This window comes from Oryzias latipes, chromosome 18 (genome assembly GCF_053564925.1).
Source record: "Oryzias latipes strain Hd-rR chromosome 18, Olatipes_Hd-rR_3.1".
In the NCBI taxonomy this organism is placed as follows: Eukaryota; Metazoa; Chordata; class Actinopteri; order Beloniformes; family Adrianichthyidae; genus Oryzias; species Oryzias latipes.
Window position 1 is genome coordinate 31,820,510 of NC_136254.1, and position 72,089 is coordinate 31,892,598.

The following is a 72,089-nucleotide window of genomic DNA, read 5'->3' on the forward strand; positions in this document are numbered from 1 at the left end:
AACAGGCATAAGTGATGCTTATACTGACACTGACATTGCTACTCATTTTAAAGTCAATGGGGATATTAAGAAAATAGTAAGAGTCCCTGATGACCCAGATCAGCCCCAAGGCAGAGTTCTTATTGAGTATGCAATGGAGCGAACAGTATCAAGACTTGATCCTGCACAACTGGGCAATCAACCGAGCCCTAATGATCGAGATGTTACTTGGTATGTCAAAACCATTCGCGAAGTATGTCAAGAGAAACTGGGAAGAGAGTTGGCCCAGAGGTGTCTGGCTGAATTAAGCTCCCTTGCAGGTACTAGTAAAACTAGCTTTTGGGATGCTTTGCAGCCTGAACGGCAAAAGGCCCAGCCTGATTTTGTCCTTCCTTCAAGTCCAGATACTCACCTTCACTCTCCTGATCAGCTTGCTACTACCATAAGCAAAGAAGGTGAGGCTCGTGTGGTAGGTGCAGTTCGGTCTAACGCCACCAAGGAAATTCCACAAAATCCAGGCGTTCACAATATTCCATTGAGTGCTGCTACAGATGCTCCCATTTTTGATGAAGCCACTGTGAACCCCCCTTACGTTCAAAAGGTCATTGTGGAGCACTTTATTCGAAATGACTCTTCAACCTCCAGCTATAGCCAAAGCCGGATCAGAACTTTCTCTGGGCGGGTGCCAAAACCAAATGGCGAAGTTGATTACGATGCCTGGCGCACCCAGGTGGACTTGCTTCTCAGCAATCTGTCATTATCTGACTTCCAAAATGTCCGAAGAATTTTGGAAAGCCTTCTTAGCCCAGGTGTTGACATTGTCAAGCCACTTGGGACAAATGCAGCTCCCCAGACCTATCTCAGTCAGCTTGATTCTGCATTTGGAGTTGTAGAAGATGGTGAAAAGCTGTTTGCTACATTCTTAGGCTCCAACCAAATTCAGGTGAAAAACCTTCCATCTACTTAAACCGTCTACAAACTCTTCTGACTAAAGCCATATCTAGAGGGGGAGTTTTAGCTACTGAATCAGACAAATATTTGCTTCGGCAATTTTGTAGGGGCTGCTGGGACCAAAGTCTAATAGTTGGCCTCCAGCTTGAGCACAGAAAAGCAAATCCGCCATCATTCCCTGAATCATTGCTACTTTTGAGGACAGAAGAAAATCGAAGAGCAGCCAAAATCGATCGCATGAAGAAGCATCTGGGAAGCACAAAGGCCGCAACACACATGCATTCAGTCTTAAGCATGCCAGTAATTGAAAATGAAACAGCCACGGCAAAGAAACATGACATTAGTTCAAAACTCGAAAAGGAAGTGGCAGAGCTCCGGAAACAAGTGGAAAAGCTAACACAAGAAGGGAGAAAGGAGCAGAAACCAGAGAGGGTTCAAGTTAACCTCACGAAAGGTGAACTGCCCATCCAAAGTGTACATTTAGTTGCTAATGCTTTAAACAGAAACCCAGTTGCTGAAACACCTACTCCACCTAGGCCTTGGTTCTGTTTTAAGTGTGGAGCAGATGGACACATTGCAGCAAAATGCAGTTTTGAAGCCAATCCTGGCCTTGTCCGACGAAAGAATGCAGAGCTCAGAGACAAGAGAGATCAATTCTGGGCCCAACATGCAGCCCACAGAACATCTTTAAACTGGTAGAGGCTCCTGCCGTGGGACGACCGGGAGCTGAAGACCAATATCAGATAAGTCCCATAGCAATGACTTTGGGTGAATGTTTCCCAGAACACAACAATGAGCCGAATGTTAAACTGCCTCCTGGACTTGTAGGTCCCCGCTGTACCTCCAAAGTCACTGTAGGAGACGTAACATGTGAATCCATTCTTGACACCAGCTCCCAAGTAACAACTATTTCCGCAACTTTTCACTCTAGGCACTTGTCAACCCTACCTATTCAGCCAATACACCAGCTTCTCGAGGTTGAAGGTGCTGGAAGACAGTCAGTGCCTTATCTTGGTTATGTCGAAGTCCTTCTAACTTTTCCTGAGAGTGTAACTGGCACTAAAGAGCAGTTATCTGTTCTTGCACTCATTGTTCCAGAATGTCACTTTAACAGCCGAATTCCAGTTTTGGTAGGCACCAATGTCTTGTTACAGCTCTACCAATGTGGGGTTAGTCATGACAAGTTCCAGTTTCTTAAGAGGTCAGACAGCATTGCTCTTCTGCTCCAGCATGTAGTTCAGGTGCATAAGAGTGAAAATAAGGCCTGTCTGGTAAAGTTACATGGGGAGAAGCCCATTACTATTCCAGCTAGACATAGAATGTGCCTTTTTGGAGATGTTAGAGTGGGAAAATCAAATCCCCACACTTCTTTTGTCCTTGAACCCCCTGAGCCTTCATCTTTGCCAGGAGGGTTGTTTCTCCAGTGCGCGCTAATTAACATTAACACTAAAGCCTCAAGCAAGATTCCTGTTGTCTTAAGTAACACCACAGATCAAAATGTTACCCTGCCCTCAAAGTGTATCATTGGAAGAGTATCTGCTGAGTGTAATGCCCTCAACCTCTACGCTGCTCGCTGATTCTCATACATCAGTTGGCAAACATTCATTCCACCTCAGTGAGTCCCCAGTGCCTGAGGAGTGGAAACAACGCATTATAGACAAACTCAACTCGATCCCTGAAGTTTTTGCAGCTGATGATCTTTCTTGTGGCCACACTTCTGCAGTAAAGCATCATATCCGTTTGCAGGATGAGACACCCTTCAAAGAGCGATCGAGGCCCATACATCCCAGCGATCGAGAAGCTGTTAGACACTATCTCCGAGAACTGCTGGATGCAGGGATTATAAGAGAATCCGAGAGTCCATTTGCATCACCAGTAGTCGTTGTAAAGAAAAAGAATGGGAAAATTAGGCTGTGCATCGACTATAGAAAACTTAACACTCGTACTATCAAAGATGCGTATGCCCTTCCCAACATTGAAGAGACCTTTTCAGCCTTGAACGGAGCTAAATGGTTCTCAGTTATGGACTTGAAGTCTGGTTATTACCAGGTGGAAATGGCAGAGGAAGACAAACCAAAAACCGCATTCACATGCCCATTAGGCTTTTATGAATTCCACCATATGCCACAGGGCATCATCACAAATGCACCCAGCACATTTCAACGCCTTATGGAGAAATGTGTTGGTGACTTGCATCTGAGCGAAGTTCTGGTGTTTTTAGATGATCTTATTGTCTTCTCCCAGACACTCGAAGAGCATGATGCGAGGCTCATGAAAGTGTTGTGTCATCTAAAAAGCTATGGCCTCAAATTTTCTCCAGAGAAATACCAGTTTTTCAGATCCTCTGTGAAGTACCTTGGTCATATTGTAGATGCACAAGGGGTCCACACAGACCCAGATAAAGTTTCTGCCCTAAAGAATTGGCCCCGTCCTGCAAACAGAGAACAATTAAAATGTTTCCTAGGATTTGCAGGATATTATCGGCGATTTGTAGATGGCTTTTCAAAAATTGCCAGGCCTCTAAACATTCTAACTTCTGGGTACTGTCCACCTAAAAAAAGGGGAAAAGTCTACAAAGTGATAAGAACTAAACCTGGCATAAACCCCCGAACACCCCTTGGTGAAGAGTGGACACCAGAATGTGAATCTGCTTTCAGAACACTAATCGACAAGCTAACAACAGCTCCTGTTCTTGCGTTTGCAAACCCTGAACTACCTTATGTCTTGCATACTGATGCTTTTTGTGAAGGATTGGGTGCTGCACTTTACCAAGAACAAGATGGAAAGCTTAGGGTGATCGCTTATGCCAGCAGAGGGTTGTCAAAGAGTGAGAGGAACTACCCAACTCATAAACTAGAGTTTCTGGCTTTAAAATGGGCAGTATGTGAAAAATTCTGTGATTACCTTTATGGTTCTGACTTTACTGTCCTAACTGATAACAACCCATTCACTTATGTCCTCACATCTACTATGCTTGATGCAGCTGGACATCGCTGGTTAGCTGCTCTCTCAACCTTCAGATTTAACATCAAGTATCGTGCTGGAAATACTAATGGTGATGCGGACGGTCTGTCAAGGCGACCACAGGCAGCCCCTCAAGAAGATCATGAGTATTTACAGGAAAGGGACAGGATTAACAGCATGGCAAAGTGCTTACTGGAGACAGAAATTCCCTCTGATGCAGTTTCTGCAGTGTGCCAGCATCATTCAATAATGTTACACTTGCCTGTCTTTGCAGAATCTCTTGCTGTGAATGCATCGTCAGTACCTGACCTGTTTTATGATCAAAGCCAAACCACCTTGCCTGGCATGACAAAAGAAGATTGGTGTAAAGCACAAAGGGAAGATTTGTCAATTAAGAGAGTGATTGCTTTTCTGGAGAAAGGACAGAAGCCCCACTTAAGAGTTGTTAAAGATGAGCCATTTGAAAGTAAGTTGCTCTTACGGGGATGGGACAGGCTAGAGTTAAAAGACGGTGTTCTTTACAGGAAGTGCTTTGATCGGGGCAGTGAAATCTTTCAGCTCGTGTTGCCAGTAAAATACAGGGACAAAGTCATGCAAGGTCTCCATGATGAAGTTGGTCATTTAGGGGCAGAACGTGTGTTAAATCTCGCTCGTGCTCGTTGTTATTGGCCAAAGATGAAAGAGTCTATTGATAATAAATGTCAGACATGCGAGCGGTGTTTTAGAAAGAAAGCTCGACAGCAGAGGGCAGCCCCTATGGTGACTATTCAGACGACATACCCTCTAGAACTACTCTGCATGGACTACTTGTCCCTTGAACCAGACAGTCGAGACACTAGAAACATATTGGTTATCACAGACCATTTTACCAAGTTTGCTGTAGCTGTGCCTACTAAAGATCAGTAGGCCAAAACAGTTGCGAAAGCTTTGTGGGAGAACTTCTTGGTGCATTATGGGTTCCCTAGTCGTCTTCATAGTCATCAGGGAAGGGACTTTGAATCCAGTGTTATCAAAGAACTGTGTTGCCTGATTGGAGCAGAGAAGGTGCGTACGACACCATACCATCCTCAGGGAAATCCAGTGGAGCGGTTTAACAGGACTCTGCTAAGCATGCTTGGAACTCTAGATGAGAAAGATGAACATCACTGGAGAGATTTTCTCAAGCCTCTTGTACATGCGTACAACTGTACAAGGAGTGATACCACTGGCTACTCTCCGTACGAGTTGATGTTCGGCCGGCAGCCTACTCTACCTGTTGACCTAATTTTAGGGTTCAACCCTCCTATGGAGAACCACACAACACACTCTGAGTATGTCCAAAACTTGCGTCAACGACTCCAAGAGAGTTATGCACTGGCAGCAGAGAACTCCAAGAAAGTAGCAGCTAGAAATAAGCTCAGATATGATGCAAGTGTCAGAGCTGCCGAGTTATTTGCAGGTGATCGTGTCCTGGTGAGGAATGTCAGCATACGTGACAAGCATAAGTTAGCTGACAAATGGGAAAGGCCCATTCATGTTGTCGTCAAGCAGGTGGGTGGTGGCCCTGTTTATGTTGTGAAGCCAGAGTTTGGAAATGGTCCACATCGCACCCTACATGGAAACTTGCTTTTACCCTGTGGATTTCTGCCAATGGAGATTTCTCCTGAACGACATTCACCAAAAAGAAAGCCATGGAAAAAAATATTAAGAAGCAGTAAAAGAAGTGGACATGAAGTGGAATGTGATGAATCAAGTGATGAAGAAGATGAGGATTTCTGTCTCGGAGGACCCCAACCGTTAACCACATGGGGCCCTTATGTGGAGGAGTTTGAGACCATCCCAAACCACCCTCTTCAGGTATCCCTAAACCCTAAAGCTCCTGAGTTTAAGGCCCAACAACAGGCAAGAATACCTCAATCTGTCACGCCTCTCGTGTCAGATGATTCTAGTAGGAGTGTAACCCAGTCTCCGGTTGAACAAAGTGATCATGTCATTATTGACATACAAGACAGTGAAATGAGGCAGGAAGATGAAGTGGATACAGGCACAAATTCAGCTCTTGAAGAAGATGCTTTAACTGAGCCAGATCCCGTTCACCACTCTGATAAGCTCTCTGAACTGCCAAGAAGACTGCTTCCACTGGAACTCAGACGTTCTCAGAGAGAAAGACATCCTCCCCATAAATTAACCTATGATGTGTTAGGGAAACCTTTGATCCTTGCCCTTAACCAACTTTTTGAGATGCTCAATGTTATCATTCCCCAACATCAAGTCTTAGTTGGCTGTAATTCGCATGAAGGGACTCATGCAGTCTAGAGGGGGAGAATGTAACCCTGCTTAAGTTACTTAGTTATTTTTTCTCTTTTATTTAGTGTAATTTTCAGTTTCAAAGTTTAACAAATTTATTCCCTAACTTCTTTCTCTTTCTCTTTCGGCTTTTCCCATCAGGGGTCGCCACAGCGAATCGTCGTTTTCCACCTCACTCTATCATGGACATCTTCTACCCTAACATTAGCCAACTTCATGTCCTCTGTTAAGACATCCATATATCTCCTCTTTGGCCGTCCTCTTGCCCTCCTGCCAGGCAGCTCCATCTCCAACATCCTTCTACCAATATATCCACTATCCCTCCTCTGAACATGTCCAAACCATCTCAGTCTGGCTTCTCTGACTTTGTCGCTAACACAGGCAACATGAGCTGTCCCTCTGATGTATTCGTTCCTTATCCTGTCTAACCTGGTCACTCCTAAGGAGAACCTCAACATCTTCATCTCTGCTACCTCCATCTCAGCCTCTTGTCTCTGTCTCACTGCTACCGTCTCTAACCCATAGAGCAGAGCTGGTCTCACCACTGTCTTGTACACCTTTCCTTTGAGTCTTGCTGGCACTCGTCTGTCACACAACACTCCTGACACTTTCCTCCACCCGCTCCAACCTGCCTGCACTCGCCTCTTCACCTCTTTTCCACACTCCCCATCACACTGAACTGTTGACCCCAAGTACTTAAACTCCTGCACCTTCTTCACCTCAGCCCCCTGTAACCTAATGCTTCTACCTTGATCCCTCTCATTCAGACACATGTATTCTGTCTTACTACGACTGACCTTCATGCGTCTTCTTTCCAGAGCAAACCTCCACCTCTCTAGCTGTTCCTCCACCTGCTCTCTACTCTCACTGCAAATTACAATGTCATCCGCAAACATCATTGTCCAGGGAGATTCCTGTCTTACCTCGTCTGTCAGCCTGTCCATCAGCATAGCAAACAAGTAAAAATTTATTCCCTAACAATATTTCTAAAAACAGAGTAAAACAAAATAAAACAGATCATCTGGGTTCTCAAAGTTTCAGAGCTTGCACAGCGCCAAAATTACCAACGTTTTAACATGCCAGCCTGTTGAGAACAGCGAAAGTTCCTCCGTCCAGCTGTTTTAACATATCGGTTTCAGCCTCCTCCTTCGTAACACAGCATGGCGTCCAGACTCTTCCTCTGGACGCTCGGATTGGCTGGCAGGGAGCCTGCCTACCTCCGTCAGTCCATATTTGGAATTACAGCATTTGGTCCTGGCTTCCTGCTTCAAACGTCCAGGGGGGTTATTTCACAGACGGACCTCTGTCCGACCACCAACTGTGTCCCCATGGGGGTCCAGCACAGTCGCCCGGATCCTTCTCCACAGGCAGTCAGTCCCAACTGTTTGTCCTTCTCATGCGAGTTGGCACCTTCAGGGTTTCCCATGATTAGAATTGAATCCTGGAGATAATTTAATTCTGGTCCATGTCAGATCTACAGTTAAGGCTTCCAGATGGTCTTAGAAGATCAAAGACAGTTTTCTTCTGGAGGGGGATGAGTTTGCAGCTGCAGCATCAAAACCTATTTACATATGCAATTATCAGGAAGTCCCTTTTAATTGAAATGGCTGGAACACACACACAGTAAACCTGAAAGAAAACCTTCAATGAAATAAAGATAAGATAAAAACCTAGGAGAAATAAGAACCACAAAAAATAAATTCCTTCAGTTTACTGGTGATGTGTATTGATTGATTTGAAAAACAGTGATTTGCAAACCAAATACTATAGAAAAAAACAGTTGAGGTAACTATGGAAATATGTGATCAGTATTGTAATATTCTGTTAAGTTTAATGCACGGAGTCTCCTCAGTTGGCCACATGTTGCAGGCTAGCTGCACAGTAAGCTAGTTTTGACTTGTTTTTTGCATACATGTTAAGTTATATAAATTTGGTGTGTATATTGAGTTAAATTCTTGAAAAAAAGGAAAATGACTGAAGTAATGTTAAAAGGACAATATATATGGACAATATTTAATGATTTTCTGCACATTTGTGTAGACTGGTTTTTTTCCTTGGTGTACATCTGGATCCCCGACCTTCCTTTGGTCAACTCATCTGCTCCATCATCATTCCGTCATCTTACCTCCTTGGTTCATCTCATCTAATCTACTGTTTGGACATTAAGTGGGTTACCTTTATTTTTTTTTTGAGTGCACTCAAAGGGTTATTTATTTTATTCTAAAGAACAGAGAAAGTTAGACTCAGATTTAAGTTTTCTTTTTGAGATGTCAATTTTATTTGAACCTCGTTTTCATGTCAGTGGCCACTTGTTTTGTTGTGGAGTGTTAAATATAAGAAATTCACTCAGTTCTGTTAACTGTTATTTTGTGTTATTTTATTGCCTTAAACTAAGTATTTTTTTTCTGGTTCAACTGTAAATGATACAGCTTCTTTTGGGTGGAATATTCCTAGCTAAATACTGGAATATATGACATTAAACAATCTCCTCATTGAACCTAGACTTAGAGTAACTCCATTTGAAGTTATTTAAAGCTGTCAGACACAGCTCAACCACCTAGGGGTTACAACTCCATTAGGAAAATAAAGACTAAATAATGAGATCATTAGCCACATTTTATGTTAGATTCCTTTTGTGTGAAAGCTTTTATGTTCTCCCTAAAACAGGGGTGGGCAAACTACGGCCCGCGGGCTGTATCCGGCCCGCCACCATGTTTGGTCCGTCCCACTGAACAATATCAGAGACCCATGTTTTGTTGGTTTTCGTTGAAGAGACGTCTTCTGTGATGTCTCTTCAACACCTCTAATAACTGTGCACAGCTGTAAATATCTGTGATGTCTGTGCCTTCATCAATTGTGAGCGAAAATGCAATCAATGACTGGATTCCTTCATTTGACCGCCCAAGTCCCCTCAGAGATGTTGTGCCTGCAATCCCAATCCTTGACAGACTTAGGCTGGCAAATGTAAAGTGCTTTTTTGGGGCAATAAATTCACTATCTGAAAATGTTTTGGATGTTTGCTCCAGCTTGTTTGCAATAAGGTAGCTTTCACTGCTCCATCACTGGCGTCACGGCTGCAGTTAATGCAGACAATTTTTCGTTCAGTCCCGCTAATAGTTGGTAAATCTTTTTTTTTCCTAACTGCGAATAGTGAAAACTTTTTTAATGGTGAGTCTCATAGTGAGTCTCATAATGTCATATTCTTTGAGCACTGTGGCCTGTTGATGACATACCAAGCACGCAGGTTTTGCATTCAGCTCCGTGAACAAATAAAACTCTTCATTTTTCCTGGAAAGCTCAGCACTCCACCTAAACCATTTCTTCTTTTTGACAACATTTTGGTCATTAGAATGTCACTCCTGATCATTCTTATAGCAACATAACAGAGGTGAGGCTCGCAGGGAACCAAACTGCAGCTCAAACAGACACAGAGCTGTTAGGTTTTGCTTTAGCACATGCAAAGATATGCTGTTTCACCTGTTTTGCTTTTTCTGTGCTCCCCCTAGTGGCGTAATTGTAATTGTGGCGTAATTGTTATAATTTTAGTTATTTCTTTAAAAAAGCATAACTCGCCACAGGAATGGACTAGAAACATGCTTTTTTAAACATCATTATAAAGAACATAGGTCAAAAACTAACAAAACCACTACAGCAGGCAGGCAAACTTGAAGCTTCAAAAACACTTCAAAAGACAAAGGAACTCTGGAGCAACAGACAACATCAAACTATGGATCAGCAGAGGAGGAAGGGAACGAAAGGACTTAAATACACACAGAACAGACAAGACACAGGTGGAAACAATGAGGGCCGATGGAGACCAAAAGTTAAACAACAAAACAGGAAGCCTATCAAAATAAAACAGGAACTGAACTCAAAACACGACAAATAAAAGAGAACCAGAACACAAAAGCAAGGACACTAAAACTAGAATATCTGTGTTTTCTTACACACATTGAAAGATTGTGTATGTTCAAATTGATTCTATGATCACAACATTTCAAGGAAAAAGTGTTTGTATCCATATAAATGATACTAGTCCTGTAATGACTTAGTATTGGATTGACACTAATAATTACAGACCAGTATATGCAAATCACTAACTGCGGCACACCTTAGTCAGTCCTTGTGTTCGCTGATAACATTCTTTTATTAATTATGCGTCTAATCTACCTCATGTATCTAAAGAAATATAGTCATGACACATTTCCAAATGGGACTAGATAGTTCTTAGTAAAGTCGCCACTCAAAACATCTGAGGGGATTTTGTGTTGTTAGAGAGAAATGCTTTGTTCTTTAGTAAGACATAACTGAAAGTAGGTCATAGCAAGTCACGCAAGGAGTTTTACATATTTATTCAATGACATATGCACAAATGTTTGGGGCTGTCATCTGTAACCTCACGACAGCTAGGATAGACAACAGAGACCCACATAACTGGCAGATGGAAGATTCATAAGAAAGGTAACATTTTTTAAATCTATGTTTTAAAAACATCTGCAATGATTTTTTACTTGGTGGTTTTTATTCAAGAACTTCAGTTTTCTTTGGCTTCTAATTCCGGTTCATGACAATGAATTTGGTGGTATTTGATTGATCTTGTTCAGATCAAATCAGAACAGATAAAAATGCACAGTTTGTAAAAAAAATTCAATTCTTGATGCAGCAACTGAAATGGGCGGGACAAAGTCTCCCTGCTACGCTCCAATTCTGCTGCATCCACATTCAGACAAATGGTCTTTATTACTGCTCTACAGTCTATCCTTGCATTCTGGAATAACCACTTTTCTGGCCTAAGCCATTCTCTGGAAACCATTTCGTTTACTTTGGAGCTCCCTGTGTCCGCTACACCCCAAAAGCCTTTTCTGATGCCTAAAATGCTTCTGCAGTTTCTTCATCTTGTTTTCAGTCTCGCTGTAGTCAGCTGTGTCCTGACGGATCTTCACCCAAATGGACTTTTTACATTCCTGCTTCCATTTACCAGCTGCTGCACCCCAGTGCTTTATCATTTCAATTCTTCAAGCTGAACTTCTGAAAATCAACTCCCTCATAAATATAGTACTGTTTTATATGTTCTCCCTTAGGCCAGGTAACTCCGCCCTTGACTATGAACAATAAATCTAAGCAATACAGCAAAGAAGCAAAGGATGTGGTGCTGACCCGAGCTTGGTTCTGTGTCAGGACAGGAGCTGGATCTGTTGGAAAGCATGACGACAGAACAGGTCACGTAATTCCTCGAGAAGGTCAGGTGGGGCTACAAAGCTAGTGCAGTGAAACCATGACCCAATATTTTCTGTGTTTTATTTCTATCATCACACCCACACTATTTGTTAAGGCTCATTCATTTAGTTTTCAGACTTATATCAATCTTATATAGACTCAAAAAGTTTATTTTTTAAATGTGGAGTAGATTATCTCAAGACAAGCAACCATTTATAGATAAATGTTATTTACACCACGCAATGCGACAAAAAGACATCCAAAAAAATACAGCAGCAAGACTGACCTTCACCAAAAGATAACGGACACTTTAGAACCATCGTCCTGGAATGGCTACATCACTCAATCACTGCTCAGTTCTAAAAACACATCTTTCTAACGTTCCTTACAAACTTTTGTAAGATTTTAAAGTAAATGTTAAATCATTTTTCCTTTCTGTTTTTTCAGTGGAAATGTAGATTATTATGGGTTATTATACAGGTAAAGATCCAGCTAATTGTTAACATAAAAGACGACCTTCTCTACACCAAAAATTGTCGTGGTAGTGAGTACACAGAGATGAAAATTCAGGCTTTTCTTTAACCACATGTTTTATTATTATTGCTGAAAAACTGTAAACAACCACAAAAACAGAAACACATGCCATTATTGTCATAAATTTTTCACCAAAAGTTTAAAAGGAAATCAAACAAAAGGACCAGTTCAAATGAAGCAGAATTGGGTGGTTTAGATGGTACATGTACACGACCCAATGGAAAAACAGTAAACACCAGTGTAATAGGAACTCTTTGGAAATACTTTTAGAGCTTCTCTTCTATAAAAGAGTTAACATCCATCAAAATCTAACCAGTCAAACCCCAAAAGTTGTATATTTCTAGACTATTTACTCAATAATATATCATCCAATGCTAGTTCTCCAGGGAGTTCCTCAGATTGACTTAAAGTACATCCTTTGATTTTGTAGAGAAGCTAAAGGAAACTCACACACTTCCCTTTCCCATGTCATTACTAAGAAACCAATCAGATGATCAATATAATATCTAGGATAAAGTTTTGTCTTTTCTACAGAATTCATCCCTAAAATCAACAGTTTAAGTTCTGATTAAAAACTTAATTCATAGAAGCAAGAACTGAGAATCTTTAACACATTCAGGTTCAGGACCAGGATCAAGTCAGGAAAGGTCAACTTTTCTGTTGAAACCACCTGGAAACAGAATTTAAATATGAATGAAAGATGCTTCAAGAAGAAAGGCTAAACTTTTATCATGTGACCTTCCTGCTGCTTCTGGTAAAGTTCACTAGTCTTACCTATGGAGTCCAGACCATGCTGATCAAGGCTGGAGCTCCACGTCTGTATCTGAGAGATCTGCGTCTTCTAGCTGAACCAGAGGAACCCTGGAAGATAAAGTTCAGACGTTAGAACATTTTCTGTCCTCATAGTTCTCATTAAACGTGTTTATTCAGTAAAGTTTCCATGGAGACGTACCGGCTCACAGCTGTTGTTCTTTTTGACACACAGCTGCAGCTGGCAGTGAAGGTAGACTTCTGAAGGTTCCTTTCCAGAGAACTCAAACATGTTGAAGGAGAAGGAGTTGGAGGTTCCTTCTCCATTTCCCATCACTTGAACTGTTCCATCCTCTGCATTTGCACAGCTGGTAACAAACCAGAAAAAACAATCTATTGTCAGAACTTTTAGATGGTTGCCTTGAAGCAGGAGGTTCTGATCGTCTCACCCGTCTGTGATCAGGTCATATCTGGGAGAGCTGCTGGGTGAGTTCCCACTGGTTGCCCAGCAGGAGTCGGTCACCACAGAAACCACCTCTGCATCCAGACCGTTGGTCTCCAGCACAATCCAGATCTTCTGGTTCAGCCTGACATCACTGTTTGGACCCAAAAGTTGGGTTTGGGCAGCATCAGAGTAAGCCTTCATGGTCAAGCTGTAGTGCCACTCTCCAGATTGGAGGACAACTTCCACAGAGCTGAAAAGAACAAAGAAGATTCTTTAACTCATAATCCAGCTCATACGTTTCACATCCTTCTTCTAATTTAGTACTCACTTATCTATAATCTTGAAGGCCACATTCTGCAGTTCAGGTGCAGGATGGCTGCAGGAGAACTCAATGAAGACTTTATCCTGACGAGTGATGAGGTCTGAGGAGCTGTTCCGGGTCACAACTGCATTTGTGAAGATGACCTGGCTGTTGTTGGTCTGAGGAATCAAATGTTCAGAAGTAAATCAAAATGTTTTATTGTCGACGGAAAATGAAATGAATAAAACTCAACAGAAGTTCCTAAAGCCTTTGCAACATGTATCCCTGTGGGAGGTGGACCTGTATAGATAATGTGGGTCATGTGACACACAAGTGCTCGTATGGCCCAGAAACAACTCTGATTGTCTTATTACATAATTTCTAGCAGAATTTGAAATTTAAAACGCAATTTAAAATCAAATCTAACGACATGCTACCGGACTTCCGGGTTAGCATGACGCTGTGACGCGGACCTGCTCGAGACCTGGTTGAAAATGAGATGATTTAATCCTGGGAAACTAAAACAACAAACAAGCCAGCGGAATATCTTTTTTTTCTCTTTTTCTTCTTTTTTGGGATAAATACACCGTCCCAGTGTCATTCCCCCCCCGAATTTTTTCCAAAGTAATCTCCGAACGTCCTGGAGAGCTGCAGCAGCGAGGAGGATCTGGACAGCCTGACAAGCTACATCGACGAGCAATACGAGCGTCTCGTCATGGGAAAAACCCCTCAGTCAGCCAAGCCAGCCGCCCCCACCAAGCGGAGCCGACCCGAAGAATCACCGGGAGCTTCTCCACCGAAGACGGAGTTCGAATCTAACGTGTGGGATATGCTTCTTAGCATTGATGCAAAACTATCCAGCTTCGACAGCCGTCTTTCCCTCCTGGAAGTTCTTTACCGGGAATTTCAAGAGATCAAGGATGCTCTAGAATTTTCCCAAAAACAAGTGGAAACCCTGACCGCGGACAATTCAGCGCTGAGGGAATGAGCCGACTCTCTGACGAAAATAAGAAGATCAAGGAGTCCATTCTGGATCTTCAATCAAGATCCATGAGAGATAACCTGGTGGTCATGGGAATACCAGAAACGCCGAGGAAAAAATTAAAAACTTTATTCAAACCCAACTAAAGCTTCCAGAGGAAAAAGTTAAAACCATAAACTTTCACCATGTGCATCGCATGGGAGCAGCGAGACCTGGGAACTGCAGGCCCAGACCCATCGTGGCCAAGTTTGTCCTTCACAAGGAGAAGGAAGAGGTGAGGCGCCGTGGCAGAGAGCTCCGGGGAACCGACTTCAGGATGGATGACCAGTTCCCCAAAGAAATCTTGGAGCGCCGAAGGATCCTGTTCCCCATCAGGAAGAAATTTCTGAGCGAAGGGGCCCGCGCTGTCATCTCTGTGGACCGACTCTATGTGAATGGACAGCTCCACCGCGACCCAAACGTCACTCCCTGGCTATTCTAAACCAGATATGTATCCACACCCTTTACACTCTCTGCACAGGTGTCAGTTTATGCTTATATGTGACACACTGGGCATAACTCACGGGGCATAAAGGTTTTCCACTTTAGGTAAAATCACCACCAGTCTCCTCAGCAGCTTCAAGCCTGTTTATGATAGGTTTGTTCTGTTTCTACCCTCCCTGTTTCCTTAATCATCCCCCCCTCTGCACTCCTTTCCCTTTTTTCTTTTTTCACACACTATTCCCTCCCCCTCACCTAAGCTGCCACATAACCCAGCCACTCTACAATAGTACTGATCTGCACAACACACTCAGACACTCAGCATGTCCAGCATTACATCACATGCACTGTACATTACACATAAAGCCTCATAGCAACATCAAGCACACCATTATGTGTACATATATACTCATTTTTGCCTACATCAATAACATACAGTTTCTAACATTCACCTCAACAGCAGCATGTCCACCTTAAGGTTAGTTACTTGGAATGTGCACGGAGCTGGAACCAGAGAGAAGAGACTGAAAATAATGAGCAAATTAAAAGACCTCAAAACTGATTTTGCGTTTCTTCAAGAAACTCATATGTCTAATTCCTCAGTGAATATTCTCGCCACAGCAGATTTTCCCAACGTATATTCAGCCTGTTATAATTCTAGACAGAGAGGAGTAACAATTATGATAAATAGGGAAATTAAATTCACAGAAACTAGTACAGTCATAGACCCAGAAGGAAGATTTATAATAGTCACTCTTTCCACCCAAAATATGCAGCTGTGTTTAGCTAATGTGTACGCCCCCAACGTAGATGACCCTAAATTCTTTCATTCCTTCTTCTCTTCGCTATCTGAACATACAGACAAATCCCTAATCATTGCAGGTGACCTCAACATGTGTTTAGATCCAGAGATGGATAGGCTAAATATCACAGGAAATCTTAGAATCTGGCAATCCACAAACACTGTTAAACAGTACATGGAGGATTTTGGTCTTTGTGATGTTTGGCGTTTATTCCACCCCACGAAAAGAGCTTATACCTTTTTTTCCACAGTTCATCAATCATACTCAAGACTAGATTATTTCTTGGTTAACAGCTCCTTGTTGAGCATAGCTACGGAAGCACAGATCCACCCCATTACTATCAGCGACCACGCACCAGTTTTCCTGACTTAAAAACAAAACATCACCACCTTCATTAAGGAGCTGGAGGTTCAATACATCGTTGCTCAGAGACCCTAACTTTATAGATTTCTTTGCTAAAGAATGGTCCTCATATATTCAAAATATTGACCACCCAGGTATTTCTTCGTGCCTCTTATGGGAAGCCGGGAAAGCAGTCATGAGAGGAAAAATAATCGCCTTCTCATCCCACAAAAAAAGAAAAGAGAACTCTAAACTAGTGGATTTAGAGCAAAAAATCAGACTGTTAGAGGAAACCTACAGCAACTGTCTGGATGAACAAACTCTACAACAAATAAGGAAAGTAAGAATTGAATTAAATGAAATAACTAATCAAAGAACACAGTTTTTATTACAGACACTACGCCTGGAGAGGTTTGATCACAGTAATAAATCTGGAAAATATTTGGCAAATCAACTCAAAATAAACAAAGAGAAGACAACTATTTCATCAGTCATAGACCTAACAGGAAATGCAACACATGATCCAGCTGCAATAAATTCAGTTTTTCAAAACTTTTACCAATCTCTCTACTCATCCCAAATTAATCCTTCTGACAATGACATCAACAGTTTTCTCAATAGCATAGATTTGCCTAGACCAACAGAGGAACAAATCACAGCCCTGGAGTCCCCTTTTACTGAAGAAGAGCTACATAAAGCATTGACCAACATGCCTAGTAAAAAAGCCCCAGGACCAGACGGCTTCCCAGCAGAATTTTATAAAGAGTTTTGGCAAATCTTAGCTCCCATTTTTCTCAGAATGACAATAGAAATTAAGGACAACAATTATCTACCTCCAAATATGAATTCTGCTAATATAATCTTACTTCTGAAACCTGGAAAAGATCCCACATCACCATCCAGCTATCGACCCATATCGCTGATTAATGCAGATCTTAAAATAATCTGCAAAGCCTTGGCAGGAAGGCTGGAGAAGGTAGTTCCTTCTTTAATACATCCTGACCAAACAGGCTTTATAAAGGGTAGACATTCATCTACCAACATGCGCAGATTAATCAACCTCATAGATTATACAACCATCAACAACCAAGAAGCAACCGTTTTGTCACTGGACGCAGAAAAGGCATTTGATCGGGTCAACTGGAAATTTTTAATAGCCACCCTGAACAAATTTGGCTTTGGAAAATCATTTATTAACTGGATTAAAATATTATATGCCTCTCCTAATGCTCGTATCAGAACAAATGACCAAACATCTCCAAGCTTTAATTTACAAAGAGGAACCAGACAAGGCTGTCCACAATCTCCATCTTTATTTGCACTATTTATTGAACCTCTAGCTGCTGCTATTAGGCAAAGTTGAGACATTGAAGGCATTCAAACCAAAAATTTAGAACACAAAATAAGTCTTTATGCAGATGATGTTTTACTATTTACTCCAAATTCACAATCTTCCATCTGCCAAATCATCTCCCTAATTAATAGATTTTCCTCAGTTTCAGAATACTCCATAAACTGGTCTAAAAGCACAATTCTACTAATTAATTGCAATTATCTAAATCCGTCATCTATTAAAATACAAACAGGCAACATAAAGTACTTAGGTATAAATATCTCCTCTACGCTTTCTGATTTACTCAAGCTAAACCACACCCAACTACTTAAAACAACCGAGGCTGATCTCACTAGATGGAAAACTCTACCCATTTCTCTAATCGGGAGAGTTGCAACCATAAAAATGATGATTCTCCCAAAAATTAACTACCTATTTTCAATGATTCCTTCCAAACCTCCAACTACTTGGTTCAAATCATTAGATTCATTCATTTCCCAATACCTCTGGGAAGGTAAACCCCCACGGATCAGTTTAAAACTATTTAAAAACCTAAAGATAGAGGAGGACTAGGCCTTCCAGACTTCCAGGACTACTACTCCGCGAACAGATTGTGTTATGTACAAAAATGGCTGAATCCTGGTGTGCTAGATGAATCCTGGCTAGACATAGAACAAAATCTCTGTGATAACCTAGATATTTCTAATTTACCTTTCTTCAGTTCTAAAATTAAACAACACAAATGCTTCAGAAGTTTAAACATCAGCTCATCCTTAACAGCCTGGTGGGATTTTCTTAAAAAAAACAACCTCACATTATTTCCATGTAAACTTAGCCCCATTTGGAATAACCCTGACATTTTGATTAACAAAAACATGATTCATTTTGTTTCATGGAAGAACAAAGGAATCCAGCAGTTCCAGCATATAATTCAGAATAGAAAATTTATGTCCCTCTCAACGTTATCCTCAACTTATGGAATTAATATAAACAAATTTCTAGAATATCAGCAGCTTAAATCAGCTATAAGCACTAAATACTGCCTGACCCAAATAGGCCTAGACCTCCCCCTTACAGTAACACGTTTCATGGACCTTAAAAATCCCAAACTCACCTCCAAAATTTATAAGATGCTATTAGACATAGATGAAACAATTTACTTACCCATGACAAAATGGGAGTCTGAGCTATCATTGAATTCTAGTGATCAATTTTGGCTACAGATCTGTTTGAATGCCTTTAATATGACCAAAAGCCCTAATCTGCAACTTATTCAATACAAGGTTCTCCACAGAACTCACTACACCGGACAGAGGTTATTTAAAATGGGTCTCAATCAGTCTGCTATATGCACACAGTGCATAGGTAACAACATAGACGACTATTTGCATGCCCTGTGGTTCTGTCCACCTGTCCAATCATTCTGGCGTAAGGTCTGTGAGGATTTATCAATCTGGTTTAATCATAAGATTCCTGCTTGCCCCAAATTCTGCTTATTAGGTGACCTGAATAACATCAACATGGAATCTAACAAGGCCTATATGGTTCTCACCGCTGTATGTATCGCAAAGAAAACTATCCTCCTAAACTGGAAATCTAAAAATAATCTTAGCATCAACCACTACAGAAACCTCATGTCAGAGCATATTAGTTTAGAGATGATGTCCTCCACAAAAAACCTGTCGGCTTCAGACTCTCCCTGGCTCCAGCTGGTTAGTCACATCACCTAGTAGGGGTGGGATGGTGATAGGTTGAGTTGGGTCCTGGCTGGTTGGGTGGGCCGGGGTTGGATTTGGGGGGGGTGGGCTCTGCCGGGCCTGCCGTTCTCCAGGCTCGGGGCTCTGGTTGCCTGGGTGGGGTGGTGGTGGGGGCGCACACTCTGCCAGCAACTTGGCAGGGGTTCCTGGGCGGATGCCTTCTGGGCGCGGGGTAGGCAGTGCGGCTGACCGGGAACGGCGGCCGGGTGCCGTGCTGGGTGGCTGGGCGCCGTGGCGGGGGCTGGTGGGGGGGGCTCTGGGGCCTGGGGTCGTCTGCCCATGGCCGGTGTTTCGCCCGTGGCCGGTAGTTGGCGTGTGGCCTGGCCCCCCGGGGGTCGACGCCGCAGTCACAGCAGGGGTTAAGTGGTTCACTTGGGTGGGTTTATTTCATTATTATTATTATTATTATTATTATTTATTTATTTTATTTATTTTATTTATTTTATTTATTTATTTATTTTGGGGGGGGGGGGGGCTGGGGGGCGGTGTGCTAGTCCTTAGGGAGGCCAGGGTATGAATGGTGGGGCTGGAACCCCTGCCCCTCCGTTCTGGCACCGGGACCCTTCACTGCTGGCTGTCTCTCGGCGCTACGAGGTTCTGGCCTCCAACTGCGGCTGGCTTCCCGTTTCTGGCTGCCTGGCCGCTCTGGGAGGGGGGGCGCCTACCACATAGGGCTCCGGGATCTGGATGGGAGGGGTATGCTGGCGGGGCTCACTGGGGATGCCCCTCTCTGGGTTCTCGTTGGCACCCGCCCTCCTCCCCGCTTTTTACTTGCATATTAGACACACTGATTCATCTAGGGCCTTGTGGAGAGGGTCTGGTGGAGGGGGGCACGGTGAAACATCCGTGCTCACCTTTCGCTGGCCCCTCCCCACAATTTTAACTCCCTCTGTAGACACACACACTGCATGCTAGCAGCACACACGCAGCAAATACACACCACTCACAGAGGGACCCCGGAGTGGGGGGCTTTGCGGCTTGGCAGCGGTGGAGCCCCCCACACTGGGGACCTCCTATTTTACCTGAAGCACACACACAGCACTCCCACACCTCCATACATGGGTGGGGTCGGGGGGGGGGGGGGGGGCGGCCGGTCTTCACCCGCCTGGTCCTCTCAGGGCGGCCGGGCTTATGGGTATCCTGTCAGCTGTGGAAATGGTCGGGCATACGCCGCTGGGGGTCGGCCGGCTGGGGGGGGTTACTGCGTGGCGGCGGGGGGAGGGAGGGTAACCAGATGATTGTGAGTATGTGTGCGTGAGTGCATGGGTAGGACGGACCTGGGGGCTGGCTCGCTGGGACCCTCTGGGGCTCTCCCTCCCCTTCACAGAGAGGGGGTGGCACTGAGAGGGTTGGGGAGGGGGGCTCAGATAATATGGCGGGGGGGGGGGGTTGTAGTGTGTAGGGTTGTAGAGTTATGGGGGGTGGCTGTGGGTGCGCGGCGATCCCTGGGTTGCTTAGGTCGCGTGCCTGGGCTGGCTTGCGGAAACGGGGCGCCGGTCGGGGGGTGGCCGACTCATGGGTCCCAGGGGCCTTGGCTTCGTCCCTGGCCTTTGTCTCGGCGTCCGGCGCACGGTGGCCCCCATGGCTGCCGCCTGGTAAGGCTAAGCGCTCCTGTCTCGTGGCCTGGGGGCCGGACACTGGGTTCGCTTGTGCCTCTGGGCATTGGGGGGGAACCTGTAGGGGGGCCCTTTCTGTGCCTGGCTGGTGGCGTGGGCGGTCCCCTCCTCCTCCCCTCCCGGGCTGCCTGGGTCCGGATGCTGGGGGGGCTCCTGGCCTGGGGGGCTCTCCTCCCCTCTCCTGGTCTGGCTGGGTAGGATCTGGTTCCCCTTATGAACACACGGTTCACTTTGGCAGCATGCATGTATCCCCACCCCCACGTGCACATGCACACTGCCACACTGATCCCTGTCTGCTTCATCCCTCCTCCTTACCCACAGTGTATTGATGGACAGATTTTTTTCGCTCATCTTAGTGTCAGATTTTCACCTTTGATGTAACATTTGTCTTTCCAGCAGATCTGGTATAATTGTTACAGCTTAAAATAATAACTTATTCAAATCAGTGCTTGTATCCCCCACCATTTCACCTTTCTTCCTTTTACTCTCTTCCACCCTCACCTAACATTCTTCCCCTCTCCCTCCCCACACAAAAAAAAAAAAAAAATTTCTAGCAGTCTGGCTGTGTGTAAGGGAGGTACATTTATCACTTGAACAGCACTAATGGGCTCGTTGCGCAGTTCGTAGGATTTCGGTTGAACATTTAAAAAACTTTCAGACACACGTACATTTCACCTATTTTCCCGTTACTTACCTTTATGTGTTGTAGAAGTGTTCACCACAACCAGTTGCCCACAGCATTCCCATAGGAACAAATGCACATCAACAATTTCACCCTACAGTCTTACCAAGCAGTCTATGACCTTGATATTTCATGTGGGCCGCTGCGGGCTCCATACATGATTGACCATTTTTCACCAATAGTCAGATCATTTCCACGAAGGCTTAAACTAGAGAGGAGCAGGAGAAGCTCAGCAGAGAGAAGGAGGAGATGTTTGGAGATGTTTTTGAGGAGAATAAAGAGTTAGAGGAGGAAACCCACCGTGACCTCTGTTCCACAACTGTCACTGCTAAAGCTGAACTTCAGAATGTGACTCTCGGGGTCCATCACACCTGTGCAGGTCTTGTCATTGAGGTGTAGGTGATTGTAGTCGATGCCGTTTTCCTTCAGGAGACAACCCACCAGAGTGAGGGAGGCAGTGTTGTCCTTGCAGACAGTTGGACCTCCTGAACATGTGAACAATGAGTCAAACTATGAAATGGAGTCCTTTCTAAGTTCTGATAATCAGGTCTGACAGCTGACATACCCAGTCTGTTCTATTCAGTGTAATTTGAGGCATAAATGGCTCTACAGCGGCAGTCAGTGTTTCCGTGGATATCTCCACAGAACTCATGGTCACTGCATTTGTCCTGACAGATGGGCTCAGGGTGGTCTGCAGAGAAGAACAAGTGTGTTACTCTGAGAATGTAGGGGCTTTGACAAACAAAGATCATTTCTGTAACGTTCTTACGGCACTTAGCTGCTGTCCACCAGTTCTGCACGGTAGATTGACTCTTCTGGCAGGCTTTGGCGTAGGCCTTAAGGAACTGACACCTGAGACCGTCCACTGCAGGATACTTGTTCAAAGTATTTCTGCAGGCAATTATGTATGACTCTGGATCAACAACAGCATTACAGGAGGAGAATGGTGAAGAATTCAGGATGTTACACCTGTTCAATGCAGGAAAGAGAAGAACAGAGAAGACATTAAACAGATGATCATTTATACTTGTTCTTTATCACTGACGTCACTGAAGATGAATGGAGGAATCTGCTTACTGTGCAATCACACTATCGGGGTCAATGGTGTCATCAGCAGGATCCTCATACACTTCCTGACAGCTGCTGATGACAAACAACACATAATCAGGACTGTTCTAATCTTTTATCAAACAGCAGCAGAGCAGCAATCAGCGAGACTCTGACTTTGTGATCAGATGTTACCTGGAGTCACTGGACAGCCTTGAAGATGAGGAACTGCTAGAGTCTGCACACAGACCCTTAACATTGACAGGTACATCAATGTAGATCTGAGCTGTGGTTCCATCAAAGAACACAGACACAGGTGAACCATTGAGTGAAATATTGGCAGTGACTCCAGTCTGGTCCTTGGAGAGACGAACACCATTAAACGTCTGGACTAAACCACTGAGGGTCACAGGTGAGCCTCCCACCTGTTGGACAGCAGACAGATTGAAGGAGGAAACAGTCAGTGAAACTCCTCAATCATCTTCAGAGCAGAGGAGGTGTGGAGGAGATCAACTCATGAGGTTTTAGTCAGCTTACCAGGACTCTGTGTCCTTGTAGCAGCTGAATGTCAGCACCCTGACTGAAGTCCAGAGTGACACTGTCCACAAAGCTCACATCTCTGCGACGCCGTTCCAGAAAGTTGGCCTTCAGAGTGAATCCAGCAGACTGATCCTGCAGCAGAGTGTACTCACACCGGTCTGACACTGAGTTCATTTGTCCTCTGAAGTCAATGACGGTGGGACCGGTCACTGTGCAGAGTCCTTTCACCAAGCAGCTGATGGAGGTTATGAGGAAAAAAAACATAATTGTAAACCACAGCTGAGGCCTGCAGCTACTAGAGGGCGCTGTGTTGTTTTCTGAAGCTCCTCTAAGCCAGAGACAAACATTTATTTTTATCTTGTTTATTTTTTGATGAATTTTAATTAGATCTAATACCCATTTATACAAATGAACAGATGCACACCAGCAAAATTGGTCAGTAGACGATGTGAGATATATTTATTAAAGTCTAGAATGTAATGACAGTTTGTTGCCGTCACATTGCTTAGTGAGTCACACCTTTTTGTAGAGCTAACACTGGTGTTGCTGCATATCAGAGAAGTACAGTTGTCAAGACTTTGGCGTGTAGTTCCAGGTTTCACCCCAAAGCCTGAGAAATGAAGGAGACAAATCCACCAGTTCAGACACACTGACTGGGCTGTATCATCAATGTTTGATAAGACATAGAAACCAGAACAAAAGAGTCATTTACTAACCTGAGATTCTGCAGCCACTGGTGTCTGAGATAACAGGCCCGTTTTGAATGCCCGGCACATTTTCTACCACATCTCCATTGACCAGAACACTAACAAGCTAGAAGAGAAAAACATAAATGAGTTTAAGAGACAAAAATAAATCAAATGAAAAAACAAGTTTAGAGAAAAAAACATGCAAGTCCTTCTGCATTAAAGAAATCAGAAGATTTTAAAATTCAATTTTACATATAAACTGTAATTAAATATGTTATTCTAAAAAAAACACTAATTTCTTTTGCTCACTTGTTGTGGAGAGGCAGACCAATACAGAGCTGACTGGGACCCCATGCCAAACAGAGCCGGGACATTCTAGGATGATGAAGAAACAATATAAAGGGTTGATCTCATAGTCCAGAAAATAGTTTGATCTGATGTTTGTTTAATTTGAATTAAGAAACTTGAAGATTAAACAAGCATACTTACTGAATAAGAGAAAGTCATAGAGCATGTTGCATCGTTTGTGATGGTGTTTACTGAGCTCTTTATCAGAGTTGTCAGATAAGTCCAATAGGAAGGATCATTGTCGTCATTTAACTCAAAGTCTGTTCTGTTTTCAGTATTCGGGGCCTTAATACAGTCGCCGTTGCTCTCAGGGTGGTAATAGCCGTTGAAACAAACAAACATGTGTTGACCGGTGAAGTTTATCTGTAATCAGTTTGAGATGTAGTTTTTTAGATAAATATTTATTTCATTTTTTTTAATAACATTTGCTCAACAAAAAGACATCCTTGAATCACAAAGTTTCTATTTCTTACGTAGATTGTGGTGTACTCCTGTCCATAATATGTGATGGGACATGAGCTGGTGTCAACCTGAGTGTTTTCAGTTATTGGGAACACAATGGATGCATCTGAAAGGATGGAAACACACAAGAGGACTCAGCATTTAACACAAAATAACAATCCAGTGTTAATGCAAGGATCTGAACAGAAATTAACAGGACATTAAAAAAAGGGTAAAAACTAAAAAACTCTTATTGTTCGATGCACAGATAAGATTGAGAGACATTTCTGAGTTTAAACAGCTTTCATTTTTGGTGACATACCTGTCAGTCCAGCAGCAGCAAACAGGAACAGCAGGGGGGGGAGCATTTTGGAGGAAGGACCAATCAGGTCACAGAGGTCTAGAAAACACAAAGGATGGAAAGATTGAATTCTTTGAAGAGGAACAGACTAAAAGCAGGTAATGAGTTACTTGATCACATCGGTTCAGCGTTCCACGATCTCAGAGTGACATAAGACAGGACAATGGTTGGTTTTAATGGGTCTATATCATGCTTTTTCTTCAGCATATGTCCATATATAACAATATATTATATTTGATACACTAAAGAACAATTTTTTCATTAGATTTTACTTATTTTTGCAGTTCATTTTCCTACACAGAAGTAAGAGGACTCGATCTCTGAGGCTCCGCCTTTCACCCAGTGTGGGTGCCGCCCATTAAAAAGAACAAACATCTGAATGTTTTGCAAAATGGATGTGCATGTTGTACATAAAGAATGAGAGAATTCTTGTCGATTTAGCCCCCTGGCTAAGTGTGTTAGCCAGGGGGTGGAGCTGGCAGCACAGACTTCCTGGAAGGGGCTGTTCCTCACTTTGTGATGTCACAATAAGAGAGCCCGCTTGTTTTTGTGGATTGAGAGGCGCTGGTGCTCAAACTTTTTACAGTAATGCTCAGAGATAAGTGAATGGATCAAATACCACTTTGGGGTTGTTTTTTGTGAGAAATGAACGTTATAACAGACTTAAAAGCTCACAGAATTGTTTTGTCATGATAAAGGCCCTTTAAGCTGTGGTTCCTGTATAAAATCTCTACTAAATGCATCTTTGCTTAACTAGAACCAGAAGTCTGTTCATTTCTGATATTGTAAAATCCTTTAACACAGGAGATGTAGACACCTAAATAACACGTCGTTTGACCTGCTGTAACTCTCCAACCCTTTATGCAATCAAGGTGAATCTGCTGATCCTAATGGGATGAAAAGCCGCTGTACGTTGGTAGAAAACAGGAACAACATTAATAACTCATAGTCAGTGGCGGTTTTTGATATGGGCGAGGTGGTCGTGGCCCAGGGCGGCATGTTACAGAGGGCGGCATCTGGCGTTTGCCGTTGTGCTATAGGTAAGGAAATACCTAAGTCAAAGAGGAGACTTTCAGCTTTTACTTTGACAGGCCTGCTACGGCCTACATCTAATGCTTTAATTTTGACACATCTGATACTGAAAATCGCACCGCTCTCTTCATCCTCTCTCCTCTCCACACTTATGGTGTGAAAAAAGGATGAAAATAACTAAGAGTGAAACAATGAAAAACAGCCACATGATAAGGAAGTAGGCAGAAGAAAAACCTTGGCTCATCCCTTTTTTGACAAGAGCAGGCAATGGGGATTATTTCCCACAATTCCCCGCTCCGACACAGCAGACCCAACGTGCACGTGACTACCGCCCTCTGCTGCAAGTTACTTGACACTTGCGCCTACAGCACTTGTGGTAGTCTTTGGAACATAAGTCAAAAGGCGGGCGCAACTCACCGGTGGGTGGGTGAATCACAGTAACAGGTAATTGGGAATCTTTTTCACTGACGACTTCCAAACCCATGAAGAAACCCCTAAAATGTTGAAGCTCCAGCAGGTGTGAAACTTGTCTTACCAGATGCAGTTTTGAAGAAGATGAAGACTTCTGTTCTGTGGGGTCTCTGACGATCCTGCAGGGGGTCTCAGTGAAAGATGCCGCTGTCCTCGCTTGGCTTTCCTCCTCCCTGTCTGCCTCCTTTTATCTCCATCCTGACTTTTATGTACACCCAGAAGAATTTAAGGGCAGGGCTGCAGGTGTGGACACCGACCTGCCAACATGAGGGAGCCTCCCCCTCCTGTAATTGCAGGATGGAAAATAAACACAGAGGAACTAAAATCAAACTTAGAGGAATAGTTTCTTTTTAAAATTAGGGATGTAAAAAATATATTTAGTAATTAAGACATTTGAATGTGACCCACAATGGAATACTGACCTGTCCAAAGTGTGCTCTGCTTAGACTAGCCTGGGTAGGTTACAGTAACCCCCTTTGTCCTCAGGATGAAGCAGGAATAGATTGTTGATTGACGGAACAACAAAATCCTCTCAGTCAAATGTTGTTTTTCATTATCATCATTTAAACAAGGTTTGCATTTAGTGGCTTTTTGTTATTCAACTTTGAGTTTTATTTGTTCTGACAGTTTAACAAACTGGTTTTAGTCAAATGTTGTAATGTCTTGTTCAAGGTTGTTTAATTGGAAAAAGACGACTAAATTCCTGCACAACCTGTTCTTTTTTCCTTATTCTCAGGTGTGTTCATAGTCGTGTCACCTGATAGGAATCTCTCTTACACGTGACAGAAAGAAACAAGACCTTTTTGTAGCACATTGAGGAAAAAAAAGTACTATTATTATATTGTGTATCATGTTAAAATTATGTAAATGACACAGATGTAACTCTGGACTCCGGATTTGGTCGCCCGGGGGGGCGGTTCTTCCCTGCCTGCTGCCGTGTGGTGTTGGAGGGTTCTGGCTGCCGCTGCTGCTGGAGTAGGGGTGGCTGGGCACTCTCCTTCCTTCTTTACACATTCCTCCATCCATTTTAGAAAAACATAAACACTCACCTGAGCACAGGTGTTAGCTCACCTTCGCACTAATAGTTTGCGTGATAGAATGAATAAAATATTTCATACTAGTTGGTTTAAAGGCATAAGTATGCGTGTGTGTACACTATCTGTTTTATACATGTTGACATGTGGACATTTTTGCAGCTAGCAGGTGTGTTGATAACATTTCAGTGTGTGTGTGGACAGGCCCCGCCCTTTTTGAACTACATTTGAACCTTACCGTAACGATAAACAACCAGTAAACTTGTTGTTTTATGCAGCTTCATGGTCCTATCCCTCCTCCCCTCCCACTATCACCCCCCCCCCCCCCTCTCTAACATCCCTCCCTCTTCTTCCCTTCTTTCCTTTTCCGTCCGGTCCAACACCAAATATTTTCAAAAATGGTTGAAATTAATAAAGTTTGGCCTCAATTACAAAAGGGGTTTATTCAGTCATACCTTTGGTTTGTCTGAAGATTAATAACCCCTCTTGTTAAAGTAAAATATGTCCAACACAAGAGGCCCTCAGCTCTCATCTGCCTGCCCAGCTGTTGGACAGAACAAGTTAAAAAAGAAAAAAAAGAGATTCAGAAGTTGCTGAATGGCTTGTACGGCGTTGGTTACGGCCAACAGTAACCAGAAGAAAAAACCTTAAAAAGGATTAAGGCTCAGTGCCTCAGAAAAAGGGACACTACAATATAGGACTATACCATAATTGATTAACATGTTCTATAATTGATGTATGTTCAGTTTACATTGTTCTAATTAGTTAACAGTTTTTTTTGCCAAAAGTCTCTGTCCTGTGTTTTACTATACACATTAAAATATTGTGTACAGTAAACCCTTGTTTTTCGCGGGGGTTACGTTCCAAAAAGAACCCGTGATAGGCAAAATCCGTGAAGTAGAAACCTTTATTTTTTTTTTTTTACAATAATAATCCTATTAAATACTCTTTATACATTGAAAAGAAAAGAACAAACCGTTTTACAGGCTCAAGCATTTGTTTCACAAATAAAAGTACTTTAGAAACGTTTTTTTTTCAACAAATAACTAGTGTACTGTCAAATAATAATTTGAATCATCAATATGAAGGCTTCAAATCGCGGAGATTAGCCCCGCCCACCGCCACCCGAGTATTGGATTAAACGGGAGAAAATTTAAAAAACAATTATGAAAAAAACACAAAGTACAGTCGGACAAATAGTGACTCAGGTGTATTTCACTGCTCTCCAGACTGAGCCGCTGCATCCTGACTCCGCTCTGCAGTGTTTTCTTCTTTTGAAGCCCACGGTGCAGCTGTGTTTGATCAGGAGAAGAGCATAGTGATGGGCAGTTGTTGTCGCTCTTTTTTCTATGGGTTTTAGAGAAACTCCAAATTGCAAGATAATTTGCACGTACGTAATGTACATATTAAACTGCAACGTTATTGACGCACAGGAAGAAGCGGAGTGACTTTGCAGCCAATCAAAAAGCAGAACACAATGCAGATGCAAATCCGTGAAGTAGCGAAACCGTGAAAAGTAAACCTTGTTATAGCGAGGGATCACTGTATTTCCAACTTAATTCTAAGATCACAACAGTTCAAGGAAAAAGTATCTGTACATTGGTGATACTAGCCCTGTAAATACTTGGCATCGGATTGATACTAATAAGTACAGCCCAGTATATGCAAATCACTAACTTTAGCACACCTAAGACAGTTCTTTTGTTCGCTGGCAGCATTCTTTAATAAGTTGTACATCTGATCCACCCCATGGATCTGAAGAATCGTAGTCATGACACATGGTTCTCAGCAGAGTTTTCACAAAAACACCTTGAGGGGATTTTATGTTGTTAGAGGGAAACTTTGTTCTTTAGTGAAACATAACTAAGTTATAGCAAGTCACACAAGGAAATGAATTAATTACCAGAGTGTTGCATATTTATTCAATGACACATGCACACACATTCAACGTGATTTGTATTTTTTGCTAGCATCATCACTCCATTAAAATTAAAGACTAAATGCTGAGATCATTAGCAGCATTTTAATGACAGATTAATTTTGTGTGAAATTTGACATGTTCTCCATGAACATGCTTTGATTCCTCGTTTCCTGGGTGAATCCTAGTTGTTGGTTAGTCACAAGTATCAGTCTGTGAGGTTGTTGTGTGTGTGGGCACTGGATTGTGAACTAGTGAATAAGTAAACTGAATTGAGAAAAACTGATCAATCATTAAAAATCCTATCAAACCCTTTTTTAATTTTATTTAAATGTATTTCAAAAAAGTCATTGAGATTAAAAATCTCTTTTGCAAGAGCGTCCTGGCCAAGAGGCAGCAGAACAACAATAACACACATTTCACATTTACACTCACACTCAATCAACATAAAAAGACAATAAAGCATTTGAAGTTTGATAGCTTTGTCTCAATTTGACCTTTTGCTCAGAATCACACTTTCATCGCGTATCAAGAATATAAAATAAAACATTGAAGGTATTCAAACTAACAAGACAGGTTTGTCTGAACGTTTTAATTGACGAGAACTGAGGAGTGGAAATCAGGTTTGTTTTATTTTGGTGCCAGTTTTAAAGTACAACTGCCAACATGCAGCAAACCAAAGACCTCCTGTTTTTAGTGAAACTTGATCAAACTGTGTTTAGATAAATCAGAAACAAGAGAAAACGATGTCCCTCATTTTATTCTCCATATCTGATCCAGTAGAGGTTTATTATTTTAAATGTATAATTACAACCCAGTATTAGACATTATCTCCTTTGGTACTCCAAAGACAGTCCTTATGTTCACTGATAGCAGCACATTTTTGAGAGATCAGAGTTACCACTAAAGAAACCTGACCAGATTTGATTATTGTTTAAACAAACATTATGATCTTTAGTGATTCACTAGAAAATAGGTTAGTAAGTCACCTTCAGATTGTAAAGAATCACTTTTGCATTTGTACATTCATATGGTTCCAAACTGCATAGCTTTTGTTTAATTATTTCCTTTAATGTCCCTGATCTGACCACAGAACACACCCATGACTCTAAATTGAAACCTTGAACGCCACAATTCCAACAGTTCTCTCATCCTTTGCTGGCCTTTCTGTGACCTTGACATTTCCTTTACTCCCCTTGTCAAAGATGAAGCAACTTCATTGAGTTTTCAATGTAAAAATCTATTGTGCATGAGGAAACATCATAATACTTATGAATTTAACTGAATTTTATCTTTTTATTCTATTTTTGGTTACACAATACAAAATAATTCACAGGTCAAAAATGACCCATAAGACAATCTTTGTACCCTAGCGGTGTACAGCCCACATTGAGACCCCCTAAGTAAAAGTCAGGAAATATCAAGTTGGGAAATGGCAGGTTAATGTTTTTTATTTTTACAATTAAACATGGTAAAGGGTCACTTTTTACCACAAAACAACACAAGGGTTAAGAACGGTTCAATGAGACTGGCGATAAGAAACAGTAAATACAATATATACTCAATGAGTGAAATTCACATGGTAGGATTCTTGAAGTTTTAAAGGCCGTGCCACACCACCACTACGTACATTTTGTAGATTTTCTTTGTATGAAAAAAGTATTCAGTCAGTTCAAGTTCTCCCACTTTAAAAGATGACAGAAGCCTGTAACGTTCTTTATAGGTAGACCTCAACTATGAGAGACCCAAATGAGAGAAAAAAATCCAGAAAATCACAGTCTGATTTTTACAGAATGTATTTGTAAATGTAGGCTGATGAGTCTTTACATAAATTCAGTGTTGTGCTGTTCAGAATTTTTTACATTTGACAATTATATAGTGTACACATATTTCTTGTCGTTTATCCGCAATTACTAAGTAAATGCGAGATACATACTCACATTCGTGGTTTTATTAGGCCATTCCACGTATGTCTAATGAACTTTTCACGTATGTCCCACCATTCTTTAACTTCTATAAACCTCTATAAACAGCAATCCACAGCTTGATCATTTCTCCTCTAGATTATTGTAACTCAATGTACTTTGGTGTCACTCAGGGATCACTTAAACGCCTCCACATAATTAAGAATGTGGAATGTTAACTGGAACATCCAGGAACGGTCATCGCCCAGTTCCAATAATTACAGCTCAGTATGTGCAAATAACTGACTCTAGCACACCTGAGACAGTCCTTTTGTTCACTGGCAGCATTCTTTAATAATTTGTCCATCTCTACTCTGCCTCATGAATCAAAAGAATCAGTCGTGACATATTTTCTACATGAAACAAAATAGTTCTCAGAAGAGTTACCACAAAAAACACCAGAGGGAATTTGATGTTGTTGGAAGGAAACGCTTAGTTTTTTAGTGAAACCTATCTGAAAGTAGGTTATAGCGTGTAACACAGGGAGTGTAACATATTTATTCAATGACCCATGCACACATTTAACAAGTGATTTGTCTTTTTTGCGAGCATCATCACTCCATTAGAAGTTAAAGACTAAATGCTGAGATCATTAGCAGCATTTTTTTTGCCAATGTCAGTCACAAGTATCAGTCTGTGAGGTTGTTGTATGTGTGTGGGCACTGGATTGTGAACTAGTGCATGATAAGTAAACTGAATTGAGAAAAACTGATCATTAAAAATCCTATGAAGCGCTTTTTAAAATTTCTTTAAATGTATTTCACTTTTATTTATCCAGGATAAAAAAGTCATTGAGATAGATAATCACTTTTGCAAGAGCGTCCTGGCCAAGAGTGTCATGTCACGTCATGTCACGTCAAGTTCCTGTCCGTCACTTGTGTTGTCTCGTGTGGTACTTCCTGTTTTATTCTGAAGGTTTAACCCACCTCTCGTTTCAGACCTTCCTCTCCCTGCTCTTGTCTGTTTCCCCTCAGCTGAGACTGCCTCATCATCCCTGATGGTTCCCACCTGTGTGCTTCCCCTCCTCATGTATTTATAGCCTGAGTTTCCATTTGTCCAGTGCGTGTTTTTCATGTGTCTTCACTTGTCAAAGCTAAGCCAACTTCTTGAATCCGAGAATTAAAATAGTCTGAAACTCTGCATCTGAGTTCAGTCCTGTGTTCTGCCCTGTCGAATAGGCAGCAGAACAACAATAACACACATTTCTCATTTACACCTAAACTCAATAAACATACAAAGACTGTCTTAAAGTAAGCTTTTGAAGTTTGATAGATTTGTCTCAACTTGACCCCATATTTTGCTCAGAATCACACTTTCATCGCGTATCAACAATCAAGAATATAAAGCATTGAATGTTTTCAAACTAACAGGACAGGTTTGTCTGAACGTTTTAATTGACGAGAACTGAAGAGTTAGAAACAAGTTTGTTTTATTTTGGTGCCAGTTTTGAAGAACAACTGCCAACATGCAGCAAACTAAAGACCTCCTGTTTTTAGTGAAACTTGATCAAACTGTGTTTAGATAAAACAGAAAAAAGAGAAAACGATGTCCCTCATTTTATTCTCCATATCTGATCCAGTAGAGGTTTATTATTTTAAATGTATAATTACAACCCAGTATTTGCACATTACCTCTATTGCCAATCCAAAGTCAGTGACATGAGGCTGTGCCTCACCTGTTAAATCTTGATAAAATAGAAAAAGGCAAATTAAGTAAATATTATTTTCCACTGATCTGTGTTAAAATACATTTTCAATCAGCTCAACACGTTTTTCACAGTTTGTGAGGTTAAAATCACTGAATTTGAGTGTTGTGCGATCACAGAGGCTCTGAAGCTGCTGTGCCTCATGTCTGACTGCAGGACTCCGTGTTAACAGAGACGTGCGTTGAAATCACTGCTCTAGGCCCGCAGAAAAGCCTTTAGGCGAGGCATGTCTCACCAGCAGAGGGCAGACGTGAGCTGTCTGCTTTCTAGCGACACTGGTGCCGCAGAAACAGAACAGACTAAGGACGTCTTTCTCCATTGAGAGGGAAAAACTCAAACTAAAGGAAAATAAGGAAGACTTTATAGAATTTTTTGTGGAGAAGGACCGACACATGGACTAAAAAAGTAAGGCCAAGAATGTTTTTGAATGTTTGTTTTTTTAAAATAACATGGGACTAAATGGAAAAAATGTAAGTAAAATCATTTATTTTTATGATCATTTTCACAGACAACATTTGATAACCGATTAAAACACCAGAAATTGAAGTTGGAACACCTCCCTAGGAAGGTTTCCAGGAGACATCCGGACTAGATGCCCGAGCCACCTCAACTGGCTCCCTTGGATGTGGAGCATAAGCCGTTCTACTCTGAACTCTCTGCGGGTGACGGAGCTCCTCCCCCTATCTCTAAGGGAGCGGCCAGCCAACCTATGGAGGAAGCTCATTTCAGACGCTTGTATTCGGGACCTCGTTCTTTCAGTCATGACCATAGGTGAGTATTGGAACGAAGATTTACCGCTTTGCTTTTTGGCTCAGCTTTCTCTTCACCACAATGGACCGATACAGTGACCGCATAACTACTGACGCTGCTCCGATCCGCCTGTCAATCAACAAGACCCCAAGATACTTAAACTCCTCCACCTGGGGCAGGGACACTCCCGTCACAGTGATGGCAAATTACCTTTGCCAGCCAAAACTTCACAAAGCTAAATCAGGTTCAGGTAGGCAGGGGTCAATAAGAGGCCTGAGAGCATCAGAGAACGGATGGGGTAGTCAGGATCCAGGCAAGAGTCTGGGTAGGCGGCAGGCACACTGAGTCAGAAACAGAAGATCAGATCCACATACACGGCTCAGTAAGGAAGGAAGAGTGGCACAGACAATACTTCACACTGAGTGAGGCTCAGTACAGTGCTTAAGTAGACTGTGATGATTGAGTGAATGAGAGTCAGGTGTGTGGCATCCAGAAAGTGCACGCTGGGGTTGCTGGGAGGTGTAGTCCATTAAGTAATCTGGAGATGGTTCCCGCTGGTGACCAGAGGGGGAGACAGAGCTCTGACTTCTGACATATTTACTTACAAACATATTAAAATGGCTTTGTTTTGACTGTCGGAAAAGGGGATTTATTGAAAAAAAAAAACACATTCAAACTAAACAGGTTTGAAGTAGAAGCTCATTCTATGGTAGATTTTAATCTGCCTGTGAGTCAAACATTCTATCATTAATGAAAACTTTTGTTAACTCTTTAATAAAGAAGATTTCTTTGGAAACAGCAAAAATAACTCTTTGGCCTTTATGCATTTAACGGAAGTCCAACCAGACAAATGTCTGAAATAATACACAAACTGTAACAAAACTGACGGATATGAACTGTTACGTTCACAAACGTACAGGTCTAGGGCGGAGGTGTACGTAACATAAATACACACAATGAGGAACTTTTAAAGATTTTATTGAACTTGGAGAAGGGGAGGTAGGGACTAAGGTTGGGCCAAAGGAATGAAATTAATAGAACAAAATCATGCCTGGCTATCAAAGCGCTAAAACTAAAACAGGAAAACAAAAGACTCTCTGCCTTATCTATAAAGTGGTGATAAAACATACAAGGGGTGGCACCAACCAACTTACCTAGTGTGTCTAACAGAAAGCAAGCTGCATGAGGTGTACAGGGTACCCCGTCTTACCTGTCCACAAACCTCCCACAATCTCCAACACAGTAAGCTCAAAACATTCATCTGGTTGTGATCCAGAAAGAGCTTCCTTCTCCAGTGATTGACAGGAGCTTATATGCAGGGCTGGTGGCTGGCTCTGGGCCTGATTGCGCAGCTGGTCAGGTCTCCACCAGGTGTCTTCACTCAGCTCTTTAAGCACATGCAGAGGAGAGATGCGAGTAGGAGTAGGAGAGATGCTGTAGTATTGCGAGACTCAACGAGACCGGTGTGGCAATTCAGCTTGGCGGTGCGTAAGTAGCAGAACAAACATTTCATTATTATATCATTTTACCGCCATATCAATTAAGCTGGTAAACTAACATCTGTAAAAGTTGAATAAGCCTTTTGACAGCCTGGAGGACCTGGAGAATTATATAGACGGCTGCTACAATACCGTCGTTATGGGGAAGACCAACACCACCACTCCTTCCTCCTAACGCGTCCGACCAGAAAGTTCTCCCGGAGCTGCCTCCTCTCCAGGCAGTGGAATCAGCGAAGCTTTAGATTCCATTGATAAAAAGCTCTCCAGCCTTGACGGCCGCTTGAATCTGTTGGAGATCCTCCACAGAAAGTTCCAAGGCCTGCGAGAGTCTCTGGAGTTCAGCCAGCAGCAGGTGCGGGAGCTCGCAGCGGAGAATCAGGCCCTCAGAGAAAGTGTCAAGACCTTGAGCAGTGACACCGCTCGCCTCTCTGAGGAGAACCGTTCGATCAAGGAAACCCTCCTGGATCTTCAGTCGAGGAGCATGAGGGACAATCTGGTGATCGCGGGGGTTCCAGAGGAGGCAGGAGAAGACCCGGAGGCGACGGTGAAATGCTTCATGGAAGCCCACCTGAAGCTCCCAAAGGAGGAGGTGCAGAAGATCGCGTTCCAGAGGGTGCACCGGCTCGGAGGAAGAAGGTCCGACAACCAGCGTCCGCGACCGATTGTAGCCAAGTTTGACAACTACAAGCAAAAGGAGATGGTGAATGGACGCGGCCGGGAACTGAGGGGGACACATCTTTAGTGTCAATGACCAGTTTCCGGTTGAGATCCTGCGGCGCCGAAAGATCCTTTTTCCTCTGAGGAAAAAACACCTTGCCAACGGGTCCAGAGCCGTGGTTTCTGTGGATAAACTCTTTGTAGATGGAAGGCTCTTCCGAGACCCGGAGATCACCCCCTGGCTTTGCTGAAGATCTGACATCCGAAAAAACAGCGGCTAAACGTGTTGAATGAATGAAACCGGCTCATCAATCATCCACACCTCCATCTCGCTGAAGCAGTTTAAGTTTTCTCCCCTCTCATGTTTCTGTTGTTTTTCTTGTTATGTTTGTTTCTTTCTGTTTTTCTTTACCTCTTTCTTCTTTTTAGTTTCCCCTCTCTCCCCCCCTCCTCATATGTAAATTATCCAAAGGCAACACGTCCCCCGGTAAGTTGGTTTCTATTTATGCACGGAACGGGCACGCGCGCGCAGACAAGCGCGCACACGGGCAAGCACACGCGAACCAGCACACACTCGCGGACATCCCGCAAACACCTCACATAAGCCCACATAGGACACATGCAACATGCAGCTCACACAGTCAGGAAACGCGCACGCACACAAACGCACAGTGTTTCTTCATCGATCAGCGGGCACGCGCACATGAACCGGCACACACTCTATTTAGCCTTACATTCTCTTGGTCAGAGCAGTTATGAACAGTCTTAACATTGTTAGCTGGAATGTGCGTGGGCTTGGCTCTGGGCCAAAGAGATTGAAAGTGTTATCTCACCTGGATGATCTTAAAGCAGATATAGCCTTACTGCAGGAGACACATTTATGTACACAATCTCAGGACCTCCTGTGCAGCTCAAAATTTCCAGTCATATATTCTTCTAGTTATAACTCCAAGCAAAGAGGAGTTGCTGTTTTGATTAATAAAAACGTTACATTTACTCATAAGGATACAGTTACTGACCCAGAAGGTAGATTTGTAATTATTAATATATCCATTCAGAATAAGGACTATTGCATAGCTAGTATCTATGGTCCGAATGTTGACGACTCTTCCTTCTTTCACAGATTCTTCACCTCACTCTCAGTTCACTCTGACTCCACAATCATTATAGGAGGAGACGTCAATCTGGTTCTGGACCCTGAACTTGACAGACTCAGCACAGCAGCAACCCAGCGCACATGGAGGTCTGCAAGTATTCTAAAGCAGTACATGAATGATCTGGGTCTCTGCGACGCGTGGCGCTCATGTCATCCAAGCACTAAAGGGTTCACCTTTTTTTCTCCAGTTCACCGCTCACACTCCCGTTTAGACTATTTATTAATCAGTAACTGTCTTTTAAAAGAAATTAAAAGTTCCAACATTCATCCGATTATTATCAGTGATCATGCACCAGTCTCTGTAAATATTTCTAGGGAAATATCGACACCCTCAGGTACAACCTGGAGGTTTAATACGTCTCTGTTAAAGGACCAGGAATTTCTTGAATTCTTTAAAAAAGAGTGGGCAACCTTCCTAGAATTCAACAATACTCCAGACATCTCACCGTGCATTCTGTGGGAAACAGCAAAGGCAGTCATGAGAGGGAAAATCATTTCTTATTCAACGCACAAAAAACGCAAAGAGAAAGCAGATTTATTAGAATTAGAAAATAAAATCAAAACCCTGGAGACTGCTTATGCTGCTTCTGCACAGGAACACATTCTGGGAGATCTGAAAAATTTAAAGCTGCAGTTAAATGACATCATTAATAAACAAACACAATTTCAAATACAAAGGCTACGACTTGAAAGATTTGAAAACTCTAATAAATCTGGCAAATTTCTGGCTAATCAGCTTAAAATTAATAGAGAAAAATCATCAATCACCTCTATTATGGACCAAACAGGAAATGTCACCCATGACCCGGTCAAAATTAATAACGCATTTGAAAGATTTTATAAAAACTTGTACACACCACAGATCAATCCGTCAGAGAAAATTATTGACTCATTTCTTAATAATGTAAACCTACCCAGGCTAAATGAGGATCAAATCACAAACTTAGATTCTCCGCTCTCGCCGTCTGAACTTCATGAAGCTCTGTTACTTATGCCCAATGGTAAAGCACCAGGGCCTGACGGCTTTCCTGCTGAGTTTTATAAAGAATTCTGGGAACAACTGGCACCAACGTTTTATGAAACGGTCACATCTATCAATGAAAGCCAATCAATGCCACCTAACATGAACTCAGCCAACATAATTCTTCTTCTAAAACCAGACATAGATCCCAATAGTCCTTCAAGCTATCGCCCTATTTCTCTAATCAATGCAGATGTAAAAATTATCAGTAAAGCACTAGCACAGAGAATAGAAAAAATCACTCCTCACATAATTGACTTCGACCAGACTGGATTTATCAAAGGCAGACATTCGGATGACAATCTCCGAAGACTTGTTAATATAATAGACTTTGCCACCATTAACAACCAGGAAATGACCATACTATCACTGGATGCTAAAAAAGCTTTTGACAGAGTAAACTGGAAGTTCCTTATTGCTGCCCTCCATAAGTTTGGTTTTGGAGAAGCATTCATCAAATGGATCAAAATATTATATCACAACCCCAATGCATCAGTTAGAACTAATAAACAGACTTCAAACAGGTTTTTTCTTGGAAGAGGAACCAGACAGGGCTGCCCACTCTCTCCTTCTCTTTTTGCTATATTTATTGAGCCTCTAGCTGCAGCAATAAGACAGAATGAGAGCATTATAGGAATAAAAACCAAACACAGCCATCATAAAATTAGTCTCTATGCAGATGACATATTACTGTTTTTAAGTAATTTACATTCTGTAAATGAGACGGCAACAATCATTAATGAATTCTCCTCTATATCAGACTATTCCATTAATTGGAATAAGTCTGTTTTATTACCACTGAACAATAATGCGGAGCAAAGACTCACAATACCAGTTAAATCAGGAAATATCAAATATCTAGGTATCAATTTTTCCCCCAAACTATCAGAACTGGTGCAGCTAAACTACACCCCATTACTGAAAAACATACAGGACGATCTAACACGCTGGACCAACCTGCCTCTGTCCCTTATGGGCAAGGTAGCCACGGTAAAAATGAAAATCTTACCCAAAGTTAATTATCTCTTTTCAATGATTCCCACACAACCGCCACTAAAATGGTTCAAAACATTAGACTCATCCATATCAAGCTTTTTATGGAACAATAAACCTGCAAGAATTAGTCTAAAAACTTTAAAATCTGCAAAAAGCTGTGGAGGATTAGAATTACCTAATTTCCACAAATACTTTCTTGCAAATAGATTACAATACATCTTAAAATGGATAAAAAATAATCCAGAAACCAACTCATGGTTAGACTTGGAACAGGCGTTATGTGGAAAGATCAACCTGTCAGATCTTCCATTTATTAGCCAAACAGTTAAAAAACAGGATTGTTTCAAAAGTATTAATATAAATGCCACTTTAACAGCCTGGTGGGAATTTCTCAAAATATCAAAATCATCAATTCAACCGTGCAAAATGACACCCATCTGGAACAACCCAGACATCCTCATAAACAAAAGAATTATCCACTTCCCAGCTTGGCAAGCAGGGGGCATAAAACATCTAGAGCACGTAATTATTGATAGAAGATTCATAACCCCCCAGGAACTTCAAGACAAACATGGAATAAATAACTTCTTGGAATATCAGCAACTTAAATCAAGTATTACTAAAAAATTTAAATACAGAGACAACGATTTAAAGCTACCAGATGTGGTTACCACTCTGATCAATTTTTCAATGAATAAAACTCTCTCCAAAATATACAAACTTTTATGTAATTTAGATAATAATATTTCACTTTCGACAACAAAATGGGATGCGGATTTGAGCATCAGCACAGATGAAAGCTTTTGGTCAGAACTTTGTCTAAACACCTTTAAACTGACAAAAAGTCCAAATCTGCAGCTAATCCATTTCAAAACCCTTCACAGAATTTACTACACTGGACAGAGGATGTTCAAGATGGGTCTCAGCAACTCAGACATTTGTCAGCACTGTGACAGTAATCTACCCGACAATTACATGCATGCACTGTGGTTCTGCACGCCTGTCCAGGCTCTCTGGCAGCAGGTATGTGCCGATTTATCAGTCTGGCTTAAGGTTTCAATCACAGCTTCACCGTCACTTTGTGTGCTTGGTGACATGAGTGCCATCGATGTAGAAGGAGGATTAGGCTCTATCATTTTCATAACTCTTTGCATTGCTAAAAAAACTATTTTAACAAATTGGAAAAGTAAGAAAAATATAAATATAAGTCAACACAGAAATCTGCTGCTTGATCAGATCAGCTTGGAAAAAATGTCAGCCCAAGGTTCAAGTAACTTTGAAAGAATTCGGTCTCTCTGGTCTCCCATAGCTGACTCCATGACTTAGGGGATGGGGGGGCCTGGTCGTCGCTGCTCCTTGCCCTTCTGCCGTGGGCCGGGGTGGGGGCCGGGGCCTCCGGTGCCTGGCGGGGGGTGGTGGGGGCTTCGTTGATCGGGGGGTCGGGTCCGGCGCCGGGGTGGGGCGGGCTGGGGCGCTGCGTGGTCCTCTGGGGCTCGGTGTGGGGGTGCGTGGTGGGGGGGTGGAGTGGTGTTCTGGCTTGGCTTGGGGGGGTGGTCCCTTTGCCTGTGCTGGGGGGGGTTGGCGGGGGGCGCTGCTCGGGGGGGGGGCCCAGCGGCGCTGGATGGGCTTCCCATCTACGCCTGGGGCTGGGATAAGCCCTTCCCTGGCTCTGGGGCGGGGCGGGACAACCCTCTTGGGGCCCCCGGGCGCTCTGGGTGTCATCCGCTTCGGCTGCGGGGTCTGGGGGGGGGTGGGGTGGGGGGTCTTGTCGGCCCTGTCCTGTGGGGGGGCATTCTGGGGGAGGGGGGGGGGGGGCACTATTGGTACGGGGCAGGGGGGGTTGACGGGTCGGGGTCTCAGACGAGGGGGGGGGGGGGCAGCGCTTTCTGGCTCCTCTCCCTCTGTGTGGGGTGGGTGTTGGGCCTGGGGTGTCGGCGCCTCCGGGGGTGGGGCCCCTGGGCTGGGTGGGCCTGGCCCCCTTGCTGGGGTGGGGGGCGGGGGACGGCTGTTTGACCACCGGGGGACAGTCTACCAGCTGTCCCCAACTTACCCCCTTCCTCATATAACCTCATAATAGGGTGAGGGGGTGGGGGGCTTGGCCTGCGATGAGCCTTGGGGGGGGGGGTTTACTAGGCAGTGGCCCCCCCTCCTATGGTTGCCGTATGGACTGGGCCCCCCCTCTTTCGGTTTTATTTGCACCTTAGACATGTAGGGCCCTTGGTAGGGGGGGTGCTTGGACATCACTGCCAGCAAGCAGCAGATGTCCTCCTAGCACCCTACCCGCCAATTTTAACCGCACCTTAGACATTTAGGGCCCCTTGGTGGGGAGGGTGAGGGGACATCACTGTGAGTAATCAGGAGATGTCCCCTTCCCCCCGCCAATTTTAACTGCACCCCCCTTAGTACACACACCCCTCCCCCCTCAATATATACATCCCTACATAAACACACACACATGCACACACACACCCTCTTAAACACACATACACGCACACACATTTTGCAAGGAAGGTGGGACCTGGGACCATCTGTCCCCTGCCTCTTCCCTGGTGGGGGGTACGGGCCCCTTGCAACGGCGGCCGTGTCCCCGTGGTGCCGGCTTCCTGGGCCCGGTGGTGCTCTCTCCGCGCGGTGGGAGGGTTCACATTACATCTGAGCCGGGGGTGTTGGTGTCCCTGGGGGGTGGGTTCTGGTCCTTGCTCCTGAGCGCTGGGCCCCGCCAAATTTCCAACTGTGTCCGAGCCTGGTCGGGCCATATTTACAACGCCCCTTGTGGGCCCTCCTTTTTTTTTTTCCCCGGGGTTCCCCCCTCCTGGGCGGGGGCGGCGGGCCCCTGCCTTGCTCCTCCCTGGACCAACCATGGGCCGGGCGGATGGCTGCCTGGAGTGCGGGGCGGGTCTCCCTTGGGGGGTCCTGGCTCGTACCTGGGGTTGGGACGGGGGGATGCCCAGAACTCCTGGGTGGTGGTGGGGTGCTCGTCTGGGGCTGTGGGCGTCCTTCTCCGGTGGGGCCCTGCATTGGGAACAGCCCCCCCGGCGCGGCGGGGGGGCTGTTCTCCTGGTCGGGCTGGGGCGGCCCTCTCTTTCCCTCCATGCCTCCCTGCTCTCTGGCTCTGGGGGCCTTGCGGCGGTCCTGCTGGCCCTGGCCTGGGTGGCGGGCTTGGTCGCCCGGGCGGCGGTTGTTCCCTGCCGGTTTCAGTGTGGCGTTGGGGGGTTTCCGGCTGCCGCTGCTGCTGCGGTGGGGGTCTTGGGGTGGGGATGGCTGGGCGCTCTCCCTCCTTCTTTACACATTCCACCATCCATTTTAGAAGAACATGAGCACTCACCTGAGCACGGGTGTTGGCTTTGCACTAGCGGTTTGCGTGACTGAATGAGTGAAATGTTTCACACTAGTTGGTTTTAAGGCATAAGTATGCGTGTGAGCACTATATTTTTTGTGTACATGTCGACAGATGGACATTTTTGCAGCTAGCAGGTGTGTTTGACACTTGGGTGTGTGTGTGGACAGGCTCCGCCCTTTTTGTACTGCATTTGAGCCTTATCATGGTGATTAACAACCAGTAAACTTGTTGCTTTATGCTGCTTCATGGTCTTATCCCCCTTCCCCTCCTACTATCACCCTCCTTCCCCCCCCCTCTCTAACGTCCCTGTCTCTTCTTCCCTTCTTTCCTTTTCCGTCCGGTCCAACACCAAAGATCTTCAAACATCTTTGAAATTAATAAAGTTTGGCCTCAATTACAAAAGGGGTTTATTCAGACATACCTTTGGTTTGTCTGAAGATTAATAACCCCTATTGTTAAAGTAAAATATGTCCAACACAAGAGGCCCTCAGCTCTCATCTGTCTGCCCAGCTGTTGGACAGGACAAGTTTAAAAAAAAAAAAAAAAATCTAGAACAAAAAGAAAATACAGCACTGTACTTGTGTTAAAAAGATTTAAGTAGTAAAACACCTTTTACAATAGTACCTGTTAAGACTATACATTATAACAAAGAAATTTACTTCAAACTCTCCTTTTTTTTGAAAACAAAAAACTTTTTGGTGTTGCAGTAGGTTTTCAAACAAGAACAATCTGCTTAAATAAAAAGAAATTCAAAGAGTTTTCCACTTCTGGATTGAGTTGTATTTACTAAAATGAAGTGGCAGAACAATGCCAGAAACAGATTTGAATATGCAATCCAAATAGTTCAGAGTACACAGTAAAGCACACAGAACAAACACTCAGTGACAATGATTTGCATTATCTGAATGCTGTTCCAACATTACAATCATCCAAATATCTGTCTGACATCAGAAATCAAAGCATGTTATGAGGTCCATTGAAATTACAATTATGGTATAAAAAATGAAACTCAAGCACTCCATCCATTTCCTTACAAAGAGTTAGTATCTGAGACAGAAGGTGGAGAACAGAAGTCCTTAAAACTGTTTTTAAGGCACCTCGTCTGAACGACTCAACTCAGCATTGTTTCTGCACCTGAAACGGATGAAACTGTGACTGGTTGAAAAAAGAGGTGATCAGTTAAAAGGCCAGGTCACTTCAGAATTTTTATTACCATTTGGAGAAGTATTCACTGGTAAACAGCCGTTTAAATGGATTTTCCTCACCGAGAGGGGCCAGCAGAGGTGGTGACACTGTCGGTCCATGTAAACTCTCTAACTTGCTGCTTGATTGGAGAGCAGAGAAAGTCTTTAAAGAGCCATATATATTTTTATGCAATCACAGGATTTTTCGTTTGTGTTGTTTCCATTTTTATATTTTGCAGGCGTATGCAAGTTCTAGATTTTAGGTATTCTTAGTTCAAATTGTTAGAATTAGCTGATGAACACTTTGGTTTCCCAAAAGTCTCTGTCCTTTGTCTTATTATAAACTTAATTTACAGAAACATGTGTCTTTCTTAATTATTTTATGATTACAAAATTTCAAGAAAAAAGTAGTTGTATTGTTATGGACCATGATTTGTTACCGAAATTCCTGGTATGGCCAACCCCTATGTGACTCAAGAACAATTATATCACTGATGTGCCTATGGCATCCAGTTTAAATGACAGAAAGCAGTTTTAAACCTACCATACATAAAGGTCAAAAGCCATGCTCTTGAGAATTTGCATTGGAAAATCAAGTTGGCAAAGTCTTGAGAGAAGAAAACATTGATGGATATTTATGGATATTTAAACATAGACAAGACAAAAAAAAGAGTCGACATGGCATAAATGAGCTTTGGGTATTCATATCAAGTCTTATCTGTTCAGTTTCTTGGCTTCAGTTTTGATTCCCATTGGACATTCTTTACGGCACATTAACTTTCCTGCCCTCTGCAAAAACAGAAACTGTAACACCACGCTGCTGGGCAGATTAATCCAAACATCAATTGTCATCATCACACAATTGGTAATTCCCCACACATGGTCTATATTCTGTTAGGTCAGATTTTTATAATAAGCTAATAAACATTTTTGTTTGCCAAAAGTGTCTTGTGTTTTATTATACAACTGATAAACAAAAAATGTGTCTTTTAAAAAACTAACTTATATTCAAAACATTCCAAGGAAAAAGTATCAGTACTGATATGGATTACATGTGTCAAACTCAGGTCCGCAGGCCAAATTTGGCCCACAGTGTAATTATTATTGTCCCGCGAGATCATATCAAATGTGCATTAGAGCTGGCCCATGGTATATACTGTACCGCTAATAGACAGTCATTTGTGTTGACAGTCATTGACAGCTGTGCTCCAGATTCATTGGACAAATTATTTCAACAAAAATGGCCAAACATAAGATCCACAACAGGAGCTTTGAAGACAGGTGGGAGGCAGATAATCTGTTCATGAATATAAAGGACAGACCTGTTTGTCTTGTGTGCAGAGCTGACATGGCTGTAATGAAAGAATATAAAATAGGAAGACACTATACAAAAAGGTTAAACATTACATATTAGTTACTTAGCAGTTATTTTTCAATAAATATTGTGGTTGGCCCGTGACTTGACTTCACTGCTTAATTTTGCCCACTGTGAATTTGAGTTGGACATCCCAGATGTGGAAAAAGTCCTGTAATTACTTGGCATCAGATTCATACCCAAATCCTGGTATCATTAACCCCATAACAATTCTATTTATGGCAAAAAGTTTACATGACACACCGCAGTTTTAAAACTACCACACATAAAGGTCAAAAGCCATGCGCTTAACAATCTGCATAGCAAGATCAAGTTGGCAAAGTCTTGAGAGAAGAAAACATTGATGGATATTTATTCTTAAACATAGACAAGACAAATATATGAGTCTACGTGGCATAAATTGGTTTTTAGTATTTCCATAACCTCTTATCTGTTCAGTTTCTTGGCTTCACCTTTAATGCCCATTGGACATTTGTTATGGCACATTAATTTTCCTGTTCTGTGTAAAAACAAAAACTGTAACACCAGACTGCTGGGCAGATTAATCCAAACATCAATTGTCATCATCACACAATTGATATTTCGCTCTACAAACATTATAGCCCAACACAGACCCCAGGCAAACCGCAAGACCAACACTCCCAGTATGGACAAGATGGTGAAGAAAGCCCTTCGCTTTGACTGGTCACCCTTCTCCCGACCCTTACTCTGGTCCCCCGGGCCGGGACGAATCAAAGCACTCAGAACAGAGAGGCTGCAGAAAAAGACCACTGTTACAGAGACGATCACGAGGCAGAAGTTGATGATAACGAAAATGTTGCTCAATGTCACATAAATCCCTGCAAGGCAAAGCAGCCACACACAGCTGATGCAAATGTTTCTGATTCTGGTCCATCTTTGACTTCGCAGGCTAATGTAGGCAATAGGATGGTTCACAGCCAAGTAGCGCTCCATGCAAGTCAGGATGTGAAAATACATCTCCCCGTACCATGCAATGCTATTAATGACTATCCCAACTTGTACTACGGCAGCTGCTGCTTTTATTTGTTGACCAAAGCAGGACAGGACAATCCCAAAAGCTCCAAGCAGCTCCATTGCAGCCAGGTGGTAGGTGAAGAAATCAGAGTGACTGGCCGTCCTTAAGAAAGCAGAGGGATTTTTCCGATATAGCTGAAGACCATGGTGGAGGATGAAGACGGAGAGTGCAGGGTGGATGGACATAGTAAGAACACTAAATAAAGTGATGATGACTAAGCCTGTTGTGGAGGAGAGACAATGTTGGTACTCAAACATGAAGATGCCCAATGAATTATTTGGATGAAGAACAGAGTTGTTGTAGGTAAACGTGGAGTTTGTCAATGTATCTGCAAAGGAAAAAAAACAATTCATTTAGTCTTACCTCAAGTTTATCCATGGCCAAAGATGAGTTAGTGTAAAGGGTGGCTGGTTGCAAAGTTGAGTTAAAGGGCCTATGTCACGCAAAATCAACTTTTTGAGCTTGTGTTTTAAAATGTCAATTACTCAAAAAAACAACAACCCCAAAGCGCTATTTATTCATGCATCTCTAAAAACCTGCTCTCTGAGCACCAGCCCCTCCCTGACTTAGTCCTCTCATTCATAGATGGGAAAGTGGATGTACAGCCCCTTCCAGCAAGAGTCTGCTGTGCCAGTCCCGCCCCAAAGCTAACACACACACACACTCTTTCTCTGCAGAACTAGTGGTGCTTGGCTATATACATTCATTTTATTTGCACAACATGCACATCCATCTTATCAAAATGTTTGAAAGTTGTTGGTTTTCTTGGGCGAAACGCAGACACGCTGCAGAGGCCGACTATATATTGACGTCATGAAATGGGCGGCACCCAGAGATCAAGTTGTCTTACTTCTGGGTAAGAAAAAGAACTGCAAAAATAACCAATATTTTATTTAAAAATTGTTCTTTAGTGTGCCAAAGGTTATTTTGGATCAAATATATGGATATAAATTACTCTGAAAGGCTTAAGAAAGCATGACATAGGCCCTTTAGAGTACAGAAGCAATCAGAGGTCCAGTGGTGCTGGTTTTGAACATCGGGCGTCTTGCGATTTTCTAGTGGCCATAAGTTTTGGGTGGCGCAGCAATGTTTCCAAAGTTCAAAAATCTGTAATTTAGAAAATACTTTATGTTGTGTTAACCATCTGGAAGTCAGTTTTGGCGTGTGACGTGTTGATGATTTGATCAGTGGGTGGAGTTCAAAACCAACATAGTAATGGAAGCCCTGTATTTTTAGCCTTTTCAGAAAGCAAGTCATCAAATTGGGTCACAGAGAAACGGATCCTCTGGTGAAAGGGGCGTCATTCAGACGTCGCTCCTGCATCTCATCTCGTACTGGGATAGTCTCTGAATGCTCTCATGAACCCAGACATGAAGACGTGATTACCAACACTTTTGTAGAGCTTTTCAAGTTAAATAAATCCGATCTCTCAACATCATCCGTATCTATGATGTAGTGATGAGGCTAAAAACCTTCACAGAAACTCCTGCCACACGTGAAGGAAGCGTCATAGAACACGCCTTTAGACAAGCATCGAGCAGCAAATTTGAGACACATCAAAACAGAGGCAACGAGAATGACATCGCCACATAAATCATGGTGTAAACGCAGGAACAGGAATCATGTATATTGGTTAGTTAAAGACATACTCAGATTACGAAATCTCCAAAAAGACCATGTCTGATCACCAAAGTATTTGTGTATGGGTGTGTGTGATTACAACACAGTTGTCTCACAGGGCTTCAGGCCGGTAATTGTACAAAATTGTATAAAAACATAAAATCTGTCATAAAATACAATAGCTGTTAGCTACACTAAACAGTCTACGCTAGACTGGGCATCCCTGCCTTTAGAGCAGTGTCTTTTAACCGTGTGTGCCGTGAGAGATGGTCAGGTGCGCTGTGGGAAATTACCCATGTTCACTGATCTAAAATCATTTCCCATCTCCAGGATATCAGCTCTTTGTTCATCCAAACAGGTTCTGATAAAACACTGAGTAGTTAAGAATATGAAAGATCATAAAAACTTTTTCTTTGTGTTTATTTGATTCTATTGAAGACATTTTGATAAGAATGACGGTACCACGATTTAGCCGCAGCTTCAGCTCTGTTTTAGGAAAAGTCCCGCCCCTTTAACTGTCTCCACCAATAATTCTTGGAGTCTTAATCACATGTCATCAGTCTGACCAATCAGAAGTGGTTAAAGTCTTCACTTCCTTGTTCAGATTCTGCCCATAAAGTCTCTCAGTTCCAACAAAAATACCAGCTAAAGCTCGTCTTTAGCGGTGTAGCTTTCTACAGAATCCAGTATCAGACCGGGAAACGAGTGAACAAAACAATGAAGCTCAGAGACGAGAGTCTTTCTGCCATCTGCGGCAGTTTCTGCACTACATCTCCCATGATACATTGGGTTAAAGTAACAGTGCCTCTGCGCTGCATTAAGTCTTCCCTGTTAAACGTCTCAAACCACAACGAACACGCATCAAACAGTTTTGAAATCTTCTTGATGAAATCAGAGTTCAATAGTTTAGTTCTCCTTCAAGGTTGGTGTTTATTAACATCCAAACATCCCAGCGTTTGTTCCAAGTCATATTTCTGTCTGAATCACTTTTCTAACAATGTCTGTATTATTTTATATGTTAAACTTAAAAAGAAAGTAATAACAACAATTAAGAAACAGGATTAAGGTGAAGTGGCCAACAGACACAATTATGCTAAATTTAAACAAGTTATTCATCTAAAAAGAAATTAAACGTTTTTGTTAAAGTTTTCAAAGACTTCATCTTTGATTAAGACAGAAGAAAAACGAATCTAAAAAAGAAGATAAAACTTCAACAGGTTGAATTTTTTTGTAGCTACAGAAAACATAAATAGAATGTTAGTCTTTTTGTGTAAAATTGATCAAACATATTGTGATCATATTGTTCAAAAAATACAGTTGTCTTTGCACTAACATTGAAATAAATATAAAAATAAAAAAATCACTACATTCAGAAAGAATAATTTTGTTTTTTGTGAGGGTACATGAAATTTCATGTTAATAAACTGAAGGTAAAAAAACAACTACCAGGGTAAAATTTTAAATAATTTAGTTAAAAATTATTACTGAAAACTCACTTAACTTTTATTTCATCTTTTAGAAAAAACAGCTGCAGCTTCCAGCTTTTTCTGCCACAATTAACACAGAAATGCACGTGAGATTGTGGAGGGATTGTAGATCAATACAGACTAGAGTTTTTCGTTTTTTCAATTTTTGTATGCTGGTGTGCTGCGGGACTTTTGTCAACGATAAAGTGTGCCGTGGTTAAAAAAGGTTAAAAAACACTGCTTTACAAACATGGCTACATACTCCAAATGTGGCATCTTGGTAACATGAAGCAAGCCATACAATTGTTTTTATGTAATGGTAGACCAACAAAAAATTGACACTAGCAATCACCGATCCATTCATTGAACTTGCTAAAATTCTTTTTGGGGTCATGGGGTTGCTGGAGCCAACCTGGCCACCGTTGGGCAATGGTGGGGTTCACCATGGACAGGTCACCAGTCTGTTGTCATACATTCTCATATTCACACCTAGAGACAGATTAGTATCGTCGATTAACATAAGCAGCATGTTTCTGGACCACGGGAGAGAACCGAAGAACACGGAGAAATAGAACATTCATTCAAAAGGATCATTCAAGTACCCTTCAGCTGTTTTTAAAGCTCAGAAACTACAAATACTTACCCATACTGAGAGTTTCCTTCCACGTCTCCTTTATTGATTCGGATGGTTGGCTCTGCCGGCAACACTAATCCATGTCTACACAATTTTGATCATTTAAATGTTGTTTATTTACATAAAAGTAAACAATGCCATTTGAAAATATGTCAAATAAAAGTGACGTAATAGATTCAATTGAATTCCATTTTCCTTACAGTATATGGATGTAATATTACTACCAGTGTTGTGGTTGTAATATTGGCTATATAAGTATTCTTGGTGTTAGATTAAAGCACAGAGCATCCTTCACCGGAAAAATTCCTCAGGAACTGCATTATCTGTTTTTGTTTTTGATAATAGCTAAAGATATTCTGCTTTAGCAGATGAAATTGATAAAATAATAGTTCTAAAATATAGAACAAATGAAAACAATACAGCACTGTACTTGTGTTAAAAAGATTTAAGTAGTAAAACACTTTTTACAAAGGTAACTGTTGAGACTATACATTATAACAAAGAAATTTACTTCAAATTCTCCTTTTTTTTATTAAAAAACTTGTTGGTGTTGCAGTAGGTTTTCAAAAAAGAATAGTCTGCTTAAATAAAAAGAAATTAACATAATTTTCCACTTCTGGTGTGAGTTGTATTTACTAAAATGAAGTGGCAGAACAATGCCAGAAACAGATTTGAATATGCAATCCAAATAGTTCAGAGTACACAGTAAAGCACACAGAACAAACACTCAGTGACAATGATTTGCATTATCTGAATGCTGTTCCAACCTTACAATCATCCAAATATCTGTCTGACATCAGAAATCAAAGCATGTTATAAGCTGTATTGAAGTTACAATTATAGTGTGAGAAATGAAACTAAAGCAGTCCGTCTGTTTCCTTAAAAAGATTTAGTATCTGAGATCACGGATGGAGAGGAGAAGTCCTTAAAATTGTTTTTAAGACACCTCATCTGAACGAGTCACCTCAAAATTGATGCTGCACCTAAAACTGAAAACTCCAATAACTGTATTAACTGTTTATGCTAAATTATTAATGAAAATCCCCAAAAAATATTTAAAAGACCTGCCATTGCAGCCAACAGGTATGTTTGCCATATCTGAGTTTGTGCAGATGAGTGTGGACAAGCACAGACCTTTTGGCAAACAATTGTGTTAAAGCTATAATATTATACTTTAAAGACTCACTCCAATGTTTTTAACATATTCTTGTGGAGTTTTTCTTTTGATGGAGGACATTTACAAGGATGATACTTTTTTATTCAAATCAATGTGAATCAGGAGAGGATGAAAGAAAATGCAGTTTGAAAAAGCTCACAGCAGTGAAGAGGAGGAAGGGGGTGGGGTTGCACCGCGCCAGAACTCTAAAGAACTATTGTTGATCTGCATGCTAGAATATGGCATAGATATTTTAATTTTTGCTAAAAAAAAAGGTTATTTTCATAATTAAAAGATCATTAAGAACGCTTTGAAAATTGATCAAATAAAGATTGCTGGTTGCCAGACTTGAATTTGAAGTGATAGTTTAAGCCACTTTCTGCCTCTGTTTTCCATCTTACCCCTTCCTTTGTATTTCTTTAATCATTTTCATTTTCCCCCATTGCTACAATCCCACTTTCCCCCTATTTTCTGTCTTCCATTCAGTCCAAAAAGAAATGCACACAGATATCATAAAAATAAAGCTTACAGAGGGGGTTTAAACAAATATACACCTTGTATGTCCAAAGCTACATAGGCCCCTATTATAAAGAGCTGTCCAAAACAAGTAGCCATTAGCCTTTGCAAAGTTTGCTGTGTAACACCAGCTACTTTCATGTCTTTGTTCACTGCATCCACAAACTTCCTCTTTGGTCTTCCTCTGAAGGTTAATATGGTGCAGTTTTCCAGAAAAACTGGCAATTGGCAACACAAGTAAATATGTACAATTAATGATCCATTATGGTAAAGAAAAACAGGAGATGCCAATGCAAACACTTGCTGAGCTAGCTATACAAGCACACAAAAAATTGTGGGACAAAAGTGTTTCTAATTGATTTAAACCAGATTTAACACAGCAGTGAAAACAGTTGTCTTTTTACTTTCTATTTATTCTGATGAGGTGACATGAAGCTTCAATTCTCCCTTGACATCTGTCTTATGGCACTACAATTTTCCTGCTCTGTGTAAAAACAGAAACTGTAACACCACACTGCTGGGCAGGTTAAACCAAACATCAATTGTCATCATCACACAGTTAGTCTGTTGCTTTCCAAACACTACAGCCCAAGCCACACCACAGAGAAACCTCAAGACCAGCACTCCCAGTACGACCAAGATGGTGTTAAAAGCCCTCCGCTTTGACTGGTCACCCCTTTCCAGACCCGTACTCTGGTCTCCCGGTCCGGGACGAATCAAAGCCCTCAGAACAGAGAGGCTACAGAAAGAGACCACTGCTACAGAGAAGACCAGGAGGCAGAAGTTGATGACGGGTAAGAGGTCGACCTTAATCCCAGCAATTCCTGCAAAGCTAAGCAGCCACACACAGCTGAGGCTGATGGTTCTGATTCTGGTCCCTCGTTGGTTCCTCAGACTCCTGTAAGTGATAGGATGAATCACGGCCAGATATTGTTCCACGCAAGTCAGAAGATGAAAGAACATCTCACCAAACCAATTCAAAGACTGTAAAAAGTTCCCCACATCTAATGTAGGCCCCTTCACGAAGATCCCAAAACAGGCCAGGATGCTCCCAAAGACTCCAACCAGCTCCATTGTGACCAGATGGTAGACAATGTTATCAGATGGACTTATAGTTGATGAAAATGCAGATGGATTTTGTCTACACTTCTGTAGACCATGGCGTAGGATCAAGATGGAAAGAGTGAAGTGGAATGAGATGCTGACAAAAGTAAACAGGATTATTATGAATTTGTACGGTTCAGAGTTCATGCAAAGGTGGTATGCATCCATGAAGTTGACAGAAGTAGGACCTGGAGGATGAAGAGTGTCATTGTAGGTCAAGTTTCTCAACGTCTCTGCAATAGAGAGAAGATCAATAAATTGAGACATTCCCATTGAGTCAATCTCTGATGTGGTCGGACGCCGGACAACTGGTGCATGATGGGTCAACAATTTAAGACCAGTCCTCCACTGTTTGAGTTTGAAACAAGAGTGTTTGGTGGGAAAGAGCATAACTATACACCTTTCTAAAAGACTAAAGGACCTTTAAAGTTTCAACATTAAAAATATACTTTTATCAACAGACATCTATGTAAGCTATTGAGAGAGCCGTCTGGTCCAGGCCCCACCATTTCAACAACATGACACCATCCAATGACTTGTCTTGTATTGATGCATTTACTTTTTTCCCATAACAAGACTTGTATTGTTACATTTAAGAAAAGATTTTGAAAAACAATCAGTCTTACCTGTGTTCATCTTTCTCTTGGCTCTACCTGGTGACTCAGGTGTTATTGCTTCAGGTGCTTTTGACCAATTCAAATATGGTTTATTTGCATAAAAAATATATCCAATACACACAGGCTCCAGTGGTTGCAAGGTTTATGAAGTGGGAGAACTTTGACGGTGAAACTGCAAACTGTTTATTACTACAGCTACCGGATGCATTTAAATTCCCACTTTAGTCATATTTTGGTCTATTTTCAGAGTGTTTGCAGTGGTCCTTTAATTATGATGATGCAGTTTTAGCCAAAATAAAAAAAAAAGCTGTGTTGTTTTCATTGTTCCTGCAGAGCAACTGCAAAAACATGTCTTTATATGGCATTACACCACTTCTTTTCTGTCAAAACATGAATATTTAACAGTTTTGGAAAATAGAATTTGAATACATGGTCCTCATCAACCTTTATTTATTTAGCACTTTTCCAACACGTTACTCAAAGTGCTCTGCATAGAATACAATCAATTTTAAAAACAAAATGACACGACAAATAATGCGGACAAACACAGCCCCCCCCCCCACACACACACACCCACACACACACAGACATACACCATGATAAAAAAGAGTGACAAAACGATGGAATGTAGAGACCTGGTTTTGTCCTGAAGTGGCGAAACGATATTTTGGGGACATGTCCACATCAGTGACCCCCGACCCAAGTTCACGGAGTACACTACCACATGCCTGTACTGTGCTATGATTACCACTTCTTCTTCTGAAATTATTAAAGCCTCCCTGAAGCTGTTGGCCATAAAATAGAGAAACGTTGGTCATTATACCCAGCAAAAAATCTAGTTGTCAGATGTTTAAACTGTTCTCAGTTATGAACATGTTTTATATCATATAATCTATGAAGCAGAATGTTTAACTCCCTCCCAAAGGTGCCAACAAGCAGAGAGTTAGAGATAAAAACTCAGAGTGGATTATTAAATAACTACAGCAATGCAGCTGGTTTCACTGCTGGATCTGATGAAAGACTTCATTATTTGATTTGATGGATATGATCTGAGAAAATAAACACGGCCCCCATTTAATGGTTGTTATGCAAACCTGTATGCAAACATGCTGTTTGTTCTTGATTTCTGCTAAATGAGGCACGTCAGCCTGAAGAATGGATGAAAAAAACACGGTGGCTGGTCTAAAGCGTCCTGACCACTCACTATGAAGTGGAATTTGACTACCTGGTCTTGTGAGGACCAATTACATAGAACAATAAACAAAAATGATAATTCAAAAAAGGTCAGACCACAAATGATTAGACCTCAAAGTCGATTTCCTGTCATTGAGCCAGCAGATGAGCTTCATGTGTTGGAGGATTTTCTTGGCATTCACATTAAAAGCTCAGATAACTGCCATTCACTAGAAGAAAGGTAGAGGTTTGTTGTTTAACTTCTAGCCCAGAATCTAACCATTGACTGTACATGAGAGCTGGACTGACTGACTCCTCCCTCCGGGCGCTCTAAAGAGGAATTGCTTGTCGGTTCAAAGAAGCCCATGGCCTTTACACGGAAAGAGCTATAGTCAATAATTCTATTGGTCAGAATAACGTTTTTTTTCTCCGATACCTCTTTTAACATGTTCTTGATTATCTCCATTTAGTCAAGTTATAAACTGGCCAACCGGATGCCTCAATAAAAGTAGGTGGAGCCTGCAGGCCCCCACATCCAACGTTTCAAGTGCTAGGAGCGTGGCCTTCCAACAAGCTTCCTGCAACAGTGGTAGCAACAAAAACGTTGACTCAGACATCCAAAAATGGCTATTTTCTTTATTTAGTCCGAAATTAGACAATTTTTTTATAGTCCAGTTCTCAGATGCAGTCAATGGTTCTAATTAAAAGACGGCAGATCCACTAAACTGGAACAACAGTAGGACGAACACTGAAGCTTTTTGTACCTCCTTTTCCCAGGACAATATGCTTAGTGTGTCTACACCGGGTCATTATTTCTCCAATTTGTCCATGGCATTTAGGTTTTGAGGGTTTGGGCTTGTGATAGAAAAACTCAAATGTTTTTTCAAAGGTTATCAGCACTCTACAAATCCATCCTCTGATCCCTGATCTTTCAGGGTCACTGGAGCCAACCCAGCTCTATACACACATGTATGTTATTTAAATGAAACAAGTACAGTCAGCAAATGCTAAAAAAAAAAGTTTCATTTTCTTTTCTATAAAACATAAAGAAGAAAAGGCAAAGCTGTTGAGAAAGGGGACTCATTATCTTCTTTTCACCTCATTTCCGACCTATAAACCTTTGCTGGCAGGTGCAATTACTTTTTCGGTTCTCAAAAAAAAAAAAAGAACTAGGATGGTACATTTGCTTACAGAAATGAACCGTATAAAAACTAATTACGAATTTGTTTAGCGACGTGAAAAGACACCCTCCCTCCTCTAATTAACCCTTGTGTTGGTCTAGAATTTGGCAGTCTGGATCAGAATCCCTGAAGTCAGAAGCTGAAAAACAAAACATCACTGAGCAGAAGGTGGGTGACTTTATGCTGGTATTCTTCCCATTTCTTGGTTTTTTGAGGACTGCAAATGAAATGTATTGCAATTTTTTTTAAATTTCCTTCTGTGCATTGTGTTGCTTTTGGACCGCCATAATACAGGAAGAAATGCAAGTTTCTTGCAAAAAGGGTTTTTTCTTTTCCTTCTGTATATATTTGGACAAAATTAGTTTTGTTATGTGGGTCAAACTCTTTGTCGTATCAAGAGACTGAAAAAAACGATTGTGATACTCACCTATTTGTTAAATTACTTTTGACTCCTATAGATCTAATGGTTTTTGAAGTTTTAAAGTTAATGAATATCTAAAAAACATAAATAAATGATTTAGTTAAAATAGCAAATGCTCACTTTACATTTTAATTTGGCCCTCTCCACACTTTTAGTCGACTTTATCTACAATGTTTACTTAAAACTGACAAGTTTTAAATCTCTACTTTCATTTGCTTTTGTAATTCTGAGAACAAACCATTGACTTGTTCTTCTCAACAATACTTCATTCAAAAAAAAAACAAATTATTTTCCGAGCTTATAAAGTTTATAAATCTGTTCCTCTGCTTCCATAGATGGAGGACGTGACATTTTATGCTCCTCCATTTATTTATGGAGCACCAATTTAAATGAAAAATGGTGAATTCTTGTTTAGCGCTTTTCTACTTTCTTCAAAGGTCCAAGGCACTTTACAGTTCCATTCACACACTGGCGGGGGCTCCGCTGGCGAACACTGGTGTCAACCTTTAACTACCAGGAGCAGTGTGGGGTTCAGTGTCCAAGGACACTCCTCCTACTTAGATAAAAGAATAGATGGTCAGTGAGAAGGGAAATACCAACAGAACTTTGCACAAAAAAAGTGTTTTTATAGTCCTCTATGAGGAATTTAAAGCTCTCTGGTAAACATTTGAAACAACATCTAAAACTAAACCATCAGCCTGTGCTAAAACACTTTCTACTATCGTAATTCTTCAACCGCTTATGCATTTCGCGTAATTCCAGATTCTGAAGCAGAGAAGAGCAGCTTTGCAATGATATGCAACAATTAACCTTAAATTTGCTTTTCTCCACATCCAAATCCGCCGATTCACGTTGATTGTGTATGCGGATGAAGACTTACAGTCGGTCAAAGAGTTTGTATTAATTATCGCCAGTTACATCTTTGATATTGAAGTGTTAACAGTGGAGATTTATTACCATTATTTGTGATCTTTGAAATATCGAAATTCTTTAAACATTTAAACGCTTAATATTATTCCAACAGATTCTGAAGCAGGTTTTTGGAAAACTTTACGACAAAGCTGGTATTCATCGAGTCAGAATCAGCTGATATACGTTAATTGCGTAAATGATCGGAGAGTTACGGTAGGTCAAAGAGTGTGTCGCCATCTCTGGTGGTAAAGGGTTAACACCAGAGTTAGAGCTCCAGTCTGCCATCCTCCCAATCCCATCATGTTTGGATGCATTGTAAAATTGTTCCTAGCCTCTGCTGATATCCCATCATTCCTTTGTTTGCACTCTCTTCCGCTAGCTTCCAAATCTAAGCCAACATTAGTGAAGCAACAAAATTTACAAACAATATCGGAGCTATCCAGCCATAAAGTTTTGTTCCATGACCTATGCCAACCAGAGGATAGAGATAGTACATTCCATCCTTTGATCATAGCGTTGTTTTCTCTTTCAGCCATGTCGGTGAACTCCTCATTCTCCAACGACTCCCATCTCCATCCACTGAATTCTTTCATCATGTCCTCGACCTACTTAATGTGCTTCACCGACAGAATAAGCTCCCATCTCTGTACTGCATTTAGCATCATCAATGCCCTCCTCATCCTCCCTCTGAGCATCTTCGTCCTCCATCTTGGTTTTCAGAAATGGCGCCCCTCATCCACAGCTGCAATAATAACTCACTCAGACTGTTTCACCTACCATGTGGCCGCCATGAACCTTCTGAATGTCTTTGGGAACACCCTCTCTGTTGCTGGTATCTATGTTGAACATTTATACTTGATTACAGCAGGGTCCTTGATTTATTCCCTCACCTGGTATGGACAGATGTTCTTTCACGTTCTCACTTGTGTGGAACGTTACCTGGCTGTGGTTCATCCTCTAACCTACCTGGGTCTGAGAGGTGAAAGAGGAGTTCGATTCAGAAGTGCCAGTGTTGGTTGTTTTTGGCTCCTTTCTGTGGCGGGAATGTTTGTGGTGATTTCTGATGGCGTCTTCATCGTTGTGGACTTCAGCCTCCTGGTGGTGTCTCTTGCCGTCATTTGCTACTGCAGCCTTTCGGTTCTGTTCGTGCTGACTCGTCCAGGTCCGGGGGAACAGGGCACTCATGGAGACAGGGTGGATCCACTAAAGCACAGGGCACTGAACACCATTTTGTCGCTGTTGGGTGTTCTGTTGTTGAGGTGCACCTTCAATCTGTCATGGGCTGTTGTTCATATTTCAGGAAGAACTGAAGAGTGTGCCATGCTGATGAGTGGTATCATCTTTAATCTGCCATGCTGTCTGGCAGTGCCTCTATTGTATCTTCACAGGAATGGGAATCTCAGGTTTTGCAAAGGCACAGTCTTAACAGCATGAACATTATTAAATACGTCAAAAGTGTGTAAATCTCTATTCATCCCAAGTTAATGTTTAAATGCAATTAGAGGTCCTGCGGTGCGTTTTGAGTGCGGCTCAATTTTAAAATACCATTGTTGCAACGTGAAGACCAAATATTTCCAGAATTCATCACGTCACTACTAACTCATCTTTAGTAGTGACGTGTTCATGATGCAATCACCGGGTGGAGTCCAAAACCAACATTGTGGAGAATATGACTTTTTGCCACCTGAAGTTTATGATATTTTACTTTTTTTGTGTGGAAACAATAATAAAAAACTTTCCCTTGTATTTATTCTTGTTTTGACCTTTTTTTTTTCTGACTAATGCAGTACAGAAAACACAGAGACGGAAGCACCCTCATTCAGATGAAGCTCCTGCAGTAGAGGGTGAAGCTCTCCGTCCCGGGAGAATCTGGTAATGAATGGAGATGTTCTTACCGAGGCTTTTGCAGAACTCTCCCCGATCTCCCAACATCATCCATGTCTTCCACATGTGGCGTTAGCGGCAGGTGTATTAACATATATTTAGACAAGCTTCAAACAGCACATTTGATGTACATGAAAACACAAATTTACCACATAAATTGCATTTGCTGTGAACAAGGCACTAAAATAGAATGAAATAAAATAAAATCTGTGTGTGAAGTAAAGTAGGTCAGGTCATGTCACGGTCAGGCAAGCAGATGAGTACCCAGATGTCCAAAGTATATATTAACAAAGCACACAACTGAAAGGGACACAGCCACAGAGAACCAGGCATAACCCAAAATGAGCCGACAATGAAAGTTCAGGTAGAGTTCCAACATGCACAATCAACTTTTTGAGCTTTTAGGTGTACTATAATGTTCATTCCTCACGGAAAACAACCCCAAAACAGTCTTTTTTTTAAAATTTATCTTAAAACCTGCTTTCTGAGCACCAGCCCCTCCCAATGGGCCAAACGCTGTCACGCTGCCAAGGCCGACTCTAGGTTGACGCCATGAAATGGGCGGTGCCCTCATGCAGTGAAAGGCGGTGCCTCAGAGATCGAGTCGTCTTATTTCTGGATAGGAAAATGAACTCCTATTTAATTAAAAAAAATGTTCATTAGTGTGCCAAAGGTAATGCATATCATCATATACATAGATATGGTTTACTCTGAAAGGCTTAAGAAAAGCATGATATAGGCCCTGGTAAATGCAGTGTGGCTGATAGGAAAAGCGCAGGCAGTTGTGACGGCTCCACAGCATCCACAGGTGAGTGGGTGGAGCCACAGCCAGCATGCACAGAAAAGGTCACAGGGTACAACTAAAGAAAAAAATCAAGCAAATCATAAGAAGCACAGTCTGTGAGGGCAGCAGGTATTGGCTGTGTGACATGATGTCACATGTTTTGTGGTTATATATCAAACAAAAGAAACCCATTTGATGATTGTCCCATGCAAATGACCTTTTGGGTTGATGGATGCAGAAGTGTGATTAATAGAATCTGACGTCTCCGTGTTATTTTTATTGAGCTGTGTGAGCACACACAGAGGAGACGCAGCATCAGAAGGAGACATGACCCAGCTGAGAAACGCCATCTGTACAGGTTTGCAACTTCACTTTCAACCTAAAGCAGCTGCAAGAGATTTATTCAGAACACGTGTCGAGCCAAAATTCAATTCAATTCAATTTTATTTGTATAGCCCAGGGGTCGGCAACCTTTTTTACTCAAAGAGCCATTTGGGACCGCCCCTAATGAAAAAAAGAAAGCACCCGGAGCCACAACCCGTTTTGACATCATTATATATATTATGCATGTATATATTATATCAAGGGTGCTCATTGCGTCGATCGCGATCGATTTTCAAGGACATAAGTGTAGATTGCGGGCCAGAAAAGATTTAAAAAAAGTACTTCTTTCTTTTCATCATGTTTATTTGTTACATGTTTATTTCAACATTATTGTTTATGTACTGATGATTAAAAACTACACAGTGAGTTTACATAAAGATACTTTTGTATTAACAGATGAGGCGTTTTATTACAAAGACAGAAAGCAGCGACCATCGTATTCATGCTCTTCTGTAAACGGTGCAATGCGGGGAGCGTGGCATATTGTGAGGCATTTGACGCTGCTGGCTCCGTATTGATCAGTATTGATGGGGAACAACGACTACTAATATAGTGCTCCGTCCTCCGAACACACAATATATATTTCACGCACACACCTCCGCTCCGTGCTCACACCCCCATCTCCACCTGCACGCGCCCCTCCCTCGTGGCACGCGCGCCGCTCAGCACAAACACACACTCCGCAACAGTATAAAGCGCGTGCCTCACAGCTTCCTTGATGAGCTCGTATTTATCGGGCGAGAACTGCAGAGCTTATAGCAGGAGGAGAAACGCGAGGCGGCTTTAATAAACTCCGGTTGCTGGACTTCTACCGGGGACATGATGTGCCGCGGGGAGAAAAAGACGTTCTGAAGGCAGAGTTTGCGCTGAGTGCATTTAAACTCGCGTCTGCAGTGACGTATGTGTCAAAGGATGTCCGATTGGCCATTCTGCATGTCAATCAAGTCCCGTACTTTTCGGTGAGGATTTTGATTGGCTGGTGGATTTTCAAGAAGCACTTTCTTCCCCTTCAATCTCCCCCACGTCCCCGAAGATGACCGGTCGATTGCGACCGACGCAACGAGCTCCCCTGCTCTGAAACACACATCACCGCACACGGGAGTGCAAAACACCGGCGCAAACTCTCCGTCACCAGAAAGCCGCTCCCCGTTCCGCGCCACGGCAAGCCCCCGGCAGAAAATCACTCCAGACCCGGAGTGTTTATTGAAGCCGCCCCGCGTGTCTCCTCCTGCTATCAGCCCTCGCCTGACAAACACGAGCCCACCAAGGAAGCTGTTTTTTACGTGGCACGTGCCTTGCACGGAGCCAGCAGCGCCTTTGAAATGCCATGAAAAATAAACAAACTAAAATAAATTTGAATTTTTATAAAATACTCATTATTTTCCAAAGTCACAGGGAGCCACAACAGAAGGATGAAAGAGCCACATGTGGCTCTGGAGCCATGGGTTGCCGACCCCTGGTGTAGCCCAAAATCACAACAACAGTCGTCTCGATGGGCTTCGAAGTAAAACATGAACTCAAAAGGATCATGAATACAAAGAGTTCAAAAGGAAAATACTAAAATGAACTAACAAACTGACTAAGCTATACTGGCATCCCTGCCCTTAGACCCCCCTTCGCGGTAAGGAAAAACTGCAGTAATTATGATAATCCTCCAACATCTTGTGGTTTTATAATTGTAACCCCCCAAACACGCACACTGCTTCTGTGATACAAATGTGAACACTATAAATAAAGTTTAGCTTAAATTAAAGAAGGGGTTTATACAAATATACACCTCGTGTGTGAGAAGATCCACAACCCCCTGTTGTTAAAGTAAAATACGTCCAACTCAGGAGGCCTTCAGCTCTCATTTGTCTGCACAGCTGTTGGACAGGACCATTAAAAAAAATAAAAGAAAACAAGACTACTTTATGAATTTCTTCAATCACTGTTTTTCTATACCGTGACTCCCGTGGTAAATGAGGGATTTGTTTGTCCAGCAAGATTATCTAACTGAGGAAGGTAAAAACTTCTCTGATTATGAAATATACAGTCTAAAGACAAGCCAATCTATCTTACCTCATCATTTTTAAGTCTGCGTCTTAACAACATGTTAAATAAATAGTTTTGAAAAGAAATACCCTGTAAAGCCCACTGCATCAAAGACAGAATACTCAATTCTTTTGGAAATAAGATGTTTCTTTTTAAACCTTTGATGAAGTCCACAAAAAAATTGCAACATCATTTTCTTTAGAGATATTGATAGTAAGCGCCTTATTCACCCACTGTCTCAAACTGGATCCACACATATTTAACTTGGTGTAGCTGTTATATGAAGATTTAACTGTCAACATTTTCTTTTCATTTTTCCAATACAGCAAGTAGTCATCTATAAAATGAAAAATAGATGAGTTATTCTCACTGTAATGTTTTTAAAATTGGGAAAACTTTTGACTGCCAAAACAGTTTTTGAAATTTTGAAATGAGCAGGAAGAGCCTTGTTGCTGCCCCTAGTGGAATGATGATGAACTACAGGGCAAAAAACATGGTCCATGTTACATTTAATTTGTTTTTAACCCTTGAGAACCCAACAGCAATTGTCTTAAGGGTTTATTAAGTTCCTTATAAAGTGTTTTTGTTTGTTCATTTTAGGGAGCATCAATTAACAGGAGCCAAAAAATAAAAACATGCTTTAAAAAGACAAATAAACCCAAAAAATTGGGACCGTGTTTGACTCCGTGGGTTCTCCAGGGTTAAGGAAAGCTTTGATCATGCAAACGAGATAGGGGTCTCAGAAATGTTTGTATCACCGATTTGGAAACCTTTTGGAAGAGACAGAACATATTTACTGCATTTCTTCATCAACCTCAAAGTTCCCCCCCTCATCAGCAGTAGCCAGTCGGAGACCAAGTCATTCATGTTGTTCGCAGCCTCGGTGAACTCAATCTTCCATCAATATCATGGAAATGTGATATGAATGGTCGTTTAGTGTTTACAGAAAAATTTCAGCAATACTTTAATCTATTTAGAACTCATACGTTTCAGTTCTTATTGGTAATCTAATTCATGTTCTTTATCTCCAGATATACGGCTCTGTCCGCCAATTGAGTCCGTTGATCTTTTAAACTCCACCAACTCCTCCTCTTCAGGTCATGAGTGCATCTTTAGTGGAGCTCCTCTCTACATCTACTCTTCACTGGCTGTCACTAACATGGGTCTCCTTCTCCCCGTTTGCATCTACATCATCACCTATGGTGTCAGAAAATGGCGTCAAAAACGCTCCTCTGCAGCAACAATGAGTCACTCCGACTGCTTCCTGTACCACATGGTCATCATTGAGATCATTGGGATCTTCAGGTGGTTCCTCAACTTTGCCGCCATAATTTTAAACAGTCCAAACTTCTTGCGACGGGCAAAGGTTTTGTTTTTCTTTACTTATTACGGAGAATTATACTTCCATCTTCTGACGTGTTTGGAGCGCTACCTGGCCGTGGTTTATCCCATCATCTACAGAAGCCTGAGGAATCAACGTGGGGTCAGAATCAGGAACGGTAGCATCGCCTGCGTCTGGGTCCTTTGCTTAGCAGGGACAGCGTTTATGTTGAAAAGAGAAAGGGGCTCCTACCTGGAAAGCATCATCTTGACAGTCACCCTGATCATCATCTCTTTCTGCAGCGTTTCTGTGCTTTTGGTTTTGATCCGTCAGCCTCCTGGGGATCAAGTTGGGACCAAGGAAAGGGTTGATGAATCAAAGCAGAAGGCCTTCCACACCATATTAGCTATACTTGGAGTGCTGCTGATCCGTTTTTTGGGGGGGATATATTGGGTTTACATTAAATTTACTGGAGATGGAATCAACTGTTTCATGGAGAGCACGGAGGTCGTGTTTAACCTGCCCAGCAGTCTGGTCCTACCGCTGCTTTTCCTGCAGCGAAAAGGGAAATATTTGCCAAAAAGAATCCTTAAAATGATAAAGATCAAATAAGGATGATCCCAAAGGACACTCTTGTGGGCGAATGCATAGTTTTAAACTTTCTTTGTTTATTTTTATGTTTAAAAAATATTTTTTGCACTCTTTGGTATGACTCGGCCTGGATTTGAATTTAAGATCTTCCAGTCACAGAGCGGACACTGTACCACAAGGCCACTTAGCTGGTGCAATGTGTATAGAAGTGTAAAATATTCAGCGTTTTGTATTTGGGCTGGAAACTACTGAAGCTACTCAGGTGTAAAATCTGTTAATTTTTCCTGTTAGAGGTATAGTCAACATAGTCTAAAGACAGAAGTGTTGGGTTTATCTTTTTGTTTTGGGATTCATCTTCTGTTGACATTGTGTTTTCATGTAGCTGTTTTACTTTTGCCACGTTGTGCTTGAATATTGCAAATAAAACACAACTGAATTGAACATGAATCACAGGCTGTCACATTACACTTTTTATCTCATAATCTATTTGACTCTTGATACTAATTTTATATTTATGTCGTAGATTGTTAATGTTGTTTATTATCTCCTTTTTTTTTCCAATAAAGTTATGGTAACAAACTCAATTTTGACAGTATTAATGGGTGAAAACTTGTTTGAATTGAAAAAACAAAACAAAAACTATTATATGAATTTATTCCCACACAAATTTAGGGATAAAAGGTGGGTTTTTTTCTCTCCTTTTGCAGTCACACAGAACTTCAATTAAAATATTTACATGCTTTTTTCAAATAACGCCAAATCTTTACTGTTGCTAGAATTTTTAATAATCCTGATTAGTTTCCATTCATGTATTGGCTTCTGTAGTTGTCCCAATCATATTTTTTGGGAGAATAGGAAAATCTCCACAAATTGATAACCTTTATATTACTGTATTAGTTTTTATTTTTTGTTTTAGTGCTAATTAAAATACATGTTTTAGCTATAAATTAAAACATTTATAGAGATTTTTTATGATTTTCTTTAGATTTAGTCCTCCTTTAAACCTACAAGGCATTTTTTGATTCATCAGGGGATTCCAATTTGGAGAAGAAAACCAGAGGAAATAAAACCTTTTTAAAAAGTTAGATTGCTTTTTTACAACTATCTAAGTTGTCATGTTTGACAATCATAATTTTATTGAAAATTTGATTAGAGAGGGAATAAAAAGATAAATGAAATTTATTTACAATACTTCACAGCAGCTCCTTTGACATTGGCAACAGCCAGGTTTAGGCAGGACTGCAACAAACAACAGCATTATATACCCATGTACCCTTTAGGGGGGGAGGTTGACAGGTACTATTGCAGGTTTTTGGGTTGTTCGGGCCCATAGATGGTCGTAGAAACGTGCAGCTGCATCTTAAAGGAAGCGCAGGCGTGTCTTGCCGTTCCTTTGAGGCTTGTGTAGACACATCAAGGGACACCATGAAAATGGAATATACTATTGTCGTGCGTGTGATAAGTGTATCGTGAAGAACTCATAGTTAGACACCCTTATGAGGTGCAAATGCACCCTAGGTCAGACAGCGAGTTCCCAGATTTCCAGGGAATAGTCCAGATTCTCACATCCCACAAGTGCCCACCTGATCCAAATGCATAGGCTGTCCCTGAGAGAAAGATTTGAGCAAACCCTACAACTGCCCTCAAGGGATATTTAGGGCAACTGTGAGAGGTCATCATTATTGGAGAGGCGCAGATGAGAGGCATATAAAGTGAGATGCAAAGACTGCCAACAGGAGCAAACAGGGACAAGAAATGGTGGACATACTGAATGGCCCAGCCCGGAGAAAGGGCCCAAAGACCACTTAAAACGATCCCCGGCTTAGACATAAAATGACTGAAAATGACCATTTTTAAAGTGTAGTAAGTTTGTCCATCTCCATCTGTGGTCCCTGAAAGAATTAAACTATTGTTGGGAAAAAGCAGGATAAAGCTATCATATTTATACACAGTAAAACAAACAGTAACTATCATTGTAGAGCAGCCATACTCACACAGGGAAGCTTTGCCCCGATTTCAAAAGGGATGATCTACCTCAGACATAGGTAGAGTTATTATGTCAGTCAAAACACCATTATCAATCAGGGCTTCAATAACTAAACAGTCCTCCCTTCTTCTCTGTCAATCAAAATCATATCTTAAATCCATGGTCGTCCCTGCTTCACCTCGTTCTAAACGTTCTAAATGATTTGTCATTGTCTGGACTATCGTCTGAGTCTATCCCACCAGGATGGAAGACGTCATCGGTCCAGAGGCTAACCGCCAAAGAATATGGACTTCTTTCAAGAACTTTTATCTGTCTTGATACTGTAAATCTCTCCTTATTAAAATGCAGAGGGTGATCTTTTTTGACTGTTAGTGGTGATAGATTGCTCTGAACCCATAGGGGAATAATCCCCAGTTTGAAAACATTTACTAGTATGTGACATAAGCAGTTTGAGGCCCCAAAACTGCAACGCTATGTCCACGCTTGGACAAGTAACTTTTATTTGATTATGGATTATGCAAAACAAAAAATGATCATGAGTGTTTTCTCTACTGAAAATCTATTCTTGTTTTGTATCACAATGTTACTTTTATGCAAACCGACAATATTCAAATCAGTTCCATATGTGGAGTATTTGCTCCACAGGTGGAAGAGATACAGAATCATCAGGGATGAGACCGTGGACCGGAGAAAACTCAAACTGAAAAGGTTGGTGGCTTCAGTCTTTAAAAACTCTATCAAACATAAAAAACTCAAGGTTAAACAGGAATAAAACAGTGAAGTAGTATGTAGGAGTAGTATTTACCATACAGTAGATGGTGATCTATTTGCATATATAAATCAAACAGGGGTTTGACTTTACCATATATTTCATGTCATTAGATTAGATTAGATAAGACTTTATTTATCCCACGATGGGGAAAATCAATTGTTTTTTTAAAAGATCACTTACAATCATCAACCACTAATGAGATAAATAAAATAATCTAGTGTACATAACTAAAGACGTGCATACCTAAAAACATCTAGAATTGGGCAACTTAGTACGTGTCGGAATAACTATTTTGATTGACAAGCAGGACTTAGTTAAGGTATGGAAACAGCAGAGGAAAACGTGGCTCTACAGCACAGGTGTCATAGGAAAATATAAATTATAGTGTATGTGGCCAGAAACATATTCATTTAGGACGTTACTTCAGCTAAGATAAAAAAGGGAAATTTTCAGTTTTTTAAAACTTTTTTTGTGGCGGTTGGGGGTGGCGGGCTCGGTGTACAATTTCTGCTATGCAAACTATGCAGACTCCTTTGTGGGGGAGAGGGTGTACAACAATCTATAAAACGAATCAGTTAAATGTTGTCAAACTCATTTTCAAAATATCAAAAAGATGACAAATATGTAATAAACTAAAGACCAACCAAAAGTAAAACTCAAAGTGGGCAAACTTACTGTAAAACAAAAAAAGAGATGAGATTTTGTTTATACTGTGGTCCCTTGCTATTTCACGGTTCACCTCATTTCAATAAAATGAGCTCCTCTGACATGACCTGATGGTGTGTTGTTGTTTTTTTCAGAAATGGCTTTCTACTCTCCATCCTCAAATGAGACCCTTCTTTTCTCAAACTTCAGCAACCCTTCAGAACACGAGTGCCTCTTTAGTGGAGCTCCCCTCTACCGCTACATCTACTCTTCGTTGGCTGTCACCAACGTGGTTGTCCTTCTCCCCCTTTGCCTCTACATCGCCAACTATGGCCTCAGAAAATGGTGCCACAAACGTTCCTCTGCAGCACCAATGAGTCACTCCGACTGCTTCGTGTACCACATGGTCATCATGGAGATCATTGGGATCTTCAGGTGTTTCTTGAGCTTAACTGCCATTATAAAGAAGAGTCCGAGCTTATTTAAACAGGGGAACATCCTGTTTGCTTTACCCTATTATGGTGAAATCTTCTTCCATCTTCTGACGTGTGTGGAGCGCTACCTGGCCGTGGTTTATCCCATCATCTACAGAAGCCTGAGGAATCAACGTGGGGTCAGAATCAGGAACGGTAGCATCGCCTGCGTCTGGGTCCTTTGCTCTGTGTGGACGATTCTGATGATGAGAGTAGACATCAGCATCTTTGTGGACGCTGTCCTCTTGACTCTCAGCATGATCATTATTTCTTTCTGCAGCGTTTCTGTGCTCTGTGTTTTGGTCCGTCAGCCTCCTGGAGATCAAGCAGGAAACAAAGAGAAGATTCACGATTCAAAGCGGAAGGCCTTCTACACCATTTTAGCCATTCTAGGAGTTCTGCTCATCAGGTTCTTTTGGGCTGCCGCTTGGATTATAGCTTCCTTGTTGAGTCTAGAAGTTGAGTGTGTTATGGAGAGTATGGAGGTGATGCTCAACCTGCCCAGCAGCCTGGTTTTGCCTCTGCTTTTCTTATACAGAGAAGGAAAATTAGTACCATGTGAGCCACAGGCATGAGGCCGAGTCATTTCCTTGCATACAAAAAATAATTATATTAAAAAATAATAAACATTTTTGCAAAGCAGATAAACTAATAAGGCTTTTAAAGTCCAATCAACCAAAATGAAGCCCACAATCTTGCATAAACATAAATTCTCAGTAAACTGGTGATGAACTCAAATATTAGCTGTATTTACATGGACAAAAGAAATCGGATTAAAAGCCTAATCAGAATAAAAAAGCTTCATGTAAACACGCCATTCAGAAAAATCTGACCTGATCAGACTCATTCGGATTTCCTTTCCATTGGGATGGGTGGGTTATGATGATTGTTGATCCGCACTGGTTTTTGTGTCTTGCGTTGATGGCGTGTGGCCGGACCGGAGCTGCTGGAGACCGGAGAGCCATGTCTCTGAGCGGGGGAAGGTGGATGGTGCGACAAGGCTACATGTTGTTGTAGGTCGCTTTTATTAAACTAACCGTAATCCAAACCCTTCAACTAGGTTGGTACTGCCAAGAAAAACGTTCAGCACTTTATTTAGTAAAGCGAATAGTCACTTTAAAAAAACCTAAATAAAATTACGCTCAGAAGATCGTCTTGCTCCATTTGAACCGCAGCCATGTGTGTTTACAACAGAACTTTGCCACTGCTTCTTTTTCTACGGCTGTGTCTGGTATTTTAGGCAGTTCTGCACATGTTGAAATGATTTATTCTGATCAAACGTGTTGGATGTAAGGGTTTGTTCTAATTGGATAAATTTTTAGGGCCCACATACAAAGTTCAGTTCTAATCTGATCTTTGATTTGATTAAAGACTTTTTGTCCATGTACTGTAAACACAGCTATTGTTCGTTTACAATGGTGGAGTGTTTCGGGATCACATTGTTGCCGTGTTTATTTAATTTTTCAGTTGTGTGTCCAGTATGTCTTCATTTTATTGTTGTTGCTTTGTGGTTTCCACATGCAAAGCGATCTAATCTGAATTAAACATGGACAGACTGAGTCATGTATTTGTGTGTGTCTTACTTGTAGATGGAAAGGTCTAAAAGTCTAAACTCTTGCTGCGGTTTATTCATAGGAAAAACATAACACATCGAATTTTGACGCAGAGGTACATGTGAAATGAAATTATTTATGAAAGTAAAATTTTAAATAGTTTAATGTCAAGCTCCTTGCTTGATCAGATCAGAATGGCTGATTTTGAGCTAAACTATAGGCCTTAAATGGACTTTGTAAAATTTGCATGGTAAATTTGTGGTTCAGCTTATTAAATTAATATCAATCAGTGAACAACAGATGTAATTTTTTCTTATGTTTGTGTCTATTTGCTTATTTTAGATACTGTGCACAGGATTTCTGATTTGAATAAATTTTATGAATTTGGCTTGTCTCTGACACCTGAAGTATTGAAATATCCCAACATCCGTTTGGCTTAATGTATTTACTGTATACAAAAAACCATGTATCTGTACTCTCCTTGATGCAAATGAAGCAACAGAGAGAGAAAGACAATGAAGGTGGAGCTAAAGGAAAAGCTTCAGTTTTGCTTGATGTCTAAAAGCAAAGATGGTACAGAGGAGAAAAGTCAAGTCAGGTTGGTCCTGTCTTGTCTTTTTAAAGTCAAAATACACAGGAATGTGAACAAATTTAGTAATATTCTAGTAAGAAGATAGTTTTTAAAATGTGTTGAATTGTAACGGTTTAATTTCAGAAATATCAGTGAACACAGCAGCTCTGTCAAGAGAATATTACTGTTTCAGGACATTATAAATGTTGTCCTTTTTAGACATCTTCAATTTTAGATAAGAGCTCTTTTCAAAAAAGAATTTCTATTTTCCTCCCAGGCCGCTTTCTTGTGTATTTCAGCAGAAATTTTATAAATTTAAATTTTCTATTTTTTTTTTTTATTATTATTTTAACAGAGACATTGAAAACCCACACCAAAAAAAGTAATCATAGAATAGATATCTCTAAAAAATAATAACTGAATTAAAATTTTTATTTAAAAAAACGTATATTCATTTATTTAATGTATGTATTTGTTAAGCTATATTTTGCAGGTGAGTCTGAGCCTCCGTTGACATTATGCCATTGGTGTGCTTATGCGCCATTTTCTATTTATTTGATTTTACTTAAATTAAATGTCAAAGCCAACAAAATATAAGTAGTGGAGTAACGTGGGTTTCTACAATCTAGGAAATGTTATTCAAATTCAAAAATTTGAACTGTAATTAGTTAAGTTTCTTCATTATTGACAAAAGTAATTAAATTAAAGTCATTCCTTACTTTAATATGCACCCCCCCCCCCCCCCCCCAACCCTAGTTATTTGTTGGCTCGGGTGTTAATCCTTTGACATTCCAATGTTGTTGGTGTTCTTTCAGGTTTTTAGATAACTGTTAAACCACCAAGATCTGCTTTTGGCTTTGGTTTAATGTCATAGGCGCTTCCTGAATTCAACCCATCTCTATTTATTCCGGACTGGCACCAAAAAACCATTGGGTCCGGTTCTTTTCGGTTTCATAAACTTTATTTTAACATTTTTTAGTTTTTTTTTTATATTGCCATGTTTGTTTAATGTTTTTTTGTAGATGAATTATATAATTACAGTAAATAATTTAAGCTTCAGTAACAAGTGTTTTCTTTATTGGCTGAAAAGGTTGTAAATATTCATTTTTCTAACTTTTTTTTCTTTTTTTTTTATGCCATCTGACCTCTTCGGAGTGTTCATGATCTTTCGAATAGGCCACTATGAGTTTAAGAACAACAACAATGAGTAATTTGAATAATGCAAAGCTTTGTCTGCATTTTATAAATTATGGCAACGGCACTCACAGCAGGCAAACTGTGGTTTCATAAGGACCTTGTGTTGATAAAGAAATAAAAGTATCTTCATGGGGGAGCTGGGTTAAGACTTTCTGTCCACCTCAAATCAAGACATAACTTGCCTCGCTGGACCTGCGGGGGACCTTTTCTGCTTTCTTTAGTATAGGACACCAAGGCCCTATCTAAGAGAGAAATTAGAATCTACCCACTTAATGGTAATACTTCCTTCTTAAAATCTGCCTCTGGTGCAGGACTCTGTTGGTCTTACCCAATTTAAGTCGGTGTCAGGATCCGAACTGACTGGGATTGTTAATAAGTTAAAAGCAACATCTTCTCCCTTAAATCCAGTCCCAGCTCGGTTTTTTAAACAGGTTTGGGCCACTCTTAACACTTCAGTCACAGAGATCATCAATAGGTCATCAGGTCTTGTACCAACCTTCTAAAAAGCTGTTGTTGAACCTCTACTTAAAAAGCCGGGTCTGGATCCAACATGCTTGGCCAACTATCGACCAATTTCAAAGCTGCCATTGGTGTCTAAAATCTTGGAAAAGTGTGTAATGGCACAGCTGCGACTTTTTTTGGATGATAGTGGGATTTTAGACACTTTTCAGTCAGGCTACAAGGCATTTCATAGCACAGAGTCTGCTCTTAGGAAAGTTTTCAATGATCTTTATTTGACCACAGACTCTGGTAATTCTACTATTTTAGTACTTTTAGACTTGACTGCTGCTTTTGACACAGTGGATCATACAACTCTTTTAAACCGCCTTGAATATTGTGTGGGTGTTAGGGGAACCGCCCTGAACTGGTTTAAATCTTACCTGTCAGGGCGGTCCTTTACGGTTAGGCTGGGGGAATCCCACTTCTTCCTCTACTCCACTACTTTCTGGAGTTCCCCAGGGTTCAATTTTAGGACCTGTGCTCTTTTCTTTATACTCGCTTCCTTTAGCTGAAATTTTTAAGAATCATGGCTTGTCATATCATTATTATGCAGATGACCGTCAACTTTACATGCCCATTGTTAAAAATAATGAAAGCAGCCCCCTG

General features: G+C 41.5%; 1 protein-coding gene and 1 pseudogene across 2 annotated transcripts; both read right to left on the minus strand.

Annotated features, from left to right (window-relative positions):
* Nucleotides 1-11,969: 11,969 nt before the first annotated feature.
* On the minus strand, nucleotides 11,970-23,288 carry LOC144986994 (uromodulin-like; annotated as a pseudogene). The gene is made up of 11 exons (XR_013650833.1): nucleotides 23,007-23,288; nucleotides 22,665-22,894; nucleotides 22,500-22,565; nucleotides 22,192-22,391; nucleotides 21,988-22,113; nucleotides 21,723-21,907; nucleotides 13,455-13,606; nucleotides 13,131-13,376; nucleotides 12,884-13,049; nucleotides 12,706-12,792; nucleotides 11,970-12,601 (listed from the first exon to the last, which is right to left on the minus strand). The product of XR_013650833.1 is annotated as a uromodulin-like (transcript).
* A 14-nt stretch (nucleotides 23,289-23,302) lies between these two features.
* On the minus strand, nucleotides 23,303-26,482 carry LOC144986996 (uncharacterized). The gene is made up of 7 exons (XM_078935772.1): nucleotides 26,416-26,482; nucleotides 24,810-24,887; nucleotides 24,520-24,614; nucleotides 24,188-24,409; nucleotides 24,008-24,073; nucleotides 23,726-23,822; nucleotides 23,303-23,619 (listed from the first exon to the last, which is right to left on the minus strand). The coding sequence occupies exons 2-7, from the start codon at nucleotides 24,853-24,855 to the stop codon at nucleotides 23,399-23,401; spliced, it is 747 nt and encodes a 248-aa protein (XP_078791898.1). The 5' UTR covers nucleotides 24,856-24,887; nucleotides 26,416-26,482; the 3' UTR covers nucleotides 23,303-23,398.
* Nucleotides 26,483-72,089: the final 45,607 nt, after the last annotated feature.

Coding starts and splice junctions, on each gene's coding strand:
- LOC144986996 (XM_078935772.1), bottom strand. CDS start 24,855: ATGCTCCCCCCCCTGCTGTTCCTGTTTGCTGCTGCTGGACTGACAG. Junction 24,615..24,809: donor TGCTGCTGCTGGACTGACAG/GTATGTCACCAA, acceptor CCATCCTTTCAG/ATGCATCCATTGTGTTCCCA. Junction 23,620..23,725: donor CAGTGGCTGCAGAATCTCAG/GTTAGTAAATGA, acceptor TTCATTTCTCAG/GCTTTGGGGTGAAACCTGGA.